This window comes from Schistocerca gregaria, chromosome 2 (genome assembly GCF_023897955.1).
Source record: "Schistocerca gregaria isolate iqSchGreg1 chromosome 2, iqSchGreg1.2, whole genome shotgun sequence".
Classification (NCBI taxonomy): Eukaryota; Metazoa; Arthropoda; class Insecta; order Orthoptera; family Acrididae; genus Schistocerca; species Schistocerca gregaria.
In genome coordinates this window covers 885,052,005-885,124,093 of record NC_064921.1, presented here as the reverse complement: position 1 = coordinate 885,124,093, position 72,089 = coordinate 885,052,005, and the positions used below count along the sequence as shown (strand labels likewise).

At 43.6% G+C, this 72,089-nt stretch overlaps 1 protein-coding gene across 2 annotated transcripts; it reads right to left on the bottom strand.

Moving 5' to 3' along the window:
- Positions 1 to 14,155: 14,155 nt before the first annotated feature.
- Positions 14,156 to 71,284, bottom strand: LOC126335311 (basic salivary proline-rich protein 1-like). 2 transcript variants are annotated; one of them, XM_049998454.1, is made up of 7 exons: positions 71,181 to 71,284; positions 63,779 to 63,942; positions 42,862 to 42,928; positions 38,022 to 38,343; positions 24,204 to 24,665; positions 19,342 to 19,611; positions 14,156 to 14,912 (listed from the first exon to the last, which is right to left on the bottom strand). In XM_049998454.1, the coding sequence occupies exons 2-7, from the start codon at positions 63,914 to 63,916 to the stop codon at positions 14,510 to 14,512; spliced, it is 1,662 nt and encodes a 553-aa protein (XP_049854411.1). In that variant the 5' UTR covers positions 63,917 to 63,942; positions 71,181 to 71,284; the 3' UTR covers positions 14,156 to 14,509. The 2 variants fall into 2 exon arrangements, with proteins under 2 accessions (XP_049854411.1, XP_049854410.1); XM_049998453.1 differs by having other exon boundaries at positions 14,160 to 14,912; positions 63,779 to 63,939; positions 71,181 to 71,268.
- Between the last annotated feature and the right edge of the window lie 805 nt (positions 71,285 to 72,089).

The following is a 72,089-nucleotide window of genomic DNA, read 5'->3' as shown; positions in this document are numbered from 1 at the left end:
GTACTTCTCTCTGAAATAGTACTGTTTTAGGTAAACATCGATGTCATTTGTTTAAATATCCGCATCAAGGCCTTTATACATTACTGAATGGAAAACATGGTTGAAACGTTTTGCTCAGGGTTTCATGTTTTCTTAGAACCTTCACGCATGTTGGAAAGCTATCTGCGATTATTAGGCCATTGCAGTGCTGGTCTCTCTAAAGCAATTTGTAACCATAGTTTCCAACATTGTTCACATGTGCTAGCCACTCTAACTACCCATTAGGCTGCAGTTATCTTAATCAGCGCACTACAGTCCTACTCAGTAATCAAAACAAACAAAACACTTTTGAGTACCACAGTCTTCCAAAATTACCATACGTTAAAAGAAAAGGTGAATCACCTTTTCAGTTGTTTAAAGGACTTTTCAAAGGTACTGTGAAAAGTTTTCACTGAACGCCTCAACAAGTTAGAGGCTGTGGCTGTATCACTTCACATTAGAAAGTGACTTGTAATAAGATTATGCAACTATTGTAACTTTACTTTGATTGGAACACAACTGGTACTGAATCCTGTACTTAACGGTTCTGCTAAATAAGTGTTCTAGTCTTTGCTGACATTACTGCTTTCATTATTTAAAGGTAATATATACTACACAATTCATGTCTGCTATTTCAGTTTCTTCTATGTGTACTACTGTCTTGAGTGTATCTGTATTTCAAGGTATAAAACATTTTTTATCCAAAGTCTCTATATGTTGAGCACTGCCAAAGAATTCTTGGACATTCAGTTCTGGTTGTTTCCCAGCAAATATGCCATCAGTCAATTTATCAGTAGAAATATTAACCCACTCATACCTCAAAATCAAGGTATTCAGCAAAGACATCCATCGTCAACAGATTACAGTAATTCCACTTTTACAGGCTGAGGATTCTACGTGCGAAAATAAACCAAGATCATGTTTCCAGCTGACCAAAGGGAACTTCAGTTACCAGTTCACTGACTTTTAGTAATTCTCTAGAATATTTTGAGCGAATAAATAATACATACATCTAATTAAAGCATTTTAATAATGCTTGCATCATTTTAAATAAAATCGCATGCCACTTATATACTTTAAGCTATTTCTTCATAGCACAGGGTTCTGTAAGCGGTCACTCAAAGAATGGGACATCATTCCTTGTGCAGTTGGCATAAAAACTGTCAGCAGTGTATCTTGTCCAATTCCTTCGATATGCTCTTGACTGGATTCAAGAGGAAAAGCATTGGAGGTGGACTTTTTTTTCTTCAAAGCTATCATGTGGTGTCTTGGTTGGTGGTTGATGGTCTGACAAAGTTATATCGAAGTGGTCGCCCTGGACATACACTGGATCAAAGGCGAGATACGTGCGCTGCAGGCTGTAGTGCCTATGGTTGAGTGTGTTCAATGTGTTGTACTAAAATTAATTGCTGTATTACCTGCCCCTGCCAGATGTATTTTTGCTGCCGCCCAAAAGTTGGTGGACACTAAAGTCTCCCAGTATGAGGCAGGGTGGAGGCAGCTGTTCCATCAGCTACACCAGCTCTTTATAGATTACAGACCTGTGCGTGTAAGTAGTACATACTGTTACTGTAACTGAGAAATGGGCATGAACAGACAAAGCTAAGAGCATATGAGCATGCAGCCTCCTCCAAATGCTCCCTGTCTGACAACGCCATTTTGAGTGAGAGGGTTCCGTTCCTGAGATTTTTCACTCCTCAAGTGGCACGCCAACTGAAGATAAATTAGCCATTGACAAAGTATGGCTAATTAGCGATTGCAGCCTTCACAGTTCAATCGACATCGCAGGTGGGGGCTGTCAGGTAAACTGGAGCAGCAGGATTGGGTTAAACATTCAGTTTATCCTTATCCTTGTGGGGTGTTTCCTGTATGGACATCCTCCACAGAAAAGGAGCGTTGCTCGAGGAGGACAAGGCAATATGTCGATGGGGTGTTTACAACCAGTTCTATGGTATTGGTGGTCGAGAGTTGGTGTCCTCTTCCTGACTGAAAAATAGTAAACGACATTTGGCCAACGACAGGAGTGGCTGAGACCTTGATATCGGACTAGATGTGGGGTTCGTGCTCTTCGTAAATGGAGTCATACTTTCTCATAACTCCTTGATATAACAATGTCAAGTGTTTAATGAGCCTGTATATTCTTTTCCCTCTTGAAAAATAAACATATCAGGGAACGAGGGAGGTAGTGTTCTCAGCAGTTTACACGTGCAGAGGGTTGTTCGCAAATCTGTACTCTTGCATCATCCTTCTGTACATCACACAAGAAGCGTCGTTACTACAGCAGGATGTATCGAAAGTCACTGGAAGGCGAGGCTGAACCCTGTTCATTTTATTATGGGAACTTATCTCAGCTAGCTTTTCATAGGCTTCTAGTGCTTGTTTCATAACATTTTAAGCTTTGATCAATAGGTATATCTCTTGTTCTCAATTGCAGCAACTTCTGCGAACCTATCCTCAATATTTTCAAAAAGAGAGATTTCATTTTTGCTAAAGCATCTCCATCAGTTCTGCAGCATACCAAAAAGTGGGCAAACCATCTCCTTGCCCGACTCATCCCATGACAAGACATAAGACGGGAAGAGATTTAAGTTTTCTGCATACAAATGTAACTAATGAGGCGCCCATGTTGGCATGACCACCAGTGTGATTGCCGATTTTAGGTGAGGTGCACTCAACATCACGGTCACCGCCAACCTGACGAAAAGTCAGCATACCAATATCACAGATGGGGACGAAGGTAGTCACCCCATGTACTGCAGTTTATAATGCATTAAAGTCTGCCTCCTCACCTGTTTAGGGATGAGGCCTGACTGTTCACAGAATGTCACCACTCTTAACACTGGAATCAGAGGATGGTGGGCAGATCTCCATCGAGACAGAGCCACCCTGACTTCAGAATGAAAGACACCTTTCTAAGCTAAAAGCGGCATACCATAAACCTCACAGTGTGGTGAATCTCAATGGGAAAAGGAAGCCATGTGTTAAAGGGCTGTATCCGATGCACAGCCAGGCAAGCAGAACCTCCTTCCAGCTTTGAGACTGACGTTAAGTTCGTCATGCCTGTGTGATCATCTGTTAGAAAATGAGATGACAATGTGCAATGGGATGGAACACTGCCAGACAACACCATCACAACATGCTCCCTTTGGCAAGTTTATCAGCCATGTTGTTTCCTGTATCCTGATGTGGCCAGGTACCCAGCGAAAAGATCATGTCCTTGTCATGGCGTTGGAGCCATTGTAAGGAGTCATTGTAAGGAGTCACTGATAAGCTAAATCAACTGGTCTGTTGGATACATTTGATGAAGTGCTTGTAGTGCACTAAATGGGTCGGTACAGACAAGAAACCTTGTACAGTAATTTCTGAATCCTCCCGTGCCATCACAATGTCATGTAACGTGGCATCATAATTTATAAATTGTTTCTGAAGACTCACTTTGAAAATCCTAAGAGGGAAAACAGCGTAACAACTCAGGACATTCTCTTGCTGGGGTCCATTTATATGACCAATGTTGCAGACCTGGCACTTTAAGAGAAAGTTGTGAAAACGTCACCTGGAGTACAAGTTTTCTCCTATTGTGTCCACCTAAAAATCACTGGGTCTCTGAAGACACCAGGCTGTCAGCAGATTCCATCCGTGACTGTATTTGGAGGTCGGTTAGATCCAGATTCTTGAGACATTCAGCATCACACATTCCAAATGGCTTGGTTGAGTGGAGGCTATTCCTGAACAGCCATTCAAAGTTGTGTTAGTCCACTGCACCAAATGCCAAAAACTGAGGTGCTAGTAAGGTTTTCAGTGGCTGTTGAGCCAAGAGACTATGTCGCTGAACCTAGAGTGGTGGTTCACCAGCCTCTGCACACAGACCCTAAACTGGGTTGGTCCAAAAGGGTCCAGTCGATATCTCAATGCCCTCATGGCGGACAGCATCTAACATCTTTAGGCAGGACCTAGGGGCCGATCCACAAACCACGCTGCCATACTCTAAACATGAACAAACAAATGACCTATTAAATTGCAGGAGGCAGGACCTGCCAGCTTCCCACACTTTTTTGCTAAAGCATTTCAAAATATTCAATGATTGGAAGCCCTTTGTTTGTAGGTATTTCAGGTGTGGGAGCCAAGTTAGTTTCGAGTCAAACCCAAAAGCCCAGTTCACCAAAAACGTAAAATATCCCCCCCCCCCCATTGTTAGACTTGTTGGTTAAAACTTCCATGAGCGCAATTAAAACAAACATGTAGTCTTCTCTGGTGATAACCAAAAACTAGTTTTCCTGGACCAGGTTTCCAGCCACCTCGAGGTCAATTGTAGCTGCCTTTTCATTGCAAGATAGGAGGAATGGTAGAAGATTGCAGTAGACATTCACAAAAAGTATTTGTCAGGGCTCCTGACTGATGATGAAATGCCTTGACAACAATGCCATCCAATGGGACACAGAGTACACTGCCTTTGAGGACCCATTTTCTCGAAAACAGCTAGACAAAGCATTACCAACGCAGTATCGAAAGTGCAAGTCCTCGAGGGAGGATTTGATAAGAAGTGGCAGCTTTCCACATAGACCGCATGTATGAAGCTGCCAAAGGATGATCTACCTCCAATGAGTTACAGTTTTTTGGAGATCAAAAAACAAAGCAAATGGTTTTGGCATAAGGACTCCCGTATCGCTGACTAGTATAATTAAGCTGTCAAGGGTGGACCAGTAGTGCCTGAAACCCCCACTGGGAGCGGCTCAGGTAACCTTGGGATTTGAGCACCCATACAAAGTAGCAGTTAACCATGCATTCAATAGTCTTATACAACTGGTAGGAGCTACACTCTGACAGTGGCGCTACGGTCTTCTGTTGGTTTCCATAATGGAATTAATATTGCCTCCTTCCAAGTTGATGGGTAATGTCCATCAAACGATACCTGATTGAAACTAGAGGAACTGTCTTTAGCTTCAAGGCGGAGATGGAGCATGGCATAATGAATCTCAACAGGTCCTGGAGCAGTGCCTTTGGCTGCAGACAGATGTTATCCATGTTACCACATGACGAATGGAAGGTTGCAGACTTCCTCATTACAAGAGAAAAAATGGAGCTTCCTGATGTCTGTAGTCTTTCAGAAAACCCTAAAACGCAGGAACATGTCTGGATGACGCAGTGACTAAAGTGTTCAGCTAAAGCTTGACTCATGTCTTTAGGCGCGTCCACACAAACTCCATTTCTCGTCAAGGCTGTATGTAAGGGGGTGTATACTGCCCTTGCCTGATGCACGTTATTAATTCGCAAACTTCTACATTGTAAAAGTGGACTGATTAATGGAAGTTGTGAATTCCTTCCAGGAACCTCTCCCTTTCTTTTATCACTCACTTCACACACGCTCTTACAGATCTGAAGACATTAAGGTTTTCTGTAGTTGTATAATATTTGAAGTTCCGCAGAGCTGTTCATCTGATCATGATTGCCAATCGACAGTCGTCATTCCACCAAGGTACAGGCCATCGTCTGAGGTAATTGCTAGACTATTGGGGGGGGGGGGGGGGGGATGGACTGGGGCAGCCTGTTGGAGCTCACAATGATATGGGCCACCGTCTCCTGTGCAGTATCCTTTTGTTAAAAAATAGACTCAACTGTACTGCAACCAATTTGCCCTTTCAACCATCCATCTTCGTGGTCTGTCAGCCACCATCCTACACTGGGAAGGACTCCCTAAAATGTAAATTTGTAGTCATTTCCCATTGAACGAGCAAAAACAAAGGTCAATGGCTGAAAAGGGGCCTGCAGCTGTGGGAAAGTGTGTCTTCTGACCTACATTCAGAAAGCTCAATCATCCAACACCTGGAAGAAGTTGTAGACGAGCCTCACAGCTCATTGTGTGCACTGAAGTTCCCCACGAGGAGTAATGGGCGTGGGAATGCTCGCAAGAGTTCTGTCAGTGCATCTGCATACAGAGGATCATGATGAGGAAGATACAAAGAATGCACTGATGTGAAACGTGGCTAGGACTTACAGCAGCTGCTTGCATGGTCGTGCTAAAGGGACAGGAGAGGAATGGCATTATCATGAAAACAGCCAGTCTGCCATTACCTCTGTCTCCAGTAATATGGTCCTTCCTGTAGGGGTCGTAACCCCTTAATGCAGATGTGTCAGCGACTAAGACGCGTTTCTTGCAAGCAGATGTGGAACGGTTTCTACTGGACAACGATCTCTAATTCTGCCAAATGTTATCGATATTCATTTAACCCTACTACATGGAAGTCCCTATGGGAGCCATTGATTAGTGACGGTTAGTCTAGTCTATCTCCCTTGTGGGCGTTGAATTAAACAGGTGGGCCGGGGGAAAGTTAGCATATGCCCAGTTCCGTGGCTCCCCAATTGGAAATCCATATCGTGAAGTACCCACCTGAGGAGGAGGAGGGGGGGTGGTGAGTGCTTGCCAATCTGAAGGTTTAACTGCCACTTTCTTCGACTTTGAACTACTTTTTCAAGAAAGTTTTCCTTACTTGTGGAGAGGAGCTGGTTGCTTGGGTTGTGAGGATGGCTTAGCAGGATTCTGCTGGTGGGCAGTGGTATCTAACCGAGGCCCATCGTCGATAGCTTCCAATTGATACCTGGTTCAAGTGTAGAGTTTTCTGCACAGGAACACCAACGAGTGCACGTCCTCTCATTTGGATCTGTGGTCTGAGTTTATATAGATGCATCTCACTTTGCAATTGGCTTCTCAAGAGACTATGCAAAAAATAGCAACTACTGGAGGTTGCGTGACAAGCTTTTTTAGCTTCACCATAGTTTGTCTCTTGACTTACAATTAAATTTTTTCTTTCTTCGTTTAAACCTCATTTTCTGCTTCATACTGTGCGATCCCCGGGGCAGTGTATCCATTTCGAAAGAAGTGTACAAGAATTTGCTACAGTAGTGAGCTGAACTTCCACAATTTCCACGCATAGCATGTTACACTACTGGCCATTAAATTTGCTACACCACGAAGATGACGTGCTACAGGCGCGAAATTTAACTGACAGGAAGATTAGCTTTTCAGAGCATTCACAGAAGGTTGGCGCCGGTGGCGACACCCACAACGTGGTGACATGAGGTAAGTTTCCAACCGATTTCTCATACACAAACAGCAGTTGACTGGCGTTGCCTGGTGAAACGTTGTTGTGATGCCTCGTGTAAGGAGGAGAAATGCGTACCATCACGTTTCAGACTTTGATAAAGGTCGGGTTGTAGCCTATCTCGATTGCGGTTTATCTTATCGCGACATTGCTGCTCGCGTTGGTCGAGATCCAATGACTTAACAGAATATGGAATCGGTGGGTTCGGGGGGTAATACGGAAAGCCGTGCTGGATCCCAACGGCCTCGTATAACTAGTAGTCGAGATGACAGGCATGTTACCCGCATGGCTGTAATCGTGCAGCCACGTCTAGATCCCTGAGTCAACAGATGGGGACGTTCGCAAGACAACAACCATCTGCACGAACAGTTCGACGACGTTTGCAGCAGCATGGACTATTAGCTCGGAGACAATGGTTGCGGTTACCCTTGACGCTGCATCACAGAGAGGAGCGCTTGCGATGGTGTACTCTACGAACATGGCTGCACGAATGGCAAAACGTCATTTTTTCGGATGAATCCAGGTTCTGTTTACAGCATCATGATGGTCGCATCCGTGTTTGGCGACATCGCGGTGAACGCACATTGGAAACGTGCATTCGTCATCGCCATACTGGCGTATCACACGGACTGATGGTATCGAATGCCATTGGTTATACGTCTGTCACCTGTTGTTCGCTTTGACGGCACTTTGAACAGTGGACGTTACATTTCAGATGTGTTACGACATGTGGCACTAACCTACATCTACATCCATATACATACTCTGCAATCCACCATACGGTGCGTGACTAAAGTTACCTCGTACCACAACTAGCATCTTCTCTCCCTGTTCCACTCCCAAACAGAACGAGGGAAAAATGACTGCCTATATGCCTCGGTACGAGCCCTAATCTATCTTTGTGGTCTTTCCGCGAAATGTAAGTTGGCGGCAGTAAAATTGTACTGCAGTCAGCCTCAAATTCTGGTTCTCTAAATTTCCTCATTAGCGATTCACGAAAAGAACGCTTCCTTTCCGCTAGAGACTCCCACCCGACTTCCTGAAGCATTTCCGTAACACTCGCATTATGATCAATCCTACCAGTAACAAATCTATGTCCTCCCGCAATCTGACCAGATAGGGACCCCTAAACGTCGAGCAGTACTCAAGAATAGGTCGTATTAGTTTTTTATAAGCGGTCTCCTTTACAGATGAACCACATCTTCCCAAAATTCTACCAATGAACCGAAGACGACCATCCGCCTTCCCCACAACATGCTTGTACCTCCTATCGCTCTGCAATGTTACGCCCAAATATTTAATCGACGTGACTGTGTCAAGCGCTACACTACTAGTGGAGTATTTAAACGTTACAGGATTCTTTTCCCTATTCATCAGCATTAATTTACATTTATCTATGTTTAGAGTTAGCTGCTATTCTTTACACCAATCACAAATCCTGTCCAAGTCATCTTGTATCCTACAGTGACTCAACGACGACACCTTCCCGCACAGTACAGTATCATCAGCAAACATCCGCACATTGCTATCTACCCTATCCAGAAGGTCATTCATGTAGATAGAAAACAGCGAACCTATCACACTTCCCTTAGGCACTCCAGATGATACCCTTACCTCCGATGAACACACACACACACACACACACACACACACACACACACACACACACACACACACACACACACCATCGAGGACAACGTACTGGGTTCTGCTACTTAAGAAGTCTTCGAGCCACTCTCATTTGTCCCTTAGTTAGGAGTCTGCAGTGGGGCACCGAGTTCGACGCTTTCCGGAAGTCAAGGAATATGGCATCCGCCTGATACCCTTCAACCATGGTTCGCAAATATGTGAAAAAGGGGAGAGTTGCGTTTAGCAGGAGCGATGCTTTCTAAAGCCGTGCTGATGCATGGGCAGCAACTTCTCTGCCTCAAGGAAATTCATTATATTCTTACTGAAAGTATGTTCGAGAATCCTGCAACAAACCGATGTTACGGTTGTTTGTAATTTTGAGGATCCGTCCTACCCTTCTTATATACATGCGTCACGTACACGGACTTTACGTTGGGCAAGAGACTCGCAATAAATGCAAGCTAAGTAAGGAGCCAATGCAGCAGAGTACTCTTTGTAAAACCGAATTGGAATCTCATCAGGACCTGGCGATTTATTTATTTTCAACCCACTCAGCTGCTTCAGAACCCCAGGGATGTCTATCACTATGTCCTCCATGCGGGAATCTGTACGAGACTCAAAACGGCGGTATGTCTGTACGATCCTTCTGCTTGAAAGATTTCTCAAATGTTAAATTTAAAATTTCAGCTTTCGTTTTGCTGTCTACCGTTGCCAGGCCTGACTGATCAATGAGTGACGAAGGCCTTCGACCCGTTTACCGATTTTACCGAAGACCAGAATTTCCTTGAGTTTTCAGCAAGATCTTTTGCTACGGCACGTCGGTGGTAGTGATTGAATGCTTCGCGCATCGCTCTTTTTACAGCAGCACGAATCTCTACAAACTTTTGACTGTCCTCATTCTCCCGATATTTCTTGTACCGCGAGTGCAACTGCCTTTGCTTTCTCAGCATTCTCCGAATTGCGATGTTAAACCAAGGTGGGGATTTTCCTTCATTGCATCCCTGCGAAACCCCACATTTCACCAGAATAATGCACGACCGCATGTTGCAGGTCCTGTACGGGCCTTCCTGGGTAAAGAAAATGTTCGGCTGTTGCCCTGGCCAGCACATTCTCCAGATCTCTCACCAAATGAAAATGTCTGGTGAAAAGTGGCCGAGCAACTGGCTCATCACAATATGCCAGTCACTACTATTGATGAACTGTGGTATCGTGTTGGAGCTGCATGGGCAGCTGTATCTCTACACGCCATCTAAGGTCTGTGGCTCAATGCCCAGTCGTATCAAGGGCGTTAATGCGGCCAGAGGTGGTTCTGGGTACTCATTTCACAGGATCTATGCACCCAAATTGCGTGAAAATTTAACAACATGTCAATTCTAGTATAAAATGTTTGTCCAAATAATACCCATTTATCGCCTGCATTTCTTCTTGGTGTAGGAATTTTAATGGCCGGTGGTATGGCCAAATCTGACATTTAGAGCATCTCAGGTTAGGAACGAATGGGTGAACCTTGATATGGACGTAGCCTGCAAGGATGTGTCCAGGTAGTTCTTGAGTATTGAACATTAGAATGAGTGTTGCATATTTTTCCTATGTGCCATTGACTACTATTAGCTACGGAAGAGCCGAAGAACCTCGTACAACCACCTAGTATTCTGTAGGACACCTGCAAGCCTGTAGAAGTGTCGCAACACGTCGTGGCATGGACTACTACTGCCTGAAGTGCTGGAGGTAACTGACTCCTTGAATCCTGCTAGTCTCTCCATAAACCCGTAAGTTTACGAGGGGCTGGAGATCTCTTCTGAACAGCACGTTGCAAGGCATCCCGAATATGGTCAATGTTCCCAACTGGTGAGTTTGGTGGCCAGTGGAAGTAAACACGAAGTGTTCCTGGAGCCACTTTGTAGCATTTCTGGACGTGTGGGGTATCACGAATTAAGCCAGTCCATCTAAGTGCACAATGGACACGAACGGATGCAGGTGATCGGAAAGGATACTCACATGTCACCTGACAGACTTGTTATACGTATCAGGGGTCCCATACCACTCCAGCTGCAAATTCTCCACACCGTTTTAGAGCCTTCACCAGCTTGAACAGTCCCCTGCCGACATGCACGGTCTATGGTTTTCTCCATATCCGTCCATGTCCATCTGCTCGATACAATTTAAAACGAGACTCGTCCAATCAGGCAACATGTTTCCAGTCAACAACAGTCCTATGTGGGTGTTGACACGTCCAAGTAATTCATGAAGATTTGTGTCTTAGTGTCAGAAAGCCCATATCGATGTTTCACTGAATGTTATGCAGGTTGACACTCGTCGATAGCTCAGCATTAAAATCTGCACCAGTTTCCAGTACGGTTGGTCTATCACGCTGAACGGTGATCTTCAGTCGTCGTTTGTCCCCTTCTTGCAGGATCATTTTCTGGCCCAGCCACGTCAGATTTGATGTTTTACCGGATTCCTGATATTCACAGTAAACTCCTGAAAGGTCGTACAGGGAAAATCCACTTCATCGGTACATGGGAGATGCTGTGTCATTTGGCTTGTGCGCCGACTAACACCATGTTCAAAGTCTTAAATCTTGATAACCTGCCATTTTAGCAGCAGTGACCGATCTAACGACTGCGCCAGACACTTTGCTTGTATAAGGGGGTCGCCGACCACAGAGCCGTATCCTGCCTGTTGTGTGTATTTTAACACTCGTACCTATACCACTTTCTTTGGCGCTTCAGTGTAGTTCTGCACTTCGACACCTGCATTTTTCCGTGTTTCACGTAGGCCCGCAGGGTCCATACACATATCGGAGCAGGTAACCGCGCCTTTAATAAAGGTAAGGATGTTATGCAACTCAGCCTCGAGTGGGTTGTCACTTAAGGGTGCATATCCCAGAAGCTCAATTACTCTTGCTTTGAATTAGCACTTTCAACAAAAAATGTTCCATTACAAAGTCGTTTGTAATGGAATGTTCCCAGCAGTACCCTCCAGTGCCTTGTGAATGTAGACATGGGAGACTTAAAAGCTTCTGTGTTCTTAATTACGATGAAAGTGGTATGGCACACAAACGCCCTGTAATCACGATTCTCACACTTTCTCAAGTCAGAACATGTTGTATACATGTTCCAACAAGTACTCTGATCATTAAATGTTTCGTGATGCCAGCGTCAGCCACTAACCGGACAAGGATACATCACGAAACAGACTCCCGGATGCAACAACATGGTAAATAATAAAAACTACACAATGTTTATTCAAGTATCAGAATATAATCACATTGACTACATGCAAATGTATTGGGGGGTTGGGGGGGGGGGGGTGTTCCGACCCTCCACCCTTTCCTTTGTCACTGGTCAGTTGGTCACGTGACTTAAATTATCCTAATAATATTCTGGTGAGTGGGCATAGGTACTACCTGACAGTAAATGCTCCCATCAGTAGTTTGACGAGATCGACACATTGGGATCCACGACCATCTAGGGAAACGAACATTGACCCAGGTAGAGCCCTGCGTGAATGAGCAAGCCTTGTATGGGGTGTGGCAGTGGCGGGGGGGGGGGGGGGGGGGGGGGAGGCATCGGCAGGTAGCCCACTGGGGACTTCACCTCGACAGCACATAGCACATTGAGATTGAGGGTTTTCTTTTTTATAGAAAGGTGAACGTTCCGGACGAGCTGGCAGCGAAGATTCCACCACTGCGCCACATGGTGGTCGCTGAATCATGTTCGGAGCCTAGAGTGACAAAACATGTATTTACCAGTTCCCAGTTCAGGAACCCAGGATCACAAAGCCTGTACTCAGCAAATTAAAGCTTAGACGCTGGTGAGAAGGGAGTATGGTTGAATCTGCTCTGAGCAGAAATCACCTTTATGTCACTAACTGGAGACACTTCTGAGTGTCACCCCAGTATGGCAGTGAATACCTGGCATAGCAGCCATTCTCCGGTCTTGGTACACCTGACTGGGCAGGCACCTATCCTCCACACGCTTGTTACAGCTCTGACACCAGCATTGTGATCCATTTTTAGGTGGGACTAAAATTGAGGATACCTGACTATCCCCTGCAATGAATACGCTGCCATACTGTGTTCCGGATGTGAACATAAATCCGTTGTAATCTGTGTACAGGATCGCAGCACATGGTGGGTATACTATAAACAGTCTGCGACGTCCTTAGCGGCCCACACTTCACTGAAATGCAGTAAACTTGAGCTCAAACCCTACGATAAGACCAAGCCAAGAGGGCTGAGGTAGAGGATGCGAAATGAGTTGAAACTGACATGTGCCATGAAAGTGGAGTCTTATCCTAAGACTGGGTAAGAGTTTTTTGTCGCCTCTTAATCCCCAACAGTGCAAGGGCAGTACTGCAGGGACTAGAAGTCGTCTACGTGGGGATTATTCAGCGGCTCAACTTCGGTTGCTGTATTAAAACTGGCGTTAGGTCATTATGAAACTCACAGCATTCATTCCAGCATAGTCTTCTAGGGCAGAAACGTGACTTATCAGTCAGCTAAAAAAAATTTAAACATCTTATCTCAAGTGGTCAGTATGAAACTGTTCCATATTAACTCAGAATTGTGTGTTATCTGTGGCTGGTGAAACGAGGAGTAAAAACAAACGCAGAATTGGAAATAAGACTTAGAAAAGCTGGAATATACATTTCGAGCTTCTTGTCTTCACTTGATTATACATACATATGCCAGATTATTTTCATCAATTAGCTGGGCATCTTACACCATGAAGGTGATAGAGGGGATGGGTTAACTATTTGCCGAAGGTAGTGAAACACAGCTGAAAGAGAAGCAGCTGTGCAGGACGAATTTAGAGCTGAAAGGAAAGAGTAGCTGAAACGTTGTACAAAATACCGAATTACATTTACTCGCCGATGTCTTCCACCGGATCAGAGGACATAAAATCGAGACTTTGCGAAAGGTACAACGTAATTAAGTTTGAAGAAGACAAGGCGGGGATTAGTGCTACATAGGCATCAAATCAGTGAACATGACGCATCACAGTAACACGGGGAAATTTTACCGGGATTTAGGTATGTGTATCGCTCTTTCTATCTGAAGTTAATCCCACTGAAGGAGCAAAGATACCATCTTTCGAATTAGTGTAAGAAATTTTTACTGAGGATGATTAGAATAATGCTGTGGTTGTCCCGCCGGTCGTCAGTTTTCTGGTATTCTGGTTTGGACAGTTTTTGACTCCATTTCAGTGACAGATGAACTAATGTCATTTACTCAACCTAGGTGGTTATGACAACTTCAGCTACAGTTCATGAAGGTAAAGGAATATGCAGAGTTTAAATGAGAAGCAAGGTGAGCCTGTATCATCAAAACTGCTTTGAATTACCTTTGCTCCTCACGTCATTGCACTGGGATAAAATACAAGGAATGCGACTAAGGACATTACCACTCAGTTTCAAGTGCAGAAAAATTTGTAAATTTTATTCACCACAGACGAGTTTTAAATTACACATGAAGTACAAAAATTGGTTATTTTGAAGCAGCTTCGCTAAGGATAAAGCCACTAAAAATTATCGATAAAGTTGTTTCTTTCTTCGTGCTCTTGGTACTGACTTATTGAAACTAACATTTTAGGAATTTTGCAGAATGTGACAGAAATGGGCTCAACATGAATTTACTGTCATCTGTGGTAATTTTCGTCAATACTATTTGCCAAAAGCTTCGTTAACTTACTGAAAAATTTAGAGAAGTTTAATGAGATTTTAAAAATTGATGGTTTCCATCTAAAAATGGTGAGCAGCCTTCAGTTGCGGCCCCTCTTCGGCACCAGCCCGCAGTGGGCGGCTGTGCTCTTCCGCTTGGAGGCCCGCCTCGGCTCCGGCCCTGGCGAGTCCTGCCCCAGTGGCCGCCCTTCCTCTGCCTCTCCCTCTGGCCCTGGCTCCTGCTCCCCGCTGTCCTCTGCCAGCGCTGCCCCGCCCTGTCCTGTCTGCTGCTCCCCCAGCTGCCCACTCTCTCCTCCAGCTTTCTGCTGCTGTGGCTTCTGCTGCAGCCCACGGAACGCCGAGGCGGCCACCGCGGCTAGAGGCCCGAGTGTCCAAGCAGGGGGGCCCTCTTGTCCCTGGCCCAGTCCTGTCCCCTCACCTGGCTCTTCACACACTGGATCCTCTGACGCTTCCTGCTGCTCTACAGGTGGCTCTTCTGGGATGCTGTAGGAAGAGCAACAATACCAATCAATAGTTAAAACACTTCATTCCCTTCGACATGTAGCTACTGGTACCATTTTCGCTCCTGTATGAAACCGATCTGAATTAAGTACCTTAATCTACATCTACATGACTACTCTGCAATTTACATTTAAGTGCTTGGCAGAGGGTTCATCGAACCACAATCATACTCTACCATTCCACTCCCGAACAGCGCGCGGGAAAAACGAACACCTAAACCTTTCTGTTCGAGATCTGGTTTGTTATTTTGTGATCATTCCTACCTATGTAGGTTGAGCTCAACAAAATACTTTCGCATTCGGAAGAAACTGACAAATTTCGTAGATATATCTCGCCACGACGAAAAACGTCTTTGCTTTAATGACTTCCATCCCAACTCATATCTGCCACACTCTCCCCTATTACATGATAATACAAAACGAGCTGCCCTTTTTTGCACCGTTTCGATGTCCTCCGTCAATCCCACCTGGTAAGGATCCCACACTGCGCAGCAATATTCTAACGAGTGTAGTGTAAGCTGTCTCTTTAGTGGACTTGTTGCATCTTCTAAGTGTCCTGCCAATGAAACGCAAACTTTGGCTCGCCTTCCCCACAATATTATCTATGTGGTCTTTCCAACTGAAGTTGTTCGAAATTTTAACATCCAGGTACTTTGTTGAATTGACAGCCTTGAGAATTGTACTATTTATCGACTAATCGAATTCCAACGGATTTCTTTTGGAACTCTTGTGGATCACATCACACTATTTAGCGTCAACTGCCACCTGCCACAGCGTACAGCAATCTTTTCTAAATCGCTTAGCAACTGATACGGTCTTCAGATGACTTTACTAGACGGTAAATTACACCATCTGCGAACAACCTAAGAATTGCTCAGATTGTCACCCAGGTCATTTATATAGATCGGGAACAGCAGATGTCCCAGGGCGCTTCCCTCGCGAACACCTGGTATTACTTCAGTTTTACTCGATGATTTGCCGTCTATTACTACGAACTGCGACCTTCTTGACAGGAAATCAAGAATCCATTCGCAGAACAGACGGTACACCATAGGCCCGCAGCTTGATTAGAAGTTGCTTGTGAGGAACGGTGTCAACAGCTTTCCGGAAATCCAGAAATACGGAATCAACCTCAGATCCCTGTCGATAGCGGCCATTACTTCGTGCGAATGAAGAGCTAGCTGTGTTGCACGAGAACGATGTTTTTCAAAACCATGCTAATTACGTATCAATAGATCGTTCCCTTCGAGGTGATTCATAATGTGAATACAGCATATGCGCCAAAACCCTACTGCAAACCGACGTCATTGATATAGGTCTGTACTTCAATGGATTACTCTTATGTTACAGAAACTGTCCGCAAAGGTTGTTTTGGCTTAATGACATTCAAATATTTTTGTGGGATCTTAAATTTAAAAACCTGTCACACCGGCTTGATTTAACTTCACTGATCAGGATAGTGAAAAATATGCGTATATTAAGGGAATTTTCTTCCACAAAGCAGGCTTATCACATTCACACAGTTCAATACTGTTCTATCCTGATTGAATTGAGCTTAACTTCAATTCCAGAAGCCAGTGAAGCAATTTCGAAGTCTCGGTGCGAAGAAAATTGTCAGTCGATTTGCTGAAAACATTTGTGATAATTGACTTTCGTTGATCACAGGGGGAAGACCCGAGATCTGCTGGTAAGACCGCGTTAGCTCATTTATTGAAAGTAATAAACTGGATATCTTTAGCGTTCAGAACGGCAGGTTCGTCCAGTGTAAATCAGACGTTCCCCACTGATCCGCGTACACAGCGTAGTAAGTAGACAATCATTCAAATAATACGCCAAATAGTTCATGTATTAAATTCCTTCTCATACAGAATCTGATCAAGATGGCGATTAGCTCAATACATACGTATTCATCTTCGTTCTTTCACGGCTAATCGGCAAGATCTGAATCGTCTTTTCATAGGAGAAAACAGAAGCTGTACCATGGAGTAAATGCACGCTCCAAGGAATAATAGGGCTTGGAACTACTTTGCATTGATAATCATCGTAGAAAGTTTAGAAATCGGTAAGATAAGAGATATTTCGAGATATGTACTGAGTTATATAATTTATAAAATTTCTGAAAGTATCGAGGAGAGAGCGCTGCAAGAGACATTACAACATCCGGCCTACTACCAAGATAGACAGGTTTCTAGATACAAACAACGTTGACATTTCTGGCTCAACCTTTACTTGCGAGTGTGTCCAGAGGCAAGGTAGGTGTGGCATGAGGAGGGGGTTGGTCTGGGCAGAGGAAAGTTGCCCTAGTGAACTTCGTCATGTTAAAAACTAGCTGTAACAGCTAGATCTAAACTTATTAATTTGGAAAATGACCTGAAGAAATTATGAGGAAAGTAGGCAGAATATTTGAGGAGTGTTCCAAAAGAAATAGTGTAGCGGATAAACTCTGTAGGAGGCTGGAATTTAAACTACAAAAACGATGAACATTTTAAAATCTGTTTCTTTAATGCACCTCTTTGATAACGTACGAGAATTGTACAGTCACTGCAGTTTATGACATACGATGTAGAAGTTTTCTGAAGTGAGAACTTTTATGTAACACGTCATCTCAGATCATTAAAAATTTTCTGTAACAACTGGAGCACGCATTGATACCTTCCTATAGTTTCAAAAATAAGTAAAAATGGACGTAACAAATATATATTTCGCAAATGGATTTCGGTTTGGCACAACGTCTATACATGAGTTTTTTTCTATTATAAGAGAAAAATTCTTCGTTTTTCGATATGCTCCTTCTAGACGATTTTATTATATACTGCTGACTATTTCGAAGCTAGTAATTGCAATAAACTTATTGTCGACCCATTTTGAAGCTCTAGTTTTGTCTTACATTTTTAACTGTTCCTGTTTTGTGTATAACGTTAACTCTGTATATTCTAGCTACAATTGTATACATCAATTTTTACTGTCTTAGATGGAAAAAATGCTTTGCTTCAATAAAAACCTTATGTAGAAGTTGGCGAATGCGTAACCTTTTCATCGTAAGGAGCGCTGCCATTGTTATGCATCTGACATGCGAAATGTCTAGCAGTTTGTCTCAATACACGGAAGCGGTTTGTTAGTTATATTCCTACGTGATTGAACAGAAGACGCCAAGCACTAGAGGTAAGGTGCAACGGAAATTTATTTAAAACCAGGTGGCCTGATATATGAGGTTGTTCTGCACAGCGTCGGCCAAGGAAGGAAGACATGGGAAACACTGAAAACAAGGACAGGGTGCTATGTGCTAATACATCAGATAACGCTCAATGCACTAGAAGGTGGCCGTACATGGCAATAGCTTGAGAGGAAGACAGTGATTGGAAAACATGCAGCATGTAACAGACTGTAGGATGCATGTGCTATACCGAGGAGTGGTTGGCAGGACAGGAATTTGGAGTAAACTGCATCGAAATCGTTAGAAGAAGGTTGACTTAACGCAATGTTATTTCACGTGATATTTGATACTTTTATTACAATGAATGTTTCATAATTGTTCGAATGCTTCATTTTTATAAACTACAGCAAAGTTTAATTTGAGAATATGTAAATCAGTATAAAATTTGCTTCTAAAATCAGTACCGAGTTGCTTAAGAGGATTGTGCTGAAAACTTCTTCCTCCAGAAAGTACCAGGAACTGACACCTTTGAGTCTCACCTCATTCTTTGAAACTTGCGGGTGGTGTGGCCTTTTGTGTTATCGTAATATATATATATATATTACTGTTTTTCTGGAGGGCTCTAGCTTTTAACATGGGCTGGGGAGTGCTCCTTGACGTAACGAAGACGTGAAAAAGTCTCACGCTGTAACTTGCAGCTGGCGTTGTCCTAGTGATTAACTGGCGACGTGGGTGTCCAGTCCGTCCCTTATCGTAGGGCCTTCTAGCTTAACAGTTCTCTTGGCTTCTGTTCTCGTTTCTCCCCTAGGAACTGCATCTGTCTCGCGGTGGGAAGGTATGACATGCATTTAGGCATTCTTGTGTTAGTCTGTAGTATTCCATTTGCTCACTCGTCACTCTTATTACTTTGGTTAATTTAATGTCACGATTTATTTGGAGCTATGTGACATACTACTGGATCTGCTTACGTCAGGGTTTTCATGGAAGGTGTTGGATTTGCCTGACACCTTACAAATACACCCATGTACCTTTGGGAAGTAATTACCTTTCACAGGGATTCTACACCATCTAATGCGTTCTGCAAATCTAGCTTCCTTGTAGGTATCAGGAACAGACCCGTTTCGAAATGTACTCGTGCAAGAAGACTCGTGTGAAATGCTTGTTCAGTGTGAAAGGTGTCCTGAATGGTCACATGTGATTAAATAGCTGGAAATCCGTTAGTACATTTGTGTAGAATTATCAGGAAAAGTCTGCTCACCCTTTCAGTGCAGATGTCTCCCCGACAGATGACCGGAAGACGCCTGTCGCGGAGCACGTGAACAGGCCCTCAAGGTCAGGCCCCGGGAACAGGCCGGCTTCCTTCTCCGCCTCTTCCTCCAGCACGCTTCTCCCCTCAGTGGCCTCTTGAGGGACCTCACGTTCTGGTGGCACGTCCTGCAAACTCCGGCCCTCAGCTCTGGAGGGGCTGGAGGCGGCGCTGGAGGATGGCCTGGAACCCGGCATGCTGCCCTCCCGAGAGCAGGGGGCGCTGTACAGAAAGGACTAGCCTGTACTGACTGCTGACCACTTCCGGAAACAGCTGTTACTATATCGTACCATCTCTTACCAAGCCATCCCTAACACCTGCTTACTATCTTCGTATCAAATCCACAGTGAACGTTTTGATTTCCCTTCACCCAATGTGGTCATTAGAGGCATTTAAGTCATTTCCCACAGGATTATTGTAGCTGGTAACTTAAATTGATGGTATGGCGAAGTTCAGATTCTATAGCACGGCTGTAATACAGGGAATACCTGTTAGTTGCCAGCTAAATATCTGGCTAATGGGATCAAGTACTGGGGACACAAATACCAACTAATGTACACACACTGGACAGTTCCACTGATTTGGCAGATGGCGGTTCAATTTTAGTCAAATTCAGAGCGATCTTTTGAACGAGTCCGATACAGTCACTGAAACATTTAGCAATACAGACTCGCTGGCAGTAATTTAGAGATGTGCACAAACTCACGTGGGTAACATTATGAGATGCTCGGGAAGACAGAAGTACTTTCACTCTACGCCCTGTATTGCCCAGTATGAAACAATCTTACGTATCTTCCTGCAGTTATTCTCATTTAGCAGTAGAATAGTTCGGCTGAGACTGGTAATATAATTCGTAAGGCTCCTCACTGGTTTGAAACTGTGCCAACGATATTACAGTTTAAGAACGCCAGAGCTATTATTCTGAAGTGTTCTTGCACCCCTTGGCGTGTTTAGCCAGGATTTAAAAATTTGATTGCCCATCCTGCGTATTTGCAACAGCCAATATAGTTACTGTAGCGCAGCAGCAGTCACAAATACACTGCCTTTACTGCCGTAAGCTTTTAGTTTGCTGCTGTACACATCTCTGCCTAGCTGCTGGAGCGATTTTATCAGATTCGTTTCTAACACCATTCCTAACTTGCCCAATGCAGTAAAAACATGCCAAATACCAAGGTCCATGGAACAGGCCCAGGTGTCACCATACAATGTTCACCCTCTATTGGTGGCGGTTCTGCATCCAAGGGGCATTGAGGCCTCAGGCGGTACAGCTATGGCTGCAAGGTTGCCTACATGGCAGGCGTAAACACTATGACAACTCAAATCCGGTCAGGCTCACCCAAGGCGCCAAAACTAGAAGATGTCAATGTGGCTGCACTATTTCACAGCAGCAGGCACATGCTGTGAAGTAGATTGTGACAGTACCACCGCATTCGCTGGGCACTGGGGGGGGTTACAACGCAACGGTAGCAAGTTATCTACGAGCTGCACGCGTCACTGGGCGCTCTACAGTGGTCTCCAACTATCGTGTTCTTGTTGGATACTTAGAATATGGGACGACCGTACTAATTCTTTTAGGACTTAGTGGCTAATTATTAGCCAACTTTATTTTTCACTTATGCGCTCCCTAGGACTCATATCTATTAATAGTATAGTAAATGAACATTATTCAGTTGTTTATACCCTGCCTCAGACAAACTTCGGTGTAATGTTATACACGGTGATGTCCGTCAGAGCAGGTTCCCGCTCCATGCCAACCACACGTGTACCTCAAACACTTCACAAGTAACTGTCACCCAGCACAGTTCACATTGTGTATCACGACAACTCAGTCAATCCACACATGCACAGGGTGTCACTCTCGCAGGACATTTGCAAAAGAGCGCATGTAATGAATTCATCTATAGCTCCATCGACATGAGCCTTCTGCAGTTCATACTTAAATGCTTGGCCCTACGCCTCCAAGGTAATACTCTACGTTTCCACTCGTGAAGAACGCCTGGCAAAAACTAAAATACTTCCACGTGACCTGTGATTTATTACGGTGGTCATTTCTCTCTACGGAGGTAGCTTTAGTACCAGGCTGTGATTCGAAGGCGAATATTTGTAATAAATATCGAGGAAATGTTTTACTGTAACAACGCTTTTGTTTCAATGGTTGTCACCTTAAATCGCATGAATGACAATACCCTCTTTCGCGCTAGTAGGATTCCAGCTGCCCTTTTAAGAACTTTTTCGGTAGCCTCCGTCAATTTTATTTGGCTAGTATCCCATAACGCACAGCAGTAACCTCTTAGAATAGTGTTCGTAGAATCGCTTCCAAGCGTTCTGCCAGTAAAATGCAGTCTTGATAACTTCCCAGGACATTTCTATGTTTTCATTTTAAATTACGTTATCCGTAATTAAAGTCCCGGGGTATTTGAGTTCACATCCTTTCAATTTGTTTCGTTTCTCTAGTGACCGAAATCTGATGGATTTCTTTTATTAGTTCGGATAACCTGTATTTACATTCAACTATTTACAGTACTGTACATTTTTTGGTATTTTTTAATTGCATCCTAATTAATAGACGGTAAATGACCACCTTCTATGAAGCTCATAGGGTTGTTGGACTTCCTTGTTATCCTTTCTTTAAATTATTACAGCAGAGGGCCAGTAACACTGTTCTGGACAACACCAGACGTTACTTCTGTTTTACTCGCTGAATTTATCGATTGCTACGGACTGACCTACCTCACAGGGTATCACTGATCTAGTCGCAGAAATGAGGTTTTACTCTGTAATTAGAAGCCTCTTGTGACTAAACAGGTCTGAAGTCTTGCGGAGATCTGGAAAACCTATTAAATTGACATCTCTGTCGATAGTGCATTACTTCGTGAGAACGCATATCTAGTTGGTTTCTCACGAACGTTATTTTCTGAATCCTTGCTGACTCCGTACATCTTTCTCTTGAAAGTAACTCATATTCGAACACCGTGTGTTCCTAAACCATACTGCCAATCGACGTTAGTAATGTGCGGGTGTAATTCATCACATTACTCCCATTTCCTTTCATTAGTACTTATCTTGCCTGTGGCATGTTTCGTCAAGCGAGCATACTCTGGTATGCCATCAGGACCGGTCGACTCACCTTTATTAAATTACTGAAGTTGCTTCGTTACACTGGTAGTATTTCACTCATGCTTTCAGCTTTTTCTTGATTCGAATTATGAAGTCTTTACTTCGTCTTTCACCATTCCTGTCGCACAGTGAACGTATTTATTGTTCTTACCGCTGGTATAGTTAACGCACGACCCAAATTTTGTGCATCCTTTTAAATATGGCGTGCTTTTTGTGTCGTGGAGAATTATTTCTCTAAATTTATCTGGTATAAATTTAATTGCCATCGATACAGTTTTTATAATTAAGCTAGATCTTGACGTTTATATAGCTAGTTTGTAATGACATGAGACCTAGGAAAGCATCAAGAAACTGCTTCTTTAAAGTGCATAATTTGAATTCATGATGAATGTGTGTGTCTCCAACAACCATGTTGTCACTAATCCCAGTTTGTCTTGCCCTATTTCGTCAGGATTGTTTATTAGCAAGAGCTCAAATGTTTTAACAGTTTACACATCGATTGGGCTCGTGAACTAATAGATGGTTGGCTGGTGGTTGCGGTTAAAGGGATCAAGCTGGCCACCTATGGAAATGGGGAAACTTACACCTTGCTCTCCACGTTTGAGAATAGATCGTCATACTAAGGAGGTGGTCTATGAGAATGGCTTTGAGTCATATCGACGATTTTGGGAAGTTATTCAAAACATCATCCAGTTTGTGACAAGCAAGGGACGCCTGTAACTGGATGGGGATGCTGTTTTAATTTTAAGTGACCCACTCATTTTTAAGATTTCTGCACCATCTCCCAACTTGTCCGCTATATTCTCTACGAAGAGTTAAGGCTCTATGGCCAAAATATCTTCCTCTGTCCTTTCACAACACAGGAATTTGAGTACGCCTGTACTTATTTGTTACCATTATGCTCGTGACAGCAAGTGAGGGAAGGAAGGAAACATTTCGAGGTTGTGCCTCTGCAGTGAACTACTTTCCCTCTGAAGAAACTAAGCCATATGACCACCAGCAGGAGTGAGCTTTGTATGCAAGCCATGTGCCACGGAAATGGCTCGGAAAAAAAGGGGTCCGACGAGTACTATGTTGGCAACATGCTACAGATTACAAACAGCACACTGAGTGAAGCCTAAGAAGTGTCATGAAGGCTGCTCTTATAACACAATTTCTGTATCGTTTATTGATAACATGTTACCAAAATTTTACTCCTCGATTATACTCATTTCTTCTAAAGACTGCATTACAGATTATTCAATTTGTTTCTATTGAGACTGGACACTGGTGCTCTTAGGTTACATGTGCCTTCTATGACATGGCCATTACCAATCTTTACATAGCCATTCTGATCGTCACATTGGCTGATTTACATTTTACATACTTCTGTGACTTTTTGCTAATTAGTAATGTGTGGATAGTATGCATTTTTTATTCACCAGATGTACAGTTTTTTAAGTGCTGAATGGTTTTCAAGTACACAAGGACAGTTATATTTTTCATTATTTTTGTCTTGTGTACTACAGATCTTACGTGTTCTTGTTAATTTGTCTCCCAGAGAGCTGAGTAGAAATCGAAAATGGTAAGGAATGAAACTGAGTATGTACAACCGATGGCTGTAACTATACCTTCCACCAGGTATTTGACAGCGATTGTGCCGCTGTCTCCCCCCTCCCCGTGCTCGGCGGCCGCTAGTCAGTGTCCCCTGGACCCACCTGGCTGACCAGATCTCGTCGCTCGTGCCGGGGGAGAACATCTCGCGCATCGCGTCGCTCACTGTTGGCGACGGTGGCGACGCCGGCTGCGAGGTCGGTGGCGCGGGCGACGTCGGCAGCTGCGGCTGCGGGGGTGACGTCGGCGCCGACGGTGGCTGCGAAGTTGGAGGCTGCGGCTGCGCGGGCGACGTCGGCGGTGACGGTTGCGCAGACGTCTGCGGCTTGGGCACAGCGAGCTTGAGCTGCTTTAAGCGCCCCCGGACGTCGCGCGTGTCTCCCGAGGACTCCTCGTGCAGCGGCAGGTCTCGCGAGCTGCCGTCGTCTGAGCCCTCCTGGCTCTCGCTGGCCGGGCTGGAGCAGCTCTCCGGGGTGGACAGCTGCCGACGCAGCGGCGGCGCGCGTCCCCCCTGCTGGAGGCGCTTCTTCACTGCGTCCATCAAGCGGCTCTCCAGGGTGAACGCCCTGTAAACACCAGCCTCCTGACTATCTATGACCGGGAAACAGGATAGTCAGAAACAGGAGTGTGTTGCAGGGTAGGTCGTGCTGAGAGCTGAAGAAAAAATAATTTCCACGCGTTGCGTCATTTTGACGTTAACTAGCATCGAAGTTACCCAAGGGCAACTGCGTGCACTAATTCAAGTGCCCTGCCTATGGAATTAGTGTCGGGTCTCATAGCAACGTTTATGGCTTATACTGTTCAGCCTTTCGCTTGGGTTTTGTTGTTTCTGTCCCATATCAGGTTTTTCCTTCACTTTTTCCGTTTCAGGGAACGGAATTACGAACTCGTTTCAGTACACCAGCTGTGACGGGCTCCTCTAATTTGTGCCCACATTGGCCTCAGCGCCCAGTTTCACTGCTAATTAACTCTTGAATGGTAGAACAAACTTTTTTATTTATGGCTGAGCACTGCAGACGATCTTACGAACGTTTCATAATCCTTTTGACCATCCTGCACCTAACGGCTACAAAGTTTTGGCGAAATGTTCAATATTTTTATGGGAACTATAAAAATCAAAAACTAACTCTAGATTTCTAGTTTTAATTAAAGCTGTCGCAGTTGTGTATCTGGAAAGTTGAGCGGTTACTACAAAAGCTTACTAAAAAGACGACTATCTAAACTTTAATTTTCGTATAATTCAAAGCTGTACATATTTCACGCATTCATTGCAGCAAGCATAACCGAAATGCTATCTAGAATTGCTAAAAATTTACCATTTGTAAGCACAAACACGTGAAACATATTCCAACTCATACAAATCCTTTTGTAGTAGTCGTGGACGGTTGAATTTCAACTGACCTGAAATATACTTTGTCTATCTGAACATATTCACACTTTACGCCGTATAGCTTAAAGTGTTCACTGCCATATTCTGCGTTCATTATAGCTGATGGACACAGAACTTTATAAAACCGAACTCCATTAAAATTTTCGAGTTATGTCTGGGGGTCTTAAATGTCAAATTATCTTTCAAACTGTGCTCTGAATATAAGCAGAGTCCTATTAAATGTCTAGGCCGACTCTTCAATGAGATGAATTTCATACCCTGAATGATTTTTGGCATTCGATACATTGTTTACACTTCCCGTACAATGCCCGGTTTCAGTTTCCGGTAACAGAGTGGAACAGAAAATGACTAAAGAGAAATATTTTGTGCGTAGAACACCACAAAAATTGTTCTCAATGTTTGTCAAATCGCGATCAAGCTTGGTTACATGATGTCTAAAAATTTGAATGGAATTTTTTCTGGGCGTCAGAACCCCAACTATCTCAGTCATTGTGGCACACTTAACTACAGAAGCAGCATGAACCTTCAGTTTGCACACAATGTAATTTTTGAAGTTAATGCTGCTTTTTTTTTAATGGGAAACTGCGGACTTTGCGCAAAGTTCTCAATATGTTCTCTCGGTTACACTACCCGACAAAGTGAACGACCCATAAAACATGTTCTGACGTGGGTGGAAATCCTTGCACACATGCACGTGGTGTGTACGTGCGTTATTACAGCTGAAATTCAAAGACAGGCAGGGTTCCCACCGAAGTGCATTGTTTACTCGTGTTTACCAGCTGAGGTATGGGGTAAATAGAACAGCTGCAGATGCTGACTGATGAAGAGATAGCTGCTCCTTTTTAATTGGGGAAGGGGGGAGGCGAATGTCTCCTTGGTGGTATCCATTTGGCCAGTTATTCGAATCTTGCAATACCCAGATGTGTGGAGCATGCAGATGACGCTGGTCCAGTGTTTTACTGCATGTGAATGTGACGGCAGGCGCGCTCTTAGTCAAGGTTCCAGTCCACCCCAAGTGACTACCAAGATAGTATCACCCTATTGTGCAGCACAGATAAACCCTTCACATTACCACCTGCCATGGACTACCGAGTCATGTAGCACTGTGTTCAGCTATGAATTTCTGTTCTGCAGTATCCTATATGTCCACTGGCGATGAAGACAGTGACTTAGGGACAGTCCCCCACAGTGACATTTAGAGTAATGTCACGATGTGGGGAGCCATCATATACAACTAAAGGTGCTGGCTGGTAGTGACTGAAGTAACTGATGGTAAAATACATGTGAGGAATACGCTGCTTCATGTGTTGCCCCTTATGCCACAGTATCGTAAAATTTTCCAACAGGACAATCATTGTCCAGACGTGGCAGTTATGTGTATGAACAATCTCCATTGTGAGGTACTGACCCCCAGATCTGCCTCCTTCAAGACCAGTGTGGGACCAGTTCCGATGGTTTCGTCCTAGTGACAATATCGTCGCAGTGTAGGACCAGTTACAGCAGTTTTGTACTAGCTTGCCTCAGGAGAGCCATGTTGGCATTAACACCCTTCCCAACCTCATCTACATGAATCCAGACCAGATATCGTTAAGAGGGTACTTTGCAGCAAGTTCTTTGGGAATCTTGTTATGACTAATACCAATACACACCCTCCCAACCCCTGGAATCCCCTTTCGCTTCGCACACCCCTCCAGGCTGCTGCCAGGTCGGGCAGTGGGTGCCCGTGGTAACCGGCGCCAGGGCACTGCCTGTCAGTCGGCGCTACTCCTGCAGAGCTGGTGCTCACGCAGACCACCACAAATTTGTTGCCTTGTGTGAAGAATGCTGTGTTCCACCGTCGTACAGAGGCCATGTTAAACTTGGAAAGAGGCAGGATTACAAGAAGGCAATATACTGTACTAGCTCGTTCTGTAAATATTCATGAATTCTGGAGGTAAGTGAAATGTGTGTATTCTATCCACAAAAAACCTATTACTCCACTGGTAACAGGGGTTGGTTCTGACGTACAAACACGTTACTACACCAAAATAGAAGTCCAATCAAATTAAATCTGATAATTCTAGATACAGATTGAAGGTGGTTTTCAAACCGTTTCAATTAGTGGCCAAAAGTAACGCCAAATCAAACTAATGATGTACAACTTCGGTTATCAAAATTTTCACGCTAAGTAACCTGTCGAATACATTGCTTGCCAATTTATGAGGAGCGCGGCCACGCGAATAGAATTATGCCACAACCTTCATAAACCCTGTGTAAAGGTCATCACGACTGTTCAGCTTTCTCCAGTAAGCTGCTTTGTTGAGACAACGGCCATCATCGCTGACAGTTGGTAGTTAACATGCCACGAGACAACGGTTTAGTCGTTGCTAACTTATGACTGACAACGTCTTAATGACGCAGAGAATGAGCGGAACGAAATCTGTGCTAACCCCAGTTGCCAGGTATCGATGTGCTGCCTTACGCTGCGGCAACGTTTAGACATATCGTGCAGCTGGAATCCCCGATCTGACTCCATCCTCCGATGCACGACAGCTCACTGCGTCATCACTCGTGGATGGGTGGTTGGCGTACAGCGTAGGATTGCAGTCCCTGGGTGGAAAGAGGAAGCGGGAACTGGCCTCATCTCCCCTCACGTATGAGGCCAAAGCGACCAACTGCGTGCAACGTCTGGAAGCGATTTGTTTCGCTTTAAGGCACAAAAAACAGCAGGGCTCATACGCGCCCAAATTGTTACTATAGTACACGAAGACCGAGGAGTTAACTGCACGTCAGCCCGAAGTGACAAGACAGCTAAGAACAGGGACGTGGAGGAAGGGGTAAGGTGGACACCATACAGAAACGCCGGTACAAAACTAAAAATTAAGTAGCGTTCTTCATATTGCTTTGACGGATACAAAGTAAAACACGGTTGACAGCCCTCGCGTCATTTGCTAAAATGGCCGCTAAAATAGGTGAAAACCCAAGTGGGAACGTAAACTTAAAAATGGGCATTCTGTAAGGAAGTGGAGGACAGTCAAAACTTGTGCACTGTGTACGAAATGGTGAGGTAGCGCCGCTTAGCAAATGATGGCTAGAAACGAAGTGCCCAATACGCAGCCTAGTTAAAATGACCCCCGATGGGAAGGAGGACAGGAGGTCGTCCATGATGCTGGAAGATGCTTAATAAGCTTCATCTTATGCCCACGAAGGGGCACCACCACTTGACAGACAACACATGATCGGAGCGAATATAGTAACTGGTGGGATGACGTACAAGGACTGCAGCCTTAACAGTGTCAGCAACCTCGTTTCCTGGCAGACGAACATAACCAGGAACCCACATGACCATCACAGTGGCGCCATCAAGACTGAGCAGGTGACAGTTTTCCTGGGCCCTCTGTACTAAGAGATGGGCGGTATACAGCGCAAAGTCAAGTGCGTTGAGAAGTGAGCAGGAGACAATTTAAAGGAGTGTCACCAGATTTACTCTGTGGCGTACTGAAGGGCGAAGAGCTCGGCTGCAAATATTGGTCAGTTTGGCGGAAGCCGATATCTAAAGACAAGGGCGCTAATGACGAAGGCACACCTGACACCAGTCAGTCCGAGAGCCATCAGTGTACACGAACATACTACCGCCAAGTTCCATGTGAAGGTCGTAAAACTGAATGTGAGACCGAGGCTGGAGTAGTGTCCTAGGGAAGGGAATGAAGGCCAAGGTTAATATGGGCCACTTGAAGCCAAAGGCTTCTCGCCCACAGGGGAAGTAGAAGGTAGTGTGAAGTTAAGAAACCGGATCAATTGCCGAAAGCTGACTCCAGGTGGTAACAGAAGGAGATCGCGGCCCATACTGGCGATCAAGGCAAGTATCGAAGGAGCAGGCATAGAATGAGTTGACATGCATGGTAGAACTGGCATGCATACCTGCTAAAGAGAAAGTCACGGCGGTAGGACAGCGGTAGTTTGGCAGCTTCAGCAGACACTTAACTGGAATTGTGTAAAAGGCACCAGTAAACACGCAGATGCCACGACTGGAGAGAGTTGTGACTGATTAAGAGGTATGGATGTGCAGACGCATGAAGAAAGCACCTCTAGTCCAGTTTCGAATGGAGAAGGGACGGGTACAAATGGAAGAGGGAGGTTTGATCGGCACCCCCAGGAAGTACCATTGAGGAACCGCGTACAGCGAGCTGCCAGGTAAGACATGGGAGGACTAAGAGCTTCCTATCGAGGGTGATAACGAGGAATTTCGTAGGTTTAAAGAACGAAAAAAATGGAAATAGGCTCAAGATGTAAAGATGGTGAGAAACCATCTGCATTGCCAGAAACCCAGACGGTTTTGGCAGTGGAAAAAACGAAAGCCGTTGTCGATACCCCAGGAGTAAAGACGATCAAGACAGCGCTGATGACTGCGTTCAGTGAGACAGCTACGTAAGGAACTGAAATAGAGATGCCTGGCGGGAGACAGGCCATTATAGAGCCAATGGAGATAGCAAAGAGGACGACGCTCAGGACGTTAAATTGACGCATGCCGTTTTCCTGGGTAAAGGCAGAACCCATACACACCTTAACTGTCTTAGAAATTCCTGAAGGAAATAGGGCAGGCAGCCACAGAAGCCCCACGTGGAAAGAGTACATAGGATACTAGTTCTCCATAAGGTGTCATACCTCCAGATCGAACGGTAACAATGATATCTGCAGAAAACCATTCATGACATTGGTGAACAAAGTAACGAGATGGTCACGTGCAAAACGCAGAGCTCGAAACACAGATTGTGCATTTGTTTGGAAATTGCAATACTCGAGGCACCATACGAGCCTGGAATGAATCATATATTTCATTACCTTGCAGACGCAGCTGGCATGTGATGGGGTTGCAGCTGCAAGGTCTGGGAAACGTGCCCTTTGCCCAGATGTGGTTGTCCGTGTTAAGCTGAGATTTCTTGCCCACAAGGGAAGGGTGCTGCAACATCTGGCTGTGGACAACATCTGGCCCTGGGACCGAGGACCGGGATGAACAGAGCATGATGTAGGTCCTCACAGTCAATGGGGCACTGCAGCACGATTCTGACAAGAGAAAGGTATCGTCCGATACGCCTCAGGAATGCAGGTTGATAGTAGGAAGAGCTCCTAACTGCCGCAAAATGGCGGCCTAAGGTGTTTGAGATTACCAAAGGATCCACCATAACATCGTCTGTCAGGCCGGAAATTTGAGAATGGATCTTCGTCCCAGAGAGCCGTCGGAGATTAGCCCACACGACAGATGCTAGCTCTTGCTATCGCGAAGAATGCGACGACACTTTGCGCAACTATCGGGTTATAACGAGTGCTTTTTGACACCTTAGGATTCTCTGCGCGAATTGCGTCGCGGCACGCCTCAGTCCACTAAGGGACTGGGATACGACATGGTACAGAGGAAGTGCGACGAATGGAACGTTCTGCAGCAGTAAGGATAACGTTTGTGATATATTCCACCTGGTCATCACAACTGAGGAAATCTGGTTCTGCGAAGGTTGCCATGGAGGATTAAAGCTACCAGTCAGCCTAAGCAAGCTTGAGGTGGCATGCCTTTACAATGCATGCAGTGACTTGCCCCCTCTCATATTTACATCTTACTGTGATTAATTCCATTTGGCGAAGTATAGCCGAGTATGGTCATTAGAAGGCTATAGAGAACCCAGAACTGAATATTTTCCTCTAGTTTCAGCGGTGGAGAGTAGCTACTTCTTCCCACGCTGCGGCTCATGGCCTGTGTGGTCCAGAGAGGAGTGTTCTGCTGGGGATGAAAGGATTATGCCGACAGGTGTAAGAGTCGAGTGGATGCTGTTCAGACGCCAACATTGTCCTAAGAGCGGGGGCGACACCTACAGGGTCCTGAAGGAGCAGCTGGCTTTAGAGATTGCGTCACTTCGCAGACACTTACTGAAAACACTTTCTGACGGGCTACGAGCGAGGCGTGGGAATGATGTGTTCCCAGGCAGTCTCGGCGGCCAAATTCTCGCGTTTTCTGCAAAATCTTAACTGATTGGCTTGCTCAGGGGATAGCTCCGTGACTTAGCAAAATCGGCGCAGAAATTGGCGCCAAATATCTCCATTGGATGAGTAGTACTTCGGCAACAGAGTGGAATTTTCCGCCAGTTTTCGAGTTACTGATCGGCACGTTTAGCCACAGCCACTGTCGTGGGAGCGGGAATGTTCTGTTTGGCTTGTAAGGGTGTTCTTGATAGAGTCGGCTTTCGCCATTCGGTTGGAGTAGGTTACAAGACTGAGCTCTCGCTGCCCTGGACAGCCTGCCTTCAGTTGGCTGTTTAATATACTTCCACTTAAATGTAACTGTTTGACGAAGTTTAAGTTTCGACTTCAACCTAACTTTCCGAAAGCAGTTGGCAATTAAGCGTTCTTCGAACAAGCGGCGTATGTTGTCCGTCTTTAGCAGTTTTGGCTAAAGTTGACTGTATCGGAGTTACTGTGTGACTTCGCTTGTTAAAATCAATCACTGTACCGTCAATGATTGTGTGGAGAGCCTCCTCCATCTCTCTCAGAGCCGCATTTGTATTGCTAGGAATCTTTAGTCTGGAACAACCAGACCAGGATAATTTGTTTCGGTCTATACTCGCGACATTAGCACGACGGGATTTCTAAGCAACCAGCCACTGCCTGCATTACGCCAGATCGTGTCCTTGCAGTTAAGAAGACAGCTTGGTAATGTATGTCCGCAGCATCGGCAGATTAGGGAATTTTGCTATGTGATAATCAGAGCTCAGCAGAATGTGCCTGTTACTGTCTTTTCTATCGTGGTTCTGTCTTGGGTCTTCATTGAATTCTCACTACTGTAGCAGCAGTTAATGTTGGGTTTGTTTGGTGTTGCTCTCAAGATGTGAGTTTCAAAAAATTGGCTCCACGTACCATTTGGTCATAAATGTCAAGCTTGTTTATGGACAACACCTTCACAGCATTATTTTTCCAATTTGAAGTATTGTAAATGTTTCGTATGTTTTTATTTTGAGTTTAGCCATAATTATTTTTGTAAAGAACTTTCATCCTGTAAATGGGCAACCCTTTCATCTCTCACTACGTTAATGAAACTTTCCTTTATCAAACATATTTCAATCGAATTAAATTACTGCAGGTCCGAAACTGTTGTCCACTCCACTTGCAGGGTCGATTACAGTCAGCATCATTTCCATATGAGGGTTCTAGAAGAATTTAGTGGTAGATACACTGCTAGCCGTGGCACCTCGCAAGCTGCCACTTGGGCATGCATGTGGATGGGGTAGGTGTCAGCAGATGGAGAGCACACAGGAGTGGTCGCTGGAGTAGGCGTCAGAAAGAACGGGCCACTCAAGATGAGCGACAAGCTGGGCAGTGCACAAGGATAGGGCCAAATGGGAATTGGTGTGTGAGGAGTCAGAATGGAAAGTGGATGCACCAGTGTTAAGGCAGAAGAGATGAAATAGGTTAAGGTCAGCCAAGAGGGCACCTCTGACAGAACATAAAGGGGATGATGCACATTTAAGTCACTGAGTAGCGAAAATGGGTGGGGTAGCTGCTCAGTAAGATAAAGGAAGTCAGCCCTTGTCACAGCGAATGATGGAGGGACATAAATGGCACAGAGGGAGAAGTTCAGGTGGGGAAGAAAAAAGGTGAACTGCAACAGCTTGAAGATTGGTAGTCGGAGTTGGGTTGACTATAGTCATCTCATGTGAGCAGCATGAAACCCCAATGAGATGGAATGCCAGCCTCAGAGGGAATGTCAAAACTGGTGAAAATGTGGAAACAAAGTAGTGGTGAGGGTACAATTTCGTTTCCTGAAGGCAGAGTACAAGGAGACAGTGATGCTAAAAGCAGCTGTAAATCCTCTTTGTGGGAACAGGGGTTGCTAACATTCCATTGGAGAGTCATGATGCAAAAAAGGATCGGTGACATAACTAGCTGTCGAGTGACAGCCTGTGTGAAGAGGCTCTACTATAGGGCACCTAAGCAGGTCGACCCCGTTCCAATTGGTCCACAAAGCGTCGGCTTACATGTGCGTCTGGATCCCACCACTGATAATGGTTGTGTGCACTGGCCACATGGAGGCAGGCCATGCTAAGGTATCACGTGATAACGTCAAAGAGGATCTTCGAGTAGGTGAAGGGAAAGACCATTTGCCTTTGGTGGACTTCTTTGAACCTTTCTGGTTAGAGGAAGATTCAGGTGTAGATTGGTTGGAATGATAAAAAGTCGTCACGTGAGTACTCATGTCCTTTCTGGCCCACCAGTTGGGTAGCTGGCTTCACCCTTGAGGCGAGAGTGATGATTCGTTGTACAGCCAGACGAGGGGATCGCGATGCTACAACGACACTGGCCGATTTCACTACCTCAGAGCTGAAAGGAAGGTCGCATGTGTGTGGCAATGTCCTTCGTGGGGTGCAGGGTAAGAAGAACCGAACTATAGGTACCAAACATTTTAACACTGGATTCGTGACTGGCCAGTAACTTGCGAGCAACTGGATAAGGCACCTTTTCCTTTGCCACAATCTCTTACAGCCCAATAACCAAGATACATTGGACACTAGTTAAGGTACAAGGATGACATTGTCGTTTATACAGCGGGGAGAAAGATGTGGTCAATCTTATTCTTGCGCATCCCTACCAAAGGTGAAAATTTGGCTAGTTATCGACAAATTCGTGTGTGGTTGGGACGATGAAACCAGTAGCAGCGAATTGGGTTCGTTATGTACGGTCAGACAATTTCGCAACCTGCTTTGACCTTAGCACCACTATCGAATGTGAGAAAAAGAGCGGGTGTGCAAGAAGAAGGAACCTACCATTTGATTACACGATGGACGGCAATGACACCCTGATGAGAGGTGCCTTTGGGTTTATGCCTCTGTCAGACTGGAGCAGCCTAGTATCAGTAACATCACAGGAGAAATTCAGAGTTCTATGGGCCGTGACACGAACAGGGTAGCCGTGGAGAAACGAGTTGGCAAGCAGTTCTGCTTGAGAACCAGGAGTGTCCAAAAGCGAAGTGCCATTCCATAAAAAAGCACAATTTCACACGGCTGGCTATTGCATCAACACCTTTCTGAATAATCAAGAGATTTACTGTGGCGAAAGACTGACCACCTTCAGCACGTGATAGCACAACGAACCTTGGTGCAGCGGGAAGGGTCTGAATCGTTACCCTCATTACGTTTGCGTTTCTCAGATGTTTATTGTGAAGTTGACTCATTGCGAGAAAATGCCACAGGTATGCCAGCGTCTGACGGCATGCTCCTTCGAACTGGTGACGACCTTCAAAAGAGGTCGCACCTGCCTTAGGTGACTTCACACCTCGCGCTCACCTTACAGACGGACCAATCGGCAATTTGGAATGGTTCCACTTCAGGCAATCGCCCCTCGTTGAGCCTGGTCTGTACCAGGGGGTACGGGCGAACCCTACCTGTCGACCTGGGGATGAGACGTGTTACCCAGTCCCCCCGTTACGTGTCGGACGCGCGAGAGCCTTCAAGAGCGCACAGCGAGGAAGAACAACCTTTAACGCCAAAATGGAGGAACGGGAGAAGCAAACAAGTCAAAGGGAGCAAGAAAAAAGGTGTGACTACTTTTACGTAAACACGACATTCCCAGAAACACTCCAGACAAGGTCCCCAAGGGAGGGGCAGAGGAATACCAAGAGAATCGACACAGCATGTAAGGGAAAAAATGCTGCAGAAGCTGAAGCCCCGTGGTAGCCAAGCACGAACCTAACAGTGGCGAGCTTCCTGGAGGTGTGTATGTGTGACATTCCTACTAATTCATTTGGAAGAAGTCCTCCGACGAGTATCTCAACAATGGACCTATGTGAAAATTAGCCAGGGCATGATGAGAGTAACATTTCACCTACGTGGATAGCAGCAGCCGTTCTTAAAATTAATTTTCGCTCAACCAAGTTCTTTCATTGCCCTGATTACTGTAAGTAATTCAGTACGTGTCTGCCAAAGTAGTCCCTACGAAGGTCAATGTGATGCCTGATCAGTGTACTCACCACCCATCGTTTGGCTCAAACTTTGGACAAGAACCCGTTCTGTAATTTAGATTGGAGTGGAAGAGCGCCATTTAACATTTGATCGAAGTGTTTCGAGTATTGAACATACTAAATACGTTTCCTTTTCGTGATTCATTCATAAGCATGGTTTCTGAAATCTCCAACCGATTATGAAGTATGATTAATTTGAAGACATTTCCGATGCACACTGCGCATAACCCTTCTTCCACAAACTCCAAAATGTCGAGACGGGGATTGTTTATTCTCATCTTTAAATAGAATTTTTATGTATTGGCTGCATTTTATATCTAATAATGTATGATACGAGGGCTATCCACTAAGTACTTTACGTTTTGGAATTTAAGTATTGGAATTTTTATTATATACAGATGAAAGCCACACTTAAATACTACTTTTCTACATAGTTGCCATTTAAATTAAGGCACTTATGGTAGCGATGGACGAGCTTGGAAATTCCTTCGTAAAATTCGGCCGCCTGCGCCTTGAACCACGTTGTTACCTCTTTAAGCTGTACGTCATCAAAACTCTGCATAGCCTACCACTTTATTGCTGGGAATAAGTGGAAGTCGCTCGGTAACCAGGTCGGGACAGTACGGCGGATGAGGAAACAACTCCACTTAAAAGATTCGAGAACTTTAGTGGCACTTTCCGTGAGGGCCCGGGCGTTGAATCAGCAAGATCTTTGAGCCCAACTTTCCCCTGCACTTTTTTTGTATTGCTCTTCTAGGCAGAGTTTTCAATACCTTTGAGAGTTTATTGTAGTGCTTCTTTCCAGGAAATCAAAAATCACCTTTTCTGTCCCAAAAGACAGTCGCCACGTGGTTCAAGGCGCAGGCGGCCGAATTTTACGACGAAGGAATTTCCAAGCTCGTCCATCGCTACCATAAGTGCCTTAATTTAAATGGCAACTATGTAGAAAAGTAGTATTTAAGTGTGGCTTTCATCTGTATATAATAAAAAAGTTTTTCAATGCTTTATTTTAATTCCAAAACGTAATGTACTTTGTAGATAGCTCTCATAAATAACTGCACGCGATGACTACGCATTCCGTTTTTATCTCAGTAAACACAACTTCGAGCTAGCATTTATTTTAGTTTCGTGCCGAGCATTGATGTCGAGTAATGGAAAGAAAGGTATCAAGCTGCTGGACAGCAATGAACTAAGTTTTGTCACCAACCGTTTTCTTAAAATCGGGCAGTAAGTATTTCATAGCAGGTGGTGCGTCCACTGCAGCGCTTCGCTTAGACGTAACTGTCGCTGTGAAAGCAAGTTTAAATTCAAACGTCGCCAGTTATAGCGGACGGTAATCAACGCTGCAGAAGTCGCCAACCTGGGACACTTCCGTAGCTGTACCCGCGGTCGTGTTGTCACGTGGAACTGACGCACGCGCACTGCTTGTCGCTCATGTATAACGCGGCCTTGGCAGCAGGACAGTTATCTGACAGGACGTCAGTAGGACACATGCCCGATTTTTTTCTTTTAAGTCCCGTTAAGGACAGATTTTCAGTTCCATTCTCCTGGGGAGGGAGGGAGGAGAAATGGAACTTCCACCCACCAAGATAAGAATGAACGTGAGCTGTGGCCAACGCACACTACCACTTTAACGTTGCTGGCTAGGTCTCAAGACATGGAGGATGGACAATCTGCTGCAGGTGTTTTCAGTACCCTTCATTCTCTTTATATTACGAGGGGTCAAACAGATTTGCCACCACTGAGTTTGTACACCTTAACGAACAAATTTTCCAAATCATAAGATCAGCGACTTTTTGCAAGAATTCCACGCACCAGTGATGTACCGGACATCATTAGAGTTCAAAAATATGTCTTCCTTGAAGTGTCTTCAGACACGTAGATTGCTTTCAGGAATAGACGTGGCAACGGACCTTAATGTAGATGAATCAAATTGTTTTTAGCCATGAGCCAGCTTCACAGTAGAATTATCGAACTAAAGCCATCTTTTGTTTCTTTTTGGCACATTGATTGGGTGATATTTAAGACCTTGCAATGATACCGACTTACATCAGTGTCGTGAAGAGAAGGAACCAAGTCAATTTAAGAGCAGCAGAAGAAAGCATTAGTTCTGGCTGAAAACCGGCGAGATGATTATCAGGACGACCGAAATCTAGGAGGAAAAAAACAAAAATGGATTGAGAAGATTGGTAAGTCACTTATGTACACACTTTCCTAACATTGTGTATTGAGGGAAAGCCTAGTACATTGTGTGAGGAGTTGGTAGTGTAGGTGCTGAAGTTTGAAGGCTGTCCAAAAACGATAAGATTACTGATCAAATAACCAATATTTTTACAAGCAATTTTGCGTTGTTTTTGTTATGTTTGAAGCAGTAGTAACATTTCCAGTGAGCTTTGTTCCCACGACACTATACCATAATTTTAAGTAAAGTTTACTGATTAATAATAGTGAAGTACAGCCTATGTGTGGCATGGCTGATTAGAGATGTGTCATCTTACTATATGGCTAAAACGTACATACAGAACGCACACCCAGACGCTGCCTTGGTTTTACCTATTCTTGGAGCCATCTGGCAGCGTTTGCTGGCCCTCTCCCTCCTCCCCCTCCTCCTGCTGGCTGGAGGTGCTCGCGCCCTCTGCTTGCTCCAGGGAGCGCTCCGGCGATGCAGACTTCTTTCGTGGGGGTTGCTCCTGCCCTTCTGGGGAAGGTTCATCCGGCAGCGGTTGTTGGCCCCCCTCCACCTCCTGCTGGCTGGAGGTGCCCGCGCCCTCTGCCTGCTCCAGGGAGCGCTCCGGTGACGCTGACTTCTTTCGTGGGGGTTCCTCTTCTGGAGAAGCTTCATCTGGGGAGGTCCCTCGCTCCAGCCCACTGGTGCCTGGAACAAGGTTCCCAAATGCGTAAGTTTGGTTGCTTGGTTTGGAGTGGAAGGGACTGAATTGCAAGGTGATCAGTCCCTTCATCCCTGTAGTGTCAAATGCAGTAATAACCAAAGGAAGGAGGCGAAAAGCCGATCCCGGAAAGATTAAGAGTAACTATCACAATGAAGGCCGATAACGGTAAGTGGCTCTCCCGGAAGTAGTCAACTGGGTAAGGCTGTTTTAACGGAGGTGTGTGCCGAAAGGTGTTAATGCTACCCAGTCATCAGTTGTGATAACACTCAAACTTGCAAAATACTGATGAATTTACAGAATGGGAAAAGATATCTGCCTCAGGTAACGTCGGTTTGGGCTCGTGGAAGAAGTGGGGCCACGTGAGACAGTATAGAATCTAGAGCTATTTAGGAAATAGGTTAAAAGACATCTTGAAAGGTCTGTTGGATTCCTTTCATGTTAATTTCTGAAATCTTATTTACGGCATAAATTCCTCTTGTAAATTTACTGTGGTGTCTGACTATCTGGGAGGACCTGTCTGCTAGAGAACTGTAGGACCAACGTCGGAACAGGTGGCTACGCTTTCTAAAAGCAGAGAGGTTTCTATTCTTAGTATGGTCCTGTCCGTCCCTTATGTTGGTATAGGAAGCTGCCTCTGATCACTTCCGTTTGTATCTGGAAACGCCCTTGGTAGGGATCCACGGCAGTCTCCACAGCGAGCGTCTGAAGTAAGATCTCTGGATAAGCGCGTCTCTTTTAAGTCCGTAGGACAATGGATTTCTTAAGTTCAGCCTAATTGAAAATTTAGTCCCCTTTATTTCAGGTTTAGATCTAAAATAATGTTATCTTAACTTTCAACGCAGTTTAATTCGAGTGCGAACTTCAGATTATTTTACAGTAGTTGCTTTGTCACTACTTTATGAGTAAAGTGGAACCACATGTGGATGATCCGCAACTAAGAAGACCAGCCTTAAATGCGAATGCACGTGAGATTATATCGTCTCGTCTTGACAATACTTCGCAATATAGCTACTTTGCTATATGTTCAACCCACGTGGGGTGTACTTTGTGAGACCAGTACCATGTGGTTATAGAATTGTTTGACCCATCAGGTCAATAGTAAAACGATAGTAACCTGTTGGAGGTTTTTTTCTTTTGTAAATTGCGTTTCGATCTAATTTATTTTAATTATCAAAATTATTGTGGAGGTACTCTGTGTAAACAAAGTTGACCCCGTGAAGCATGTGGTGTAATCACCTAAGTAGCCCTCAGCTATTTTTTTCGAGAATATTTCACAGATAGTATGAATTTAGTATACCAGTGTGTGGTAATTTCATGGACAGGATTGCGCTATGAATTTGACTTTGGGTGAAAATTGAATCAGTTGGTTGTGGTTAACTTCCTCTTTCATATGTTTCAACGTTCTTTGCGTTTTATTTTATGAATACAGTGTTTTATGCAGTCTCCCAATCTTGGCTCCATATTTGATGTGTTCCGTAAGATTATGAACTCACATTTTCACAATCCTAAATAAGGCACCAGTTATGAATTAAGTTTAATATGCTGAAATTTTAACAGAACAATGATCAATGTTAAAATAAATGTCCAAATATAAACCGATTTCTTTTTATTTAAATTCTCTCTTTGTATATGTATCACTAGTTTTCTTAAGATTACTATTTAAAGATTATAATTAATGTTAGTCTGGTTGGGAATTTTGTAATCTAGACTGGATACCCGGTGAAACAGTTGCTCAGTAATGCAAGGTTAACGTCCCCAGATAGCTCACACGTTGTAACCCGCTTTTATTGTCTTTAATAACACCGCTTTTACAACATACATCAACATTACAATCTACGTTTGTCATAAGAGGAATCTTTCGACAATGTCACTGGACTACGCTATTTGAGTACTAAACGTGGCAGGAGGTAAGACAGGGAAAGGCAGGTTGTGTACAACTTTTGTAGAAATCAGACCTTAGATTCTGATAACTAAGGACATGACAGGGAAGCAGTGAGAAATGGTTGTAGCATACCCCAATCTTGTTCAGGTTGTGCCTTGTGTAAGCAGTAAAGGAAGCCAAAAACGTTTGCAGAGGAAATTTAATCTGAGACAAGAGAAAGATGAGTCCTGCTGATAGTATTGAAATTGTCAGGTGATGAAGGACTGAAGAGCAGTATGTTGCGTATTTGTTGTAGCACTGTTCCAGGTTTCCAATACCCTTGTCAAAGGAGTCACCCACCGCATTTCCGCAAATTCCCAACTCTGTTCTGCCGCTCGCTGTGTGTACCAAAATGCTGCCGTCATACCCAACAGTTCACCTTCGTCGCACCTGCAGTATGAGGCAGATAGTTATGACGTGCAACACTATGCTGCTCCAGGAATTGAGGTGCAACACCAAGCAGGTTTTCATGCTTGGTGGGAAACACTTTCTAGGCATAATCTTGTTCTCACTGGGCACTCAGAACCAGAGTGTTTGACATGACGCAGGAGGCAGGTGCAGTAGCGAGCGCTGCTTCCGTACTACTCTTCACTGTGGACTTTATTTCGCATCCGATCGGTGGTTAAAAAGCCCTTTTAGGTCTACACAAGAACAATTATTTGTCTAGATGTTCTCAAATGCTTCTGCCGTAGGAATCAACCTGAACAGCGGCCCGTCTTACACGAGCCGCTTTCTCGTGGAAATGGACTAAGTGTGTACGCCTTCCGCGCACGCATGTAAATCAACCGTGACACGAGAATTTGTATGAAGTTTATATTCTGAACTGTGCCCAGTAAGGAGTTGGGAATTTCGAGGTATGCTGCACTTTTCCCTCGCACCAAAAAAAGCGGCTATGGCAACTTCTCCTCACATGTTAAGTGAACCAGTTGTGGCCGCGTTAACCCATGTCGTACGAACAGATTTTTCTCTCCCACCTTTTTGGTACGCGATGTTTTCTTACTTTTCGGGAGATTGGTAAGTTACACAAGGTCCTGGCATTTGTTTCTAGTGGCGTTCAATAATAGTTACTGAGGGAAAGCCTTGATTTTACATAAATGACACAAAGATAAACTTGTCTTATTAAAAATCATTTCAACAGTGCAACAATTCAGAATTATTTGACAACTAAGATTACTTTCTGGGTTACTTGGCACCTATAATCAAGCAAACAGGATACAACAGTAAAACGAAAAGGCACTTCCTTGCGTTTTAGAAATCTGTGTGTTTTCAAGTAGGTTTTTCTATCAAATGTGTCTTCTGATAAGTTTCGATGACTTTTCCTTTTCTTCCAGTTCTCAGGACGGTAATGAATATACTAGATCACCTTTGAGAAGAACGTCCGCTATGAATTTGGGATTTGTCATTAACTGCGTATTAACATTGCTTATTCCTACATTTAGATACTGTATTTAGTCTTTCTACATCCACATTTACATGACTACTCTGCAATTAACATTCAAGTGCTTGGCACAGAGTTCAAATCAAAATCATACCATCTCTACCATTCCACTCCTGAACAGCGCGCGGGAAAAACGGACACTTAAACCTTTCTGTTCGAGCTCATTTATTTTGATGATCAGTCTTACCTATGTAGGTTGAGTTCAACAATATTTTCGCATTCGGAAGAGAAAGTTGGTGACATATTTCGTAAAAAGATCTCGCCGCGATGAAAAACTTCTTTGCTTTAATGACTTCCATCCCAACTCATATCTGCCACACTCTCCCCTACTACATAATACAAAACGAGCTGCCCTTTTTTGCACCGTTTCGATGTCCTCCGTCAATCCCACCTGGTAAGGATCCCACACTGCGCAGCAATATTCTAACGAGTGTAGTGTAAGCTGTCTCTTTAGTGGACTTGTTGCATCTTTTAAGTGTCCTGCCAATGAAACGCAACCTTTGGCTCGCCTTCCCCACAATATTATCTACGTGGTCTTTCCAACTGAAGTTGTTCGAAATTTTAACACCCAGGTACTTGGTTGAATTGACAGCCTTGAGAATTTTACTGTTTATCGAGTAATCGAATTCCAACGTATTTCTTTTGGAACTCCTGTGGATCACCTCACACTTTTGGTTATTTAGCGTCAACTGCTACCTGCCACACCATACAGCAATCTTTTCTAAATCGCTTTGCAACTGATACTGGTCTTCGGATGACCTTACTAGACGGTAAATTACAGCATCATCTGCTAACAACCTAAGAACTGCTCAGATTGTCACCCAGGTCATTTATGTAAATCAGTAACAGCAGAGGTCAAAGGACGCTTCCCTGGGGAACAACTTTCCTAAAAAAAAATTGTTCGTCATAACCTCACTTCGCATTTCAGGTTCCATACTGCACAGCCGACAGCTTTCACGTAACACCCAATTTCGGCAGTCAACTAAAGCAGAATCACCGCTAAACCAATTACTCTGGCGCACAACTAAATGCCAGCGGCATTGCTGAAGACTTTTGCCTCGAGCAGTCATGTGAGACAAGACAGTATCTTGTACAAGACGCGGGCTTAAGCCACGTTGAGGTCAACTTCACGCAAACACTTACCAGCCTTCTCCAGCTCTGGAGACTCAGCAGCTGCAGCAGGCAGCCCCTCCAGCTCCGCGCCGCTTTCCTAGGGCAAAGAAATAACAGTTGTTAAAGAGACTGGCGAAGCCCAGACCGTGGGTAGCGCAGGGTGGAGTATGGATGGGTAGTGAGGTGACCATCCAGCGTTTTTATTGGTAGTTACCTGTAGAACTACACCTTCAGCTTCAGTCATGTTTATTTCGCATCGTTCACTAACGACGTGTTGCGATCTGGCGCCTGACTAATGCACCTGATGGCAGCTTGCTGACGAAACCCATTCAGTCAATAAATGTTTTGGAAAATAGATCTGGCTAAGTTGATAGTGGCTGGTGAATGTAACAGTCAACCAATCACACAGAGCATTGACAAATACTATGTAAATAACGTTAATAATCCATTACATTTTGTTACGAGTCAGAGCAAATTACAATTGTATATATTGCGATATGAGTCAGATTGTGTAAGTAAAGTAGTGCAATAGAAGCACTGATGTTTAACTGAAGTCTGCTGTTTATTCAGACGAGACAGACATGCTGCGAGTTGGTGGAGGTGTATGCTATCTCAATAGCGTGCCTTGTGAGGCCAACCCAATTTTAATCAAGGCTACTGAGGGCAGCTTCGCCAAATCGTGTCATGGCTGAAGATCTGACAGCAGATCTGTTGTTGAAAGGTAAGAACATGTCATGAACAGAGATGTTAACAAAAAGCTGTGAAACGTTCACATAATTGATTTGTTAGAAATTTATTTTAAACACTTAGCTACGTTGGACTTTCGAAAACATAACACCACAACAATATTTCTTGGAAGTGGTATGAACAAATATTAAATCTGACTATCAGTGGCTCCACTTTATAGCATGACCATTTCCTGTGTCACGATTTATAAACTCGTGACGGCAGAAGAGTACCAGACTGCCATTATGTACTTAATTTTTAATGACTAACACTTATTTGATTGTCTTAAGAGTCTCGTTACAGGGGCAGTCTAGCGAAATTAATGACGTCCGTGGAGTAGGTGTTGTGATAGAAGTATGTAGGAGCAGTAAGACCGAAGAACTGAAGGCAATACTGATGCCTAAGCTAATTTATGCAGAAACGCATGGCTCAAACTGGCACGTGGCCGAGTGCAGACTAAGGGTCTTCCATGGCTCAGTCAATGATGAGGAAAGATCCACCCCACATCCAGCCCCTGCTAGCTGGAAAAAGGGCTAAGAGAGTCAACAGAGCAAAGCGTGCTAGTTCGCTCTCATGACAGTATCATGACAGTAAAAGTGCAAAGCCTAAGAATGTAATGGACGACCGACTCCCAATAACAGAAACAGGAGAAAAATAGGTAAAGCAACAGATGGAGGGCAGGGCTCTGATTTGGCGGAGAGGGTGACAAAGTAATACCCCACAGCCGACCCACCCCTGATCCAGTGTAGTCAAGGCGGGAAAATCATCCTTTATCAACAGTTTCCTCTGAAACAAAGTACTGTGTGGAGAAAGACAAACTGCATCCAAAAGGAACTGAAAAACACTGACAAGGAGACGGTACGACCGTGGGGTCGGGGATTTGTGCGAAATTGTGTGTGGTGAAAGGACCTCTAACACCTCACGTGGTTAAAATATTAGGACGCACTACCCGGAAAATCCATGGAAAAAATCGATCCCAAGTTTCTTAAGTGCCGTATGAATAAAATGTTAGTCCACCGCCGAACCGCCGTCTGGCTTAGATGTTTAGGCCTCTGTCTTACGACAGAGGTCTGGTTAGATTCCTCCTCTGGCACTTTTTATCATCTCATTTTCTTTTATTATTACACCAATAATTCAGAAAGTTTTGCAAACCTACATTATCTTTAACAAATTACACCAATAAAAATTATTTGTCAACAAAATTCATGGCGGTGGGTTTCCCCATTTTTAGTTGTAAATTAAGAGGGGAAACAGTTTTTAATCATAATAACAAAGTCGATTGAGAAATATTTAGTTTTTATACATATAATAATAAGAACCGCAGTGTAATTATCGTAAAAACAAAGCTATAATTTTTGCGACATCTTGTGCAACTTACAAAGGCGGATATTTTTCAATCACAGAGCGTTTGCAATAAATCTGTACAAAAATGCCCATTAACATTTACGAAAATGTTTTGAGTTTCTGCTAATTTTGAGGCAAACCAGGCATATTTAATCATGCCTCGGAATATTGGTGACAATTGACGGTGAATTGAATTTTTATAAAATCTTCCCGGGTATTAATTTCACGATTTTTCCGTAACAATGCGCTGTAATTTTGCAAGCAACAGAAGAAAAAATTGCCGCAGTAGGAAGACCTCTGGCGTAAGGGTCCGAGCGCTAACCTTGCAGGCCAGACGGCGGGTCAGCAATGGACTAACATTTTATACTCTTAAGGCACCTAAGAAACTTTCGATTCTTTTTCCCTGGATTTTCCAAGTAGTCCGTCCTAGTATTTTAACCACGGGAGGTGTTAGGGGTCCTCTTTCGCCACCCAAAAAGTCGGACAAATGCCCGACCCCACGGTCGTTCCGACTCCTTGTAAGACAGGAAAAACCATTACCAAAAACTGCGAGCTCACTACCAAAGCTTCGTAAGATACTGTGTCTTATCTAAAAAGCGGATAAAAACTATCACAGAATTTTACCAATAGCTCTTGTTATTACAATCTGCAAAGTGCAACTTAAGTTAGTCATTACTGATAGTCTTGCTTCTGTCAACTGTTATGTTACAAGTATGTATAAAATTTTATCATCACCGATCTATCGTTGGAAACTGCTTTTACCGTCGTTGCTTTAAATCGCCATGGAGACAGTAGTAAAGGTTTGGTGGATCGAGTTAACGATAAATTCGTGCCCGGATGTAAGGACGTACGCGTTGAAGTGAGGTGTAAGTAACTGAATAATTTTTATGTTAAAATTTCTGCTTTCTGAACAGTTTTTTGCATAAAAGTGATATGATCTCATTCCTAAGTATATTGCTGTACTTTCCAAGCATTAATATGAACTAGATTTGCGGTTTGTTGAACGTAATTCGTGCCACTATTTTTGACATCCAAATGCAATAAGTTTACACTGATCATAAGCTGGTTCGAAATAGTGTTCATCTTTCCCAACTGACGACCGTTTGAAGTTCGTAACTTTGAAACCACAGCTTCATATATCCATTTTATTTCACAGCTCTACGCTTGCGCCCTTTGACAACACTGGGAAGGTCTCGTCCACTTCATTGAACATGTTTACGCTCTTTTTCAACCAATCTAGTAACGTGCAACAAGTAAATACAAGGCCAGTTATAGCTAGTCATAAAAAGGTTGAGGAATTCTTGCTGTTGCGTTCCCCTCGCTTGGTAACAGCAAGAATCGATACATCAACACCGCTACAAACTCCTGTGGCGTGTGATCCAAAAATCTGAGTATATCATCGCCACTGTAGAGCACTGTGGGCTGTAACCTCTGTCTAACTATTCACTGGCCTGGTGTTACATGCCACACAGCATAGGAAAGTTCTCATTCCACTGCTTCATTAGCTGAATGCTGAAAGAATGCAAATACATTCCTTCGTCCTCTGACGAAGTAAGACGTAATGTGGAGGATACAGGACAGCATTTTGTGCCGAGTGTACTGCAGTATGTTCTGTATCAAAGAAGAATGGCGGAATAGTCACTTTGGAAAGAATACGTCATCTGTAAATTATTCTTGTTTTTAAGTTTCCAAATTAGTCAACCTGTATTCTTATTCAATATTTACTACTTTGTTACTTATTCAATCTGTATATTGAGCAAGCAGTAAAGGAAAGGTTTGGAGTAGGTATTCAAGTCCATGGAGGAGAAACAAACTTTGCGGTTCGCCGATGACATCGTAATTGTCAGAGACAGCAAAGGACTTAAGAGACGTTGAACGGAAGGGACAGTATCTTGAAAGGAGGGTACAAGATGATCAACAAAAGCAAACGAGGTTAATGGAATGTAGTTTAATTATGCCGGGTGACGCTGAGGGAATTAGATTAGGAAATGAGAAAGTAGTAAAGAAGTTTTGCTATTTGGGGAGCAAAATAACTGATGGTCGAAGTAGGAAGGATATAAAATGTAGACTGGCAATGGCAAGGGAAGCATTTCTGAAGAGAAATTTGTTAACATCGAGTATAGATTTATGTGTCAGGTAGTCACTTCTGAAAGTGATTTGTATGGACTGTAGGCATGTATGGAAGTGAAACCTGGACGATAAATATTTTGGATAAGAAAATAGCTTTCGAAATGTGGTGCTACAGAAGAATGCTGAAGATCAGATGGGTAGATAACATAACTAATGAGGAGATATTTAATAGAACTGGGGAGAAGAGTTCGTGGCACAACTTGACTAGAAGAAGGGATCTGTTGGTAGGACATGTTCTGAGGCATCAAGAGATCACAAATTTAGCATTGGAGGGCAGCGTGGAGGGTAAAAATCGTCGAGGGACAAAGATGAATACACCAAGCAGACTCTGAAGGATGTAGGCTGCAGTAGGTACTGGGAGATGAAGCTTGCACGGGATAGAGTAGCATGGAGAGCTGCATCAAACCAGTCTCAGGACTGAAGACCACAACAACAATTACTATGTTTTCCTTTCGTTCGAGCATTTGTGAATGCATGCGAGATGCTCACGGTCTGCTCCTTTGCGACTGTCATGCACATTTCACCAACATGTGTGTTAATCTGTGCTGCATCGTTTACTTCTTGTAGGATCAGAATTTTCTCGAAAAAATGCTCACTTTGATAGAGAAAGTCTGTTCGATCAGACTTTCGCTAAGTTTGACGACTAGAAGATCTCATTCAGAGGCGTTATCGCAGTACGTCGCGCTAGGCTAGGTGTTCTCCCGCAGGTGCCGCCCTCTGCTGAATGGTGGCGCAGCAGGTCTGAGAAGCTGCAAAGTTCTACAGCGGGCAGTTTAGAGGAGTGAAAAGTCCGAGGTGAAAACTTTCCAACTTGTGCAGCAGATTCTTGACGGTCTCCACTAAACTACTTCAGAAACAATGCACGTTCTATTACGGGGTTCATCTGCAAAGGAAAACTTTTCCTACAGGTATCGATAATTAAACCAAACTATTTTACATACGATTTAATACTCCAATAACTTTTCTACGCAGTCACCGTTCACTTTTACCTTTTTACCAGTTTTTCTGTGCCTTCCGCATGTTCAGTTACCACCAGGTACTGGATATTTTAAAGAGTGATTGGCACTTTATATTCTGTACAACGTGGTGAATGTAGCGTAAAATCTTTCGAAGATCTTTGGTGAAAAAGTCACTCCCACAAATTCATCTTTTGCCGCAGACATTCCCAAAAAATTTTGCCGACGGCGCGTAAACAGGACGACGGAAACAATACGCCAGTGGCCTGCAGTGGACACTTTGCAAGAGTAGTCCATTTCTCAATAGACTAGTAGCGGCGGCTCCGCTCAGTTCAGTTCAAGCTGCCTCAGTGTTCTTTGTTTCTTTGGTGATAATTTAAGACTGGTGCCTTCAGGGTTTCCAGGTTCGATGTTCACTCGGCAACGTCCAGCTTAACCGTGAGAAAGCCCATTTTTGTGTAGGGGCAGATGGCACTGCCTGCACACGTTATTCTTAACCCTCTGTTCCTTAGGGAAGTGACTAGGTGACGGACCACACGCCACTCATCCGTTTTGTTCCTCCTGGGAGAAACGTCCAGCCATTCAGACAGAGCCTGATACGGCTACACGATGGAGCAACATGGCCTTTGTGATACGTCCCCAAGTCCAGCGGTCCTAAGGAAGGTACATTCTGAGATTCACAGACACTGACCTCCAATCAGCATTCACCTGAAGTGGTATAGACCTCGACATCCCTTTATTCTTAAATAGCTACATCCGCAATGAGGTTACCCTGACAGGTATCGTCATCACCCAGGTAGCCACAGTTCAACTTGGAAGCAGTGTCTTACTAATGCACAGCACAGCTTTGTGTTAGGGTGGTTCATTTTTGCTGACCTGGCTGGAAAATCAACTCACCTATCAATGTGGATGTTTTTTCGTGTCTGTTTAATGAAGTACTATACAGAAAATTGCCGACGAAACACTTTTCATCAGACTTTGGGAAGTTGCGTGCAAATTCCATCCACCAAGTGTGTGTGCGTTAGGGCGCAAAACTGACACCATACACACTGAAGTCTAAACTATAGAACACGAAGAAAGGCGTTGAAAGTCTACTATACGTCAGTTCCAACCAACGAACGAACGACACCTAAAAACTGTCACCTAGAAAAGGGGTAAAAAAGACCCTATATGGAAATGGACCAAAATTAAATGGCCGTCATATTGCTTTGGCGGACAAAAAGTAAAACCTTCAGGAGTGTGATATGAGGCAGCCAAGTGATCCTTTTGTGGACAACGTGGGACCACAGGTAATCATCGTGCATCGAGGTAGAGCTCTGGATCAGGGTTGACAATAGTACAGAGACGGAAGTCGACCACCCGCGATTTTAAAGGAGAAATGCAGAGGCAGGACGTATAGCACCCTGGAGCTGCCACTCTGCAAAGGCCATCGAAGAGGAACTAACCCAAATGCGGAAAACGTCCACATACAGAGCAGCGATGACCAAATGACCGACGGAGGCCACAAGTCCATGTACAGCAATGAGGGAAAGTACACAACACGGAAAACTCAGAGATGCCATTCTCCTTGGTCCTTGGAGAACTAGAAACAATACCAAACCGAACCCTGGATGACCAATGGAACAGGAACTGGCGGGAAACTGTAGTGGGCCCCGAAGACCCCACTCATGTAGTGTAAAATATGATGGCACAAAGCCATGTCACATACCTTAGTAAATGGCAGTACTGGGAAAAAGCCTGCCGAACTGCGGATAACAAGCAAAGTAAACGATCGGAGACTGTCTCCTAGGAAGCCACACTGATAAGGAGACAGATTCCAAGATTCGAGGACCCAATAGAGCCGACAGGCTCCCATCTGTTCAATTAACTTGAAAACGTTGTTCAAGTAACCATTTGTTCAAGTTACGCTAGCAGAGTGAACAATCTCAGATACGTGACGTAGGACAAATACAAACCATCAAAGAGGGTATATAGAGGCCAATCGGCGTGTTGGAAAGACCAACGAGGTAACCCGTCCATCAGGAAGCAGGAAGGGAGCGAGAGAATCAACGTGAAGTGGTCACTATCGCAAAGGTCTTGGTGTGGCGACCAGTGTAATGAAGGGAGGGAGAAGAAAGATCAATGGTAGGAAAGGTACCATGAGCAAGACAAACGGGGCGGGGAGCCACCACTAAGAAGGCGGAAGTCATGGTTTACAAAGGACTGGTCTATGACAAGACCCCAACTTGAGGGAAATGCACTTCCCACAGGTGACGGTGAGTATTAAAATGGAGGGGATGAAGTTGCTGAAGAAGGGTTGTTAAGGCAGCAAGTGGAGTAGTCCTGCCAGGAAGGACAAAGACTAAACTGTTACTCCAGAGTCCAGGTGGACCATAACAGCAACCACTTCGAATGTCGTTTGAAGAGTAATGCACATGCTAGCAACATCTGTATGGACCAACGTACAAACGCCACCAGAGGCCCATAGGGGGCCGACCCGATTTTGACAGAAGGCAGGGAACCAACGGGGGGTCAGTGAGTTATCAGTAAAATGAGATTCCTGTAGAACCACACAAGCTGCAGAGTAAAATGAAAAGGCATTTCAGCTGTAGAAGGTATCTATTACAATTCCACTGGATACCCACAGAACGCTGACAAATTGCAGGAGGGGGGGGGGGGTGGTGAACAGGCTAAAGCTAGTCATGCCGCCAGGTCACCATCCGTCACCGACAAGGAGGAGGTGACATCCATGAACAGCAGGTCAGCAGATTCAGAAGGTGGGGACAGGACTTCCAGCGACAGAGGCCCCTTGTCCCTCAAATGATGATCCTTTTCTGTTTGAGATCGAGGTGGTCTGTGCTGCAAAAAGGAGCTAGCCACTTCAAGATCTGGAACAGAAAGAGCAGACGACTTGGGTCGCACAGACTGTGGTTCTCATGGTCGTTAGGTGGCAGCAGACCTTTGGCCTGGAAGGTGCCAGGTTCCCAGGAGGGGTGCCCTAGACCAGCAGACGCCAAAGAAGTGGGTCACTTCTCCAGAAGGGGAGGGGGAGCGAGAGGGGAGGCTGTGAGAACCACAGGGGGAGGGAGATGGAATCAGGACTGGGGTTATGAAGGGGGAGGAAGAGGGTAAGATTTAACTACAGCATAGCTAAACATCATTGACACAGGATGACAGGCACACTTCTGAGCCTCACTGTAGGCTAGACTATGAAGGGACTTACACGCCTGTATCTTTTCCTTCTTATGAACTGGGCAGTTTGGAGAACATTGAGAATGATCAGTGACAATTACACACAGGAGGGGAAGCACATTAACTCCTCATGGAGAGGACATCCAGTCACCACAGAGACGAGTGAACAGTGGGAATATATGTGACCAAAATGCAAGCACGCCTTCTATCTCATAGGTGGTGGGATGTTCAGCTTTATGTCACATTGACAAACCATAATCTTGACCTCAGCGATAGTATCCCGATCGAAGGCCAGGATAAAGTGACCGGTATCAATGCAGTTGTCCTTGGGGCTCTTCTGAACACTCCAAACAAAGTGAAAACCCCACTCTCCCAGATTGTCCCTTCATTCCTCGGCAGAGGATTAAGTCCCTGTGAAAAATTACGCGTTGAACCATATTCAAAGACTGGTGTGGGGTAATTGACACAGGAATTGTGCCAACGTGCTCACAGGTACAAAGGGCCACAGACTGGGCAGCAGAAGTAGTCTTGATCAACAACGAACCCGAACGCATCTTGCTTAGAGTCCACTTCTCCAAAATTTTCTTCGATGTGTTCCACAAAAATTGAGGTTTGGTATCGGTGAAAGTATCCAATCAGTCATGGTACAAACCAGATAGCTTTCACCCCTAGCTTACGAGTTGACCCTCCTCCCAGGGGGTTGCCAAAGAAAGGAAGGCCAAGGGAGCAGAGCAGCATGAAAAGAACCATTTCCATTCAAAGAGATGGCTGTAGAAGAACGGCCAGAGTTCTGGACCTGTATGCGTTTCATTTGCATTATGTCTGCCCTGATACCACACACTCCGATCAGGGGCTCTCCATGGGTGCTACCCAGCCACATCCAGGGCTGTTTGGCACAGCAGTCATTGCTGGGAATTCCAATGCTCCAGAATGGCAAGCAACCACTCCTTGCCTTACATGAGGTGGTCACAGCTCAGGCATCAGAAGTGACTGCTGTGTTTTCAGAGGCCTCAACCAAAAGGGTACATAGCAACCTTAACACACAGGCTGGCTACTGTGCTGGCTATATACCCTAGCATCAGACAATGAAGGAAAAGATGGAATCACCAGGGAACATGCTGGAGATACTAGGTAAGGTGCTCTTCCCCAAATGGCTCACACTACCGAATAGAAATTTAGTAATGGAGGTCAAACCCCCAGATGGGGACCAGAGAATACCAAAAGGATGAGGCAATTACTCCAAAAACCAATTCCGAAGGCCAACATAACCAGGACGGTAGCGGTGCCAACAAACAAGGGCACTAAAAGAGTCAGAGGAGATGCCAGAGGGGAAGGAGCAAGAACAGGAAAGGAGGGGGAAGGGAAATCAAATGCAGCACAGGAAAGAAGGAAGGCTGCAATAGCTCAGGGCCCAGTTATCACGCATATACTACATAGGTAGGAATGATCAAAATAAAATAAGAGAAATCAGAGCTCGAACAGAAAGGTTTGACTATTAAGGTAAATATACTGTTTGTTCTCTATTAAAATGTTTCATTTGCTGACATACCTATCAGCAGTTAGTGCCTTCCGTAGTTTGAATCTTATTTAGCTGGCAGTAGTGGCGCTCGCTGTATTGCAGTAGTTCGAGTAACTAAGATTTTTGTGATGTAAGTGATTTGTGAAAGGTATAGGTTAATGTTAGTCAGGGCCATTCTTTTGTAGGGATTTTTGAAAGTCAGATTGCTTTGCACTAAAAAAATATTGTGTGTCAGCTTAAGCACAGTCGTGTACAATTTTTCTAAGGAGACGTTTCATATGTCGACCCTTAGCGAAGGATACCTCACTGGAATCTGATTTTTTTCCTTGTAGTTTGTGTAATTAGTGTAGCTTTTGTTTATTGCTAGCGCGTAATCAGAATTTCCTTTGTAGTTGCAGTCTTTCATTGTTGTACAGTAAAATAGTTGTGGCATGCATGTAGTTTTGTACAAAGTATTTCGCAGCTGCGCTTGCAATTAACTAGTTATTTTCAGTGCTATGTTAATGTGTTTTCTTATTTTGCTCTTCAAATTGTGCTTTTCTGTGTTGTGTGAAATATTGTGACTATAATGGCGTGTGAAAACTTACTACTAGGCTCCAAAGTAAACAAATGACAGTGAAGACTAAAGCAGTGTGTTAGCGCCACCATGTAATGAATTAACTAATGTTCAAAGTAATTTGGTAAGTGTACATAGGGAAATTGAGCAGGCTGCCAACAATGGTTTAGACAGTGAAACAATTAGTGAACAGGAAAGCATTATCGATCGATCGGTTGGCAACAGCTCGCCTCAGGATTCCGAAATGACAGGACACATTCTTGCAAATACTGTAGATTCATGTTTTGCGTCCTCACCGTTTTCTCAAATAAGTCAAGACATTTTCTGTTTTTCAAACTGCAAATATTGCCGGTTCAAATGCATTGCCGAATAACACTAAGGAACATGTTTCAGACACCAGTGCATTGTTATTACAATTAATGCAACAAATGGGACAAAAGCTTCAAAAGTTAGACACAATGGAACAACATCTTCGAAAGTTAGACACCACACTTGAACAAACACGTGAAGATTTAACTACTGAGTTACGTAACATTGAATCGAAAACAATCTAATGACGTAAAAACAAATTTGTGAGCATTTTCGACCTATTTTTTCGCGGCATGAAAACGCCTTACAGAATCACGAAGCAGCCATAAAAGAATTTGCAAACTGTTGTTCGTGAAAATTACGACACCTTGCAAGCTAAAATGGACTCAGTTGCATCCACCGATCCGGTTACGCAACTAGCAAGAACTCAGGAAAACTTAAAGGACACAGTAGATTTGATTTCAACACAAATGGACACTCAAACTTGGTTCAGAAAAACACACTGAGGAACTTTCGGATCAGTTCACTAATTTATCTACGAAGGTAGATGATAATCTGAATGACACAAAACCGGTAGTCTTTAATGACACAGAAGAGTGCGAACAAATTAGGAAATTCAAACAAAGTCTGAATCAAATTAGTACTCAACACCAAAGAGAAATCCTGGAAGTACAACATCAGCTGACACAGGTAATACAACAAATACGTATTTCAGAGGACACTCGCGCTCCAATACGGGAAGAGGGCCATTGAAATACGGAACAGCCACAAAATAACACAGGGCACTTCGGAAATCATGAAAGAAATTGGCAAGGTACACCGAATTTTGAGATGGAACCGCCGAAACGACGGAACAATGACCGACATGCGACTCGCCGACATGATGATTTTGACTATAAGCTGTTCATTACTACACGTAAATTCAAAAAATTTAAGAATTCTGGCAACGACATTCATCCACAAGCGTGGCTTCATCAATTCTCTCATTGTTTTCCTCCCAACTGGTCATTACAACACAGATTAGAATTTATGTGTGGCTACTTGGAGAATGACCCAGCTGTAAGAATGCGATCGGTCATTCACGATTGTCACAGTGAAGGAGAATTTTATCATGCTTTCCTGTCAGCATATTGGTCTCAAGCTACACAAGACCGAGTAAAACATAGCATAATGATGACGAAACACTTTGAACAATCTGAATTTTCCAGTCTTGTCAAATATTTTGAAGACATGTTGCATAAGAACCAATATCTTTCAAACCCATATAGCCCTTCAGAACTCATCCGCATTTGCATAATGAAATTGCCTGAACATTTAAGGAATATTATTTTAGCAGGGCGTTGCAAAGACGACATTGAAGCTTTTCAGGGACTGTTACAAGAACTGGAAATTGACACTGACAATCGCGGAACGCGAAAACAGGAGCACAACAATTACAGGTCACACCTGTCACAATTCCGCGATGACAGAAATAATACACGACAAGGCTATTCGTACAACGTAAGTCTTGACCAAAACAGACACCACCCATATGACAACCGTTGGCAGAGTAGTAATTATTACAGAGAAAGATCGCATTTCCGTAGTAATGACTATCACAGAGACAATCAGAGAAACAGACAATACGGGAACCAAAACAATTATTATCAAGGGAGACGGAATAACTTTAGACGCAACGGTCCACCACGCAGTTACGATTCAGGGAGTAATTCACCACGTGACCGAGAAGAAAGAAACTATGGAATCTACCGACATGACAGACGATATGATCGTAACGACAGACCTGAATTGCATCAGAACTGGCGGGATTCAAACAGAGCAGGGCCCTCTCGGCAAGGTGAATTTGTAGAAGTTAGGTCTCCAAATCCCAATAACGACGCGCGCCAACAAAGAAACAGACCATGACTCGCACCGCAGGCAGCCGCGTGCACCGGCTGGCTCACAGAAAAATAACGTAAGCTAACCTTGAGCAAAATACCAGTGTTCCTTACCGACGTAATCACATGATAATTGCTTTTCAGTTGACAGTCTGCGTACTAGGAAGAGCAAAGGTTTACACCACATTTCACATGTAAAACCATTTATTGAAACAATCTGCTTTTTAACTTTGTCTTTGCCATAAAGCTGTTCACATCACGTCACTAGTATACTTTGTCACACTAAGAATCTGTTAACATGCAACAATGTTTTGAAGTTAACTATCCAGTCTAGAACTTAGAGAACTTATTTAGACAGTATTTACGAGTGCATTGTTATAGTGAACAGTCGTCAGTGTTATTGTGTGTACATTCTTGCTTGTTAGTTGCACGATTATGTAACGACTATAAGGCTTACATACTTAGAACATTTACCAGTACTGCTAATGAGATTTTAATACAACATTTTGGTTCACTTGAAAACACATTCTTTATTTGAAGTTCATTCGGTGAGATTAAAGATGACTTAGCATTTGGTTTCTCTAATAGCTACACGATTATATCACGACGCTACTAATTTGGGACACGATTTACATTGTTGCTTTTGCGGTGTATTTTTTATATCTGCACAGTTTTTCTGTATTATTCTGGAAAGTAAAACATGTTTTAGTAGTAACTTTTGTGGTATAGCTACAATGAGACAGCCTTTATCGTAGCACAACAATACGTTACATTATAGTTCTTTCTAGATCACGGTAAGGTACGTAATAACTACGATATCTATACGGAAAGCATTTCACCTTCGTTTATGATGAGTTAAGTACATTGACTTCAGCAGAACTTTGCTTACAGAGGACAATAACTACGACAGTTCCACAGAATTATCTTACAGCAAAACGCACATTTAGCACTACAGGGCACGCATTTGAGTGATTAATTTGGTACTTAAACCATTTATTTATCAATATTGTTGAATTAAAAGTTTGTGATACATTTCATTCCATTGCTGTAATCTGTAACACCTGAGGGTATAATTACATTAATCCTTAGGGGGGTACACGCTTACTTTGTGTACCATGTGTTTGGCAAGCACAAGGAGCCCTAGCTAATATGGTATTTACTTATACAACTTTACACATCGGTACCATATTTCTCTAAAACAAATTACACAGCTATCTGGTCATTTAACTGAGACAAACATTTATTTTACTTCGTCAGTGACAGATGTTTACGTAATTACACCGTTTGATAACGTCACACTTATGAAATTTTATTTGTTTGTACTTTGTGAACTGTTCATATTTTCGGAACCATTGTTATACTATGAGAGCTTTGAATGATGTATTTGGTATGGGATCATGATTTTTAAAGTACGTTTGAGGTAGATGACACTTTTGACATGAGCAGAGAATTTTTCTTAGGTTTTGAAATTATTGGAGGAAGCTACGACGATTTTGAGCTTTGACTGAGGTGTTATGTTATTACGATGACTGTATTATGCTGTTGTATGTTTATGGTCAATAAGCTGATGCTATACGAGTTATTTGTTTATGCTATGTATCTGTTATGATGAAATATTGAAGAAGTGTCTACGAATAAGGTAAGGAATAAAGAGTAGTGGTTAGGGACTCTTGTTTGTGAAAAAGGATGTTGGAAACCGAGAATCGTACTTTAAGAGTTATGAAATGTGTGTATATGCGTGAATGTATCACTTTGCTGGCGAAAATTTTTTGGACACTATTATATTTAAAGGATTTTGTTTCTACAGATTTGTAACGCAAATTCTCAACCTGTGAAAATATTTTTATATGAGACTGCCACTGTAGCGGAAACTGGTGTCGTAAATATTTCGGTAAGACAGTTAAGTGACCATCTGCACGTAATGCGTCGTGGGCACCCAGCTGGGCGACAGCCACCGGGAAACAAGCCATTAGTGTGTGCCTTTCAGAGGCACAAGAAAAAAGGGAGGCAATTATCCTCGCTATTGGCATTCCTTTGTAGAAAGCATCGCAAAAACGACACGCTCATTACTTGGAAAGATACATGCATCTGCAGACCTGATAATGACAAGCGTCTTTCTACGAGAGTTGAGAGAATTTGTACTAACTTATGAAATGTCATTACTATTGAATGATTTTTATGCTTTGCCTTTCATAGTTGCTTATTTCATTTGGAATCTGGTTTCCAGCTGTGTTGCAGCATTGGTTTTATAAAATAAAATTAAATGTATTTGCTAATGTGAACACTTTCTGTCAACAGATCTATTAAATAATTATTTCATGATCCACATTCTTCGAAAAAGGAGCTCTTGGAATGGAAAGAGCAATAAGAAGCGACTAATAACAGTAACTGTATATATAATTACCTTTTCAAGTACTTGGTAATTTGTTGTAGCATTAGTTTTTGTGGTGCACCACTTTAATGACATAGATACTAATATGTGAATAGACATTTCCCTTTTCTGCATTGTTGTCTTTACTGTAATATTTTTTTCTGCTTGAGCTTTATCATGTTTAGTTATGAGCTATTGCATTTGCTGCTGCTGTGTGCCAGGCGTAATATTACTGAATTTGACTTAGTATTACTCTGTTAAGCCAGTTTTACTAGGGATTTGTTTTTCTTGTTTGCTGCACAGCGCCTTATATTAGTTATAATATTGCAATTGCTTTACCAATTTCCATTTTTTGGGACATTGCTGTTTGTATTTGTTTTGTGCTGCTGCTTTGCCTCGTCACTTAGCTTAGCATGTGAGCTCAGTAGATTTAAGTTAGCTTAAGAGGGGGCAGACTATATAAGAAACTAACGATGATGAATTCGAAGTAAGGCATTGAGAAGCTATAAGAAAATGGTTTGGCAAAAAAAAAGTAGTGTACAGTGGAGAAAAACTAATTTTGAAAGAGGATGTGAACAGAATACAGAAAGCATGCTTGGATAGGATTTTTTAGGCGGAAACAAATGTTGAAATAAGACGAAAGATCTATGGACTGCAGTTTTGGGTTGGACTGCAGTACCAAATGTTACAGTGAAAAAGAAAAACCTGTCCATTCCTTTTGTGTTATCCCACCCTTGTGTATTTATTTTCTTCCTGTCTGTATTGTTTCATAGAATTTTTTCTCTTCTAATACTAAGCTACATGAACTATGATGAGGAGTACTGTTATCCTCAAATATAATTTGCATCAATAATATGTTATTTACTTTCATAAACATGTTTACACATAATTTATTCTGTTTTGTTCTAATGCTCATGTGTGAAGTTGATGTTTCAAATGTTATTCTGATCTTTTATGTATGTACTTATGTCGTAATTTTTGTAACACTGATGTATATGTTATTTCGATTCTTTTGTAAAGCCTGTATTACTGCAAATGTTATCTGTACTATTATGTTCTTTAATGATATATTTTGTCCTTTGTTATTTTATTCTTATGTTATAAAATTGTAATTGACAACAGTTCATCAAATTAAGTAACTTGTAAATTACATTTCACTGCACATGTTTCTGTTGGTCATAGTATATGGACAATATGTGAGAAGTAGGGACTGAGTGTTTTTGCACGTGTGTTAATAACTCAGTAAGGGGCTGGATAACAGCATTGCAGGTCCTAAGGACATTTCAAAAACAATTTTTCTTAGTGCACAAGTGGTGGTTATGGACTTGTTATATTATCCGCAAGACTCTTCAATGGTGATTGTGCGCCTGCACAGTCGCAACAGATGGCAGCTGGCCATCTCTACAAGGACTACAGTGGGTCTACACCTTTGATGACCCACCAATACCATTATTTCTACAAGGTCTACAGTGGGTCTGCATCTCTGGTGGCCCACCAATACCGTAATCTCTACCAGGACTACAATGGGTCTACTCTGTGTTGACCTACCTACCAATATTCTTCAAAACTTCGACTGACTGCTGTGGGTTTGCTCTGTTGTGGCCCATTACCTGTCTGCATGTCAAGAGTTAGCACTGTCTTTCCATTGGAAGGACAAGACTGCATAGAAATACACTACTTCCAAGTGCAATTTCTTTTATTGCTCAGACTGAGGAAAACACTGCAATTTTACTGTGATGAACGATCAGGACTGTCTTTATGGACTGAAAAAATTTTAGCTTTTGACCAACATTGTATCAATGAGTGTGTTTATTTGATATCTTTGTTATTGTAACTATGAAAAATTTTATCAAATCATTATTGGCCAGTGCCCAAAACAATTTGTAAAATTTTTTGTGGGGAGCATGGGGGCTATGTAAGTAGGCTGTTTAGGTTTTTTTATTGGTAACGCCGCCACCACGTAGCGCTCTGTATGAAAATCACTGGCTGTGCCGTGTGCAGTCTGTGGCTGGTTGTCATTGTTGTAATACTCGCCATTGTAGTGTTGGGCAGCGGCAGCTGGATGCTAACAGCGCGTAGCGTTGCGCAGTTTGAGGTGAGCCGCCAGCGGTGGTGGACGTGGGGGGAGAGATGGCGGAGTTTTGTAATTTGTAAGACTGGATGTCATGAACTACCATATGTATTTTGACTATTAAGGTAAATACACTTTTCTCTATTAAAATCTTTCATTCGCTGACTACACCTATCAGCAGTTAGTGCCTTCCGTAGTTTGAATCTTATTTAGCTGGCAGTAGTGGCGCTCCCTGTATTGCAGTAGTTCGAGTAACGAAGATTTTTGTGAGGTAAGTGATTTGTGAAAGGTATAGGTTAATGTTAGTCAGGGCCATTCTTTTGTAGGGATTTTTGAAAGTCAGATTGCGTTGCGCTAAAAAAATATTGTGTGTCAGCTTAAGCACAGTCGTGTATAATTTTTCTAAGGGGACGTTTCAATATATGGCTTTACATCACAGCAGTAGACCATCACCTTGACCACCTCTGACAATATCACCCTCTAAAGTGACGAAGGCACCAGTAGCAACCTGATTATCCCTCTGACTCCAGTTGGCACGCCAGACAAAATGTACACCTCGCCACTCTAAATTGCTGCGCAGCTCATCGGACAACCGCAAAAGAAGTTCCCTGTGAAATATTATACCCTTGATCATATTTAAGCTCTTACACGGCATGATGGTTACAGAAACATCCTCTAGCTTGTCACAAGCGAGTAACGCCCTTGACTGCAGAGGATGCTGTTTTGATGAAGACTGACCCAGATCTCACTTTGGACAAGCCCTCCATCTCCCCAAACTTTCCCTCTACATCAGCAAAAAACTGAGGCCTCATCATTAAATTCCCTATCAGCTCTCGAACATACAAGGTACTGGAGTAAGTAATATCTGCTGCCATCCTTAGCCTGACATTCCTCCAATGGTGTGGCCAGGGAGGGAAAGATGTAGGGTCATACTTCTGTACATACTTCTGAGCTCGTGTACACTTAGAGACTGCTGGTGTTTCACCACCAGCAGGAGATGGACTACGTTTCATTGCGTGTCATCCACCCTCACGTAACCCACTCCAACCAGGGGCCCTCCTCACAGGTGCCACCCAGACAACAAAGGCCACCTGGCAGGATGGCCATTGCCTCTAGTCCCAATGCCCCATGGGGTGGGCACCTACCCCTTGGCGTACGTGGGGAGTTAACGGCGCAGGCAGTAGAAGAGCTATCCCTAGGTGGTCAGGGGGCTACACGAACAGGGTACATGGCAGCCCCACCACAACAGACTGGCTACCATGTTTTGTTATCAGGTGCAAGTAAGTCCATGGTCATTGTAGACGCAGGAAGTGGCACTGCATAGTGCTTGGTGGAATACTCATGCAGGAAGGTGTCCTCACCCAAAAGCTGAAGAATGGGTGGGGACTGCAATGTGAGAAGTGGGCTGAAGATCTCAATGCACCGTATAAGGCACCCTTCCCCAATTGGCTCGCTCTTTGGGAAAATTTTGAAGAATGGAGTTAGATCCGACAAGGTATTATGGCAATGGCGAAAGGTGAGAGAAGGCTATTAGTCTATTTCCTCAGTGGCTCAGATAGAGTTTCTGCCATGTAAGCAGGAGATCATAGGTTCGAGTCCCGGTCAGAACACATTTTCATCTGTCCCCGTTTAAGTAGGGTCAACGCCTGTAAGCAGCTAAGGGTGTACATTTGATTTTAATTACATTCTAACGAGCTGCTTGGTCACCGATGGAACCTTCTTTCGGACATGTCCAAAAGAACAGAAACCATCTTAGTTCATATAGAGAAACAACATTAAGTTACGTGATAACATCCAATTCTGAGAGACGTTTATCAGTTTAACCCAGTCGAAAGCGTCTTGAGAAGTTCATTAGTATCAACAAAACAAGGGCAACGAAATTTTGTCTAAATAAGGTGAAAAAAATTAAGTACCAGATGAAGTCACTATTTGATTGCAAATTTAGTTGACAGTGCTGTAAGTAAGGAAGGATATAAAATGGAATAACAAGAAAATTTCTTAAATCTTAACATGGAATATAAATTCGTAGAAGTCTTCGAAAAGAGCCGTTCGGAGGCAAACTACTACAGAAATATGGAACTAATCTTTTGTAATGTGGTGTCTTGGAAGAATACTGGAAAATAGATACGAAGCTTAATGAAGTGAACGAAATTCCACCGTTTCGAACTTTTTACTGAACTTGTTGAATAACGTTTTCATTGCAGCTGCTGAGGAAATAGGTTTGGCACAGGGAATAGTTTGATAGCCCATATGTGGAAGAATCCGGGGACCGTTAGTTTCGTAATGGGGGTAGTGAGATGGGAGGCAGCTTAGGAGGCCAGGGCTTCATTATAATAAGGCGCTTCGAATGCATGTCGATTGCAGTAGATTCACAGAGACTAGGAGGCTTGCACTGTGCAGGGAAGCATGGTTACCTCAAGATGGTAACAGTGCCGTAAGCTTGAGGAAATTTCACTACGATGCCTTTTCACTCACGTCCGACGGTCTTCATGCTACAGAAATTCGATGGCCATTTACATAGTCCTAAATTCATCCAAGTCAACCGTGCAATCTATTGCAAATTTTCCCACGTCGCACTGGAAGAATACCTAAAAGGTTACGGGGACACGAACAAGACTAACACACTTCAGCTGAACGCAGTCTTCGTCCAAGAAGTCAGTTTTTAGGACATTCTCACAGCAATATGATTGTTCATAAGGACAAAAAACAAAGTTGAGGAAACTGGACGAGGTTACAATTTAAGTCCAGATCTCTTACATTTGGACTCGCCAGGAAGCAAGGTAGCAACCTTCGAAAAGTAACAGCTATTACTCGGCAACTTTTGTCAGTGCGCCTCGGTAGCGTAAATTTGAGCAAATATCGTCTTAACAAGCTACAGCTTCTCCATTACGTGAACAAACATTTTCTCTTCATTCTTTGTTGCTAATGAATAACATTGTAAGAAGGTGAGTTAAATAAGCTCTGGTTGGCCGATGCATATCAAACCATGGCGGCTGCCTTTATTACATCTAAAGTGTTGCACCAACGAATCAAGGACGTGCTAGAGGAGATGGTCGCCGTTTCATCATACTACTGCAGTCATGCCATTTAGACACGAAAAGCGACATGACATCTAAAAGAAGGAACATATTTGGAATCTGGGAAATACCGCAGAGTAGACGAGTTATCTTTGGCAAGTGTTTGCAACTGCTTTGTTTTCAATGAAACCATTTCAGTTTTCGATGAGTGCAAATTTCAGTTGTCTTGCTACAGGTAACACAGTACGACATGCAGATGACAGTTTGCATCAACATTTGTTGCTTAAGACCGATTGATCTAAAAATTGGATTCTGTCACACGAAAGGGCTACCTTTGTTCATCGTGTGTGGCGTCCTCTAACTGCGGCTCTGCTTTTAGTGTCCTCAATGGAAGGATCTCAACTCCTATTATTCATTACCATTGGCTCTACCATCAAGAACGACAGTCCAAAAATAACGTTATTTTTAACCTATTTCTGTGTCCTAAGTAACAAAATCTTATCCTGGAAATACAGAGGCTAAAAATATGAAGTTTTAAAAATCTGCAAACGGACGTTACGTTTTTCGGGGAGGGTGGTCTGTGCAGGAAGACGAGGAGCGTCATTGTGTGGACCCCAGCACTTGGTGGCCTGACCAGCAAACTGTGTGACATGTCCGGTCCACTACGTTATTTATTCGTTCCATTACATAAACAAGAAATAAAATCGTGAACCATGAGGAAAACTTTAGGAAAAATGGAGAAAAGTACATCAAGAAAGCCCAGTAATTTTATGGAGGTTCTGAAGGCCAAAGAAGCTGACTAAGAACTGAAACATCCGCACCTTCTGATACTACTGAGGTTACTTAAGATTTGTTTCCCTACATGGAGCTGAGGCTAGCTATGTAACAGCGATACGCTACCTGGTCCCCAGCAGCCGGGTCTCTGCCTTCACGGGACGGCCCTGGCAGATCTCTGGCCTCTTGAGACTGCTGCTGCTGCTGGTGCTCCTCAGCAGCCGGTGCTGCCTCCTTCCTCACACGGTCCGGTTGTTTTTCCATAGCTGGTGGCTTCACACCGTTGTCTGCTGCAAAACAGTACGCAGGCAGGTCAGCTTGTGGGGTCGTATTATGTTATACGAATTTGGTACACAAGGCTCGAGGTGACAGATGGCGGGAAAGGAAATCGATTGGGAGAGGGAGAAGGAAATAGACATGGGCAGGGTACAGGAGGTTAAAGTCAGAGCGAAGAGCAGATTAGAACATATTTTAAGCGCTGTGCGTATTTAACAATTCTGAAACGTTGCTGGGTTCGCTAGCCAGTTCACAAGACAAAAATACTGGAAATACAGCTGCTAGGAAGTGTTCTGATGGAATAAAGTGACTGTGGAAAGCACATTACCAACACGATTCATTGTACCTCACTTTCTCACAATTTGTGTATTTCAACATCGCATCGAGGTGGTCACTTTCACAAATTTAAACAGCTTATATTTCACCGTAATTTAATACAGCATATGTGATGGTGTGTATTTGCTACAGCAGACAATTTGACACACGGCACACTGGGCCCATTTTGACTCCCCATTAAATGCACTGAAGGTCAGTGCTGAGCAGAGGACACTTCCCGCTGCACCAGTCACTGTAGATGCTGCCTTTCCCAGTCACGCATTGGGCGCGGGAAGAATGTTTGAACGCCTCTGTCAGCTCTGAAATTAGTCTAACCTTGTCCTCGTGGCCTCTACTGGAGTCTTCAAGAGGGTGATGCTATATTCCTAGCGTCATTACTAAAATGTTTCCTGAAGTTGGGAAGTAGGTTTCCTCAGGATTGTCTATCTACAAGCGTTTGCCAGAGCAATTCTTTCAGCATCATACATTCCCGCTGGAGAAACAAACCTGTGACCATTCGTGGACTGTGTGTGTTCTGTGGTCCCTGTTAGTCTTCTCATATGGATCCCACACACTTCAATATTCTACGGTGAGTTGATGCCTCTTGTAAACTGATCGCATTTCCCTAGTATTCAACCAATGAACAGATGTCTGCCACCTGCTTTACAAGCGAGCGTATGTAATCGTCACATTTCATATCTGCACAAACTGTTACAGCTAGGTGTTTTCAGGAGTCAGACGATTCCAGATATCCGACGTCGTAACCATACGATACTTTTAATGTTGTGAAGCGCAAAGGTTTACATTTCTGAATATTAAAAGCAAGTTGCCAAACTGTACGCCATTTTGGCATTTCCACATCCAGCTGAATATTTGTGGCCTTTTTTTCCGAACAATACGTCACTGTTTTACCACGCCAGCTGCTACAAGTCCGCACGTGCTACGAGCACTTTCAGTGCAAGCCGTTTCGCATCAGCGAAGATGCTCGTAGCTCTTCATGGACGCATTTTACAAGCCGTATGTAATAGATTTTTCTTATGACCGTTCCAACCACATCTCTGAAGACCGACCACGCTTCCGGGGACACACTGTATACATTGACAATGTATACTTCATTGCCGGTTTGGAAAGTTCTCTTTCGTTCTCAAAGCTGCTGTTCCTTCTCAGTAACCCAATCACAGTAATCAAACATTTAGTGTAGAAAACTATGTGCAATTAAAAAACCCGAACGCTCCAATATGAGAATACACTTACTATTCTAACTATAATTTACGGCTCCTCTTTTTGTGCGTGATGACAGGAAGTAATCAAGCCGAGGAGGCATTATGGTCAAGGTTTAACGTATTGTCAACGCCAGATCGTTAGAGAACAGAAAAGCTCTGTGTCGGGAGGGGGGGGGGGGGGGGGGGGGGAGGAGGCCGTTCGACTACTCCAGCACTCCCTTTAATTTAGGAAGACAAATCTGAATGGCTTGAAATACGAGAAGCCCGACGATCGCGAATGCCAACGCAGAGCCTCAGATAGCGAGCTCTTTGCTATGACCGTTTCTGGCGCCTTCTCTTCGTAAAACTAAACTAGCTAATCAAAATATCGAGCTAGCTCCCAGCGGAAACAAGACACTATCGGTCGTAATGATAAATGAAGTCTCACTGGCCTTTCATTATCTCGCTGCTTCAAGCAAAGACTTTGCTAGACAGTCGCTTTCGCCTAATAGTAATTCATACTACAAAGATTTTCGAATTTTTAGGTTGACTGTCAAAAGGCGGAAGCCGAGCACCATTACGCATGATTTGGCACTGCCTGGCATAATGAGACTTTTTGAAGAACAACGCTCACATGTCTGCAGTGGTTAATATCCTGAATAGTCCAGTTAAACTGCTCTTTACTGCTTTACGGAAACCTATCGTCTGAAGAGAACATAACTATTTCGCCCGAATTTAAATTTCAGGGCGTCTTTGTAACTTTCCGATTAAACAAGTCTTTATAAATGAATGGACGTGTTCCTGCAAACTTCCAACATTATGCACTTGCAATGACTTCGTAACTTGCGACAAATGGAAGCATGGAGAAAGACTCGTACAGGAATAAATTTTGACTATGGATCAACTGCACGTTTGGAAGTGCGCGATAAGAAATGGAGGTCCAAAAGAAACATGAATTGAAATGTGAAGGGGTGGCACAGGAGGTTCGTCTGGTACAACAGTACCACGCATTAAGATTAGTAAAATAACTGAGATAGTACATTGACTGTGCTGATTTTAAGCACCAACCTAGGACGCTATACAGTTTATACAATCGGCAGTTTAACCTGACTGCACAACGATCCTACTGCCGCCAATGTACATTTAGCTGAAGATACACGAAGATAAATTACGGCTCTTACGGAGTCATGTAGGTAGTTTACCCTCGTTCTATTTGCTACTGGAACAGGAAGGGAAATGACTAGTAACGGTACAACGTACCGTCTGCCACGATCCGTTTGGTGACGTATAGGGTATGTAGGTAGATGAAGGTTAGTTGGTTGATTTGGGGGAAGGGGACCCAAGAGTGTGGTCATCGGACCGTCTGATTACGATCTATGAGGAACGAATTCGGCTGTGCCCTTTCAAAGGAACCATCCCGTCTTTTGCCTGAAGCGATTGAGGGTTTTTTGGGGGAGGGGGTTAGGGCGGAAAACATCTACGGTCGTAAGCGCCCAAGCGACTGAGGGAAATAGCGGAAAACGTAAATCAGGATGGTCGGTTGCGGGTTTGAACCATCGTCCTCCCGAATGAGAGTCTAGTGTGCTAGCCATTGCGCCACCTCCTCGGCAGATGTACTGAAATCTGTGCACCCTCAATCGCTTCAGGCAAATGCCGGGATGGTTCCTTTGAAAGAGCACAGCCGAATTCCTACCTCTTAGTTCGCACACAGCTCGCTATCGTGTCAATCTTAACACTGTATTATACGTACAGGGCCCTTATTTTTTATGTAATTCCAACTTTATACGAAGCATGAGACTTCGTCACCCCACAATTCAGTCTTAAATGCGTGACGTTCGTGCAGATCCACACCGCATTGCTTGACCTGTCTAGTTCCTTTCAATTGTGTACATAAAGTTAGGTACTACAGAATTGGTGACATATTTTCGGGATGTTTATATGAAATTTAATCTCTGCACAGGCGAAAATGCACTGGATCTCGTAAATATGAGATTAGCTGCAGATTTGCCGTAATTTACCGTCGTCCAAAATTTATACGTTTTAACGTTACGTTATCTTAACTTGATATAGTTCGTTATTTACTAGAAGCGCAAGGAGTGATTAGATGCAAAAAGGAGCCAGGACCCAAAGCAGTTTTACCACATCTGCTTGCGTATCACAATTTCAGAACACGCGTGAAACGTGTTGATCCGTTTTACAGCTCGTTGCCACATTTCCATGGGCGCACTCTACATACAGCATTGATACCATTTTACGCAGACGGTGCCTCGATCTTTGACGACTTTAGTATTCCAAAGAATTATCTGCTCGATTGGATAACAAATTTTGAGTCTTATGATAAGTTTCTCCGCAAAAGAGTGAAGACTGTGTGGGTATCAGGATAACCTGTGCATCTGTCTCTAAGCATAGGTTGGATCATTTCCGCGGATGAAAAGAATGTACTAGAAACTTCCTAAGGCAAAGAGTGCGTTGAACGAAACCTTTTAGTTTAGATATATGTGGCGGCCTTAAAGTATCTCGCAGAGAAAGTGAAGAGCATGGTAGAAACCGTCAGTTTTAACGAGTGACTCAACGCGATAACTACTGGACTGCAATCAGGGGATCTGAAGCCAGAAGGAACGTTTCTTCAGGAGATGGTTCAAGCTATTAATGCATTTAAACTAATTCCAAAATTTAAAATATTGGTGGGGGAAAAAGGAGGTTTTCAACGGGGACGTAGTCTTGCGTTCTACAGTGTATTAAAGAGACATCTCCAACTTTCAACCAAGTCGATTTTAAATTTCTAGGCTCCGGGGGTACGCTATGAACAGTTACGCCAACATCCATGTCGAACTAGAGGCTGCGACGTCACTTTGGTATATAGGCAGTGTCTAACTCTACGTCCTCGCGGCAAAGTCTGTCAGACTTATTATAGTAACGAATATTCTGAAATCTAATTTTGACTGAGACCCACTGCGTGCGCGGACATTAAAGTAACGCTGGTTAGTGATATTGACCCACTGGAAATGTATTACACGTGAAGACACGACCACGCATCGCATCGCGAGACCGCAACAAACTGATTTAAACATTCGCTGCGCGCCTCTGGCAACTAGGGCTTGTCTGAAGGCCCCTCCACACGCACACGCGGTTGTTATCGGCCGACCGACCAATTACGAGGCAGCCCACATGCGTACCGACCGATGGCACTTCGCGACTGCAGCAACGCTCTCTTGCTGCTATTTGTTTATCCTTTGTGAGTTGTATTTACGTTCGGGAGTCCCTTTGCTTATACAGAACGAAACCATGGAGTTTGCCTTGGTCGTTTTAGAGGTAACAAGCCCAAAAGAAAAAGATTTAGAGGAAGGCGTGGGCAAAGAAGTGGTCAATGCAAAGAAAGAAGTTCATTCAAGTTCTATTACTTTAGGAGCTGGGAGCCGATGATTTTCATTAATTATCCAAGATTGAACGAACCATCCATATCGGAGCTGCTGAAAAACTATACTATACGAAAAAGATTAGGTGCATTACGGTTCCCAGCCACTGAAAAAGTTAAGGACTCCAACTCAAAGCTGTTGTATCCCCAAAAGCATCTAAAATGAGTCCTGAAAACTGCAACGCTACTGATAGTTGCCCGAGTAGAAAATGGTAAAGCGGAATGAGATATTCATTTAAACTATGCACATAGCATAAAGGATGCCCTGTACACTGAAGGAAATCATTTCAAATAAATGCTACAAATTATCGTGGTGCACATAACCTAGTAAAAGATACATAAGAAATTAAATATTTAGCAACTGTTAGAACTAAAAATCCCAAATTTTGCTTTTCGTATTAGAAGACTGTTAAAAGCTGGGCCCGCACATCTCGTGGTCGTGCGGTAGCGTTCTCGCTTCCCACACCCGTGCTCCCGGGATCGATTCCCGGCGAGGTCAGGGATTTTCTCTGCCTAGTGATGGCTGGGTGTTGTGTATGTCGTTAGGTTAGTTAGGTTTAAGTAGTTCTAAGTTCTAGGTGACTGATGACCTAAGATGTTAATTCCCATAGTGCTCAGAGCCATTTGAACCATTAAAAGCTGGAATTTAGCATTTGTAACACTAAAGCAAGTATTTTATGAGCAAGGATCCGTTGACAGTATTCCCGTTTTCGGGAAAGTTTCATCGCATCGCACCCTGTTATGTTTCTTAGAACAGTCGCCCGCAGAGTGATGAAAGAATTTTGTCGGGCTGTTGGCACACAGTTTGAAGTTTGTCGCACCACACAGTTTATTGTGAGAAGCAGGTGTGAGGTTGGAAGGGCTCTTGTCACGTCATCCTTCCCGCCTGACATCCCAACAAGGGAAGTCGGTCGGTCGCTTAACAGGCCTACAAGTCAGATTTGTCGGTCGGTGCGCGTGTCAAACATTCCCGTTAGGCTCTCCTCCCCTCTTCGCCCCAACCACCCTATCAATGTGATTTATTGGTCTACGTCGCATTGTTTCTAATCCATGGGAAAGTAGATAAACTTAGTGCAGAGGTACGATTAAATCAGTCAATTAGATACCTCAGGCAAGACTGCTGAGAAATTTATCTGTTGGCGCTTTGCCGAAAATTGCGATATTAATTTTTTACGATAATGGATGGGCTTAAAATACTTTATTTTTGGAAGAAACAGTCACCATAATCGGCACTATCCTTTTGAGGAAAAAATTTAATCATTGATACTGCGTGAACATTATAGATTACGGAAGTACCTGTTTACCTGTGCTGGTTACGTTCATTTATTACGATTGCGTAAAACACTCCCTAATAACGTCTTGTCGGAGAGTGGGGAGGATTGGATGAGTGTGGGTGCAAGACGACGCTCTGATGTCTAGTTGAACGGACCAACCACAGACTGGCTGTGGACAGTACCTCCTGGCTGCCAGTTGGCGAGTTACTTGGCCAAATACAAACTGGACGCGCAACACGTATTAAACAGAATGCGGGAAGAACATAACTGCCACAGCAAACCTAACATCTCCTGTACGTAATTCATGAGGCAGGTTATCAATCACGAAATAAAATTTGAAGTCTGGTAAAAACAAAGACTATAGATTCTAAGAACAGAGAACTATTTGTCGATATCAAGGAAAGACAACAACAAACTCAAATTCGTGGTTTGACATGGATACACAGGTTTTTACTACCTCCCTTGCCCAGATTTCATTACCATTTCGCTCAAAGTTTTCTAGTGGATAACAAATCTTACATTTGTTGTAGTTTATGTAACATACTTTACATGCACTAAACCAGACTTGATCGTTATCTAACGCAAGTCTTCTAAATTCACTTGCAGTTTCAGATTTTATAACAAAGTGCGTTGGAGATGGCACAAAGCTCGACGTTCAGGCAACGATCACTCAGTTGCTACATCTTTTATTTCATTATGGTCACGGTTGGCTTCAATTCTGAATCAAATTATAACCTCTAACCCGAACTATAGCTCTGGCTACACTACAGATTGCGTGCCGTCAAAGTCCACGCAAAATGAGTGACCCGACATTTAATTCGCATTCACAGATGAGCTTAACCACACGCAACCCAAAAACTTTTGGATTGTTGTTATAAGTTCGGGAGGCTTGGATCATACCCAACCACCCCCAAGCGAGATTCTCGGCAGTGGAGACTCCCAAACGATTAACAATATTTTTCTGAGCTCTTGCATAGTTCCCACAAGTATACGAGACGACGCAGCAAAGTCACGGCAGCAGTGTGCCTGAATGTCGAGATACTCACCGTCACGCGGAGGCTGGAAGTCTGCGACTCAGGGGACACCTACTGCTCTAGACACTGGGGCAGGACTAACACGCCACACAGCCAGAGGACCTCGCTGCGCCTGTGGCCGGCCATAGAGGTCTACAGCCCTCTACCGTGTCATCGTGAATCGCTGGTGACGCGTCACATTTACTTCTGTAACTTATAAAACGAATATTTACTTAGATGGATAAACTTAAGAAACATTATTCCTTTTCAACAGATATGAACATAGCTTAACACGTTTTCTCATGTAGAGTCATAGCAACGAGTTACAATTTTTTGAAAAGAAGCTTATTGTTTTCCATGACGTGACTGATGTATTTAAACCAACTGTGTACAAATCAATTTAAATGAAATTTTTATCAGTTTTCGTTAGGGGGTTAGAAATGTTCAAAATTGTAGGGGTGAATTGGAAATGCTGTACGTTCAGATGGACGCTCTGATCGTGGAGTGTTCATTTAAGTGAGGTGTTCTAACGAATACCCACTCCTTACAACGCACAACTGAATGCGCCTTGTAAACGACTATACAACGTATGAAGTCGCTAATGCCACAGAGCGACAAGCTTCCTCGGTGTGCTGTTCGAAGTCATGTTCAGTTAGATTGTAGAATATGTCCCTGCTGTGTTGTACGCTTATTTATTTCTTCGTCCACAGACCATTTAGTAAAAGCCTATCATACAAGTCAGATATTTACAGAAGTAGTTTATACATATATGAAACGTTACCGAAGTAGGATAGGTTGAGGCAAGCATTGGGCAGGAAGTCGGCTAAGGCTTAATCCAAGAAGCCATCCCGACATTCACGTTAGAAACTTGGGGAAACCATGGCAAACCAAAGTCAGGATAGTCCGACAGGGAATTAACCGCGGACCTCCTGCATACGACTC

Bases quoted from the DNA above. Each gene is read 5' to 3' on its own strand.
- LOC126335311 (XM_049998454.1), bottom strand. From the start codon at position 63,916: ATGGAAAAACAACCGGACCGTGTGAGGAAGGAGGCAGCACCGGCTGCT. The intron at 42,929-63,778 runs GTAGCGTATCGC...TCTTTGCCCTAG, and splicing joins ACCCGGCTGCTGGGGACCAG to GAAAGCGGCGCGGAGCTGGA. The intron at 19,612-24,203 runs GTGGGTCCAGGG...CTTTCTGTACAG, and splicing joins GACGAGATCTGGTCAGCCAG to CGCCCCCTGCTCTCGGGAGG.